This window comes from Lutra lutra, chromosome 9 (assembly GCF_902655055.1).
Source record: "Lutra lutra chromosome 9, mLutLut1.2, whole genome shotgun sequence".
Lineage (NCBI taxonomy): Eukaryota > Metazoa > Chordata > Mammalia > Carnivora > Mustelidae > Lutra > Lutra lutra.
Genome location: NC_062286.1, coordinates 93,276,607 through 93,337,554, shown reverse-complemented (window position 1 = coordinate 93,337,554; position 60,948 = coordinate 93,276,607). Strand labels below are relative to the sequence as shown.

Below are 60,948 nucleotides of genomic sequence, written 5' to 3'. Positions count from 1 at the left end.
TCTCATGGTTCACCTCCCCTTCCAATTTCCCTCAACTCCCTTCTCCTCTCCATCTCCCCTTGTCCTCCATGCTATTTGTTATGCTCCACAAATAAGTGAAACCATATGATAATTGACTCTCTCTGCTTGACTTATTTCACTCAGCATAATCTCTTCCAGTCCCATCCATCTTGCTACAAAAGTTGGGTATTCATCCTTTCTGATGGAGGCATAATACTCCATAGTGTATATTTTTTGACTTAACATTTCTTGGCCACTTTTCCACATCAGTAAGTGAATACTTACATAATACTTAAATGGCTTTCTTATGTACTGCTAGACTCCTATAACAAATGATCTGCCACCCATTCCTCAGGTTGTGGGTTTCTGGCTTTCCCATGCTGCTAGCAGATTGAGGCCTGGGAGTGAGAAGAGGCTGCCTGGTGACCAGAGGCCTTTGGCTTTTTGTGTAAGGAATACAGTGGGCTGTGTTTGTAGCTGCTGGCGGGTTGGGGGACATTGTGATGGATTTCCAGAGGTAAAGAGAAGCCTTTGGGGAAGGCCATTTCAGCCTTTGCTGAGGTACTTTGGGGAAAGAGCACCTTTGTAACCTGTCCAGGAGGAAGGTCATTCCATGTGCAAGCTGACTTTGGTGTCCTAAATAAACCAACGTCTGGGTCGGTCCACTTTTAGATTTAGCAACTCTTTAGTTCTGTGACTTGTACCAGATTTTATGATTTTAAAAAAATCATGTTTTGGGGGCACCTGGGTGGCTCAGTTGGTTAAGCATCTGACTTCAGCTCAGATCATGATCTCAGAGCCCTGGGATTCAGCCTTGTGTCAGGCTCCCTGTTCAGCAGGGAGTCTTCTTCCCCTCTCCCTCTCCTTCTTCCCCTCCCCCACTCCTATTCTCTGTCTCTCTGTCTCTCTGTCTCTGTCTCTCTCATATTTTCTCTCTCTCAAATGAATCAATAAAATCTTTAAAAAAAATCATTTTCGAGTTATACTTCCCCGTACCTCCTCAACCACTTCCCGTTAATACTGATATGGCAGAGCAGTGTGGGAGCCTGACTGCTTGGGTTCGAGTCTAACCTAACCTGACATTCCACTCACCATAAGTATGGTACCTGCTTCTTATGGCTACTAGAGGTTTAATTAAGTTAATATAATCAAAGCTCTTTTGTAAGCCATTACTATAATTATTAATAATTATTTGATGTAAGTAAGATGGCTCTCTCTGCCCTCATCATCACTTTTCTACTTCCTTAGTTGTTGGAGATGCGTGTGGGTAGAGGTTACCAGATAGCTCCTGCTTTATCTGTTGTTTTATTTCTATCCGTGACTCAATGATGAGTGGTTTTGACTGTAATATAGGCTAGCCCCATTTCAGATCAAGAGAAGTAGAGGCAATTTTGTATTGACTTGAAAGTGTGATGAAACTTGATCCTACTGAAGGTATAGATATATTAAAATGTATATGAAGCACATTTGACTTAAACATTGAATATCATTGGTGTATATTTATGTTGTGTGTTATATTGGTACTCCCTGTTAGTTAAAAAGAACATGTTAGGATCCTACATTTGAGAAATGTATGTCAAAATATTTAAATAAAGCAGCTCTACTTTTTAAAACTTTATCACTAGGTAATTGGGTTCCATCTTTATATAGAATTACTTTTACATGTGGATTGCCAGTCCTGGGTAACAAAGGATTAAGATGTTCCTGACTTGTAAGAATTTTATTTTCTACATCTAGTTTACCTTCTAAATATAAAGATATGAAAATAATCCATTTTCATAGGATGGCTATCTTTTACAACTTCTTTGGTCATAACTGATAATTGTTTTCTGTTCAACTGTCAGGTTTTATTTCGATGTTTACAAGGATGTTTTTGGATGCAGGTAACAGAAAACCAAAATGCAAATGATAAGGATTTTTTTTTTCCTCCTATAAAAGCAGCCCCAAGTTAGGATGAGCCCTGAGACAGTTAATTCATTCAGCAGTTCTGTGATGTTAACAGCTCAGACCTTCTCTGCCTCCCTGCCTAGCCATCCTTAGTGTCCTCAGTGTGGCAGGCTTGTCTTCAAGGTGGCAAAATGCCTGCAGCCCTTACAGGCATTGCACCCAGATAGAACAACATCCAGAGACAGAAACAGAAGAAATTATCCTTCTTTGTGTCTCCATCAGAATTCTTCCCATTTCTTACTGAAGTGTTAGGTCACAGGCTTGAGCCTAAACCTATCACTGGCAAGCGGTGTGTTGGCACTGTAATTGGCTCAGCAGCATCAGGTCTTCCCTCCTAGGGCCAGGGACAGGCCAGCCTCCTGAAAGGACATGACTTTATGGGGGGAGGATGAGCCCTGTGCAGATAGGGGCTCTGTTAGGAAGAGGAAAGGTCTGACTGTGGGAATGGGTGGGGTGGGGGGCTGGAGGGAAACCAACAGTGTCTCTCTAGGCCACTGTTACTTTTTAGTTTAAATGGTGTGGAGAATATCTATGGAAGTAAATTATCGATCATGGTAACATTTTGGATATGTGTATATTTTTAGGGAAGAAATTAAAATTTTGCACTCTAATTGGTATATACAACAGGCTATAATGGATGCAATAAACAAAGCTATCATCAAAGCTAAAAGAGGAGTTTGGTTCACTTTTTGCAAGGAGGAATATATATATAGTTTAGGCCCCAGTATGCTTCAGAATCATTATGCCAGGGTTCTAGGGGCCTTTTCCTTCTCTTGGGCCAGCCTGGTTGTGCTTGGGCATACAGGCACATGTGTATCTGCTGTTGGCCCTGGAGAGGACTGTAAGTTGGATGAACAGTGTGGATGGGGGTCGCTGGAATGGTGGGACAAGAGCCTGATTGGCTTGGATGCTTGGTTGGGTGGGTGGATTTAAAGTGTTGTGTTTTTTTTTTATTATATATCGCAAGTTACATATTTATGAAGCTTATTCTTTCACATATGCATTCAATATTTAAAACAATTTTTAATTATCTTTTTATGTCTAGCACATGGCCTGTGTGCACATAAATACATTGAATTGATTCAAGACCAAAATTGAGACTGGGGTTCTCTTGAGTGAATATAGAAAGAGGAAAGGAAGGGCATTGGGGGTCAATGTGCAAGGGCTGATTAAAAAGGTGGGCTGTGGAAACCAAATAGGAGGAAAAAAAAAAAAAAGGGAAGACTTGAGCCTATATAGATAGTGACCAGATGGTGGGGTCTTTGGGTTCAAGAACCTGGTAGGGTTGAAGAGTTGCTGGAATTAGCTTTCTAGAAGGGTGAGCAGGGATAAGGGGAAATGGCAGGTGACAGAACCCCCAGACGTGGGGAGGTGAAAAGCAGTGCCTGGGTCTAGGCTATGGTTTGGGCATGCCTGCATGGTGGGACAGGGGGTGGAGGACAGCCTCCTTGCAGTGGAAGTCAGGCATGACCTTTGGAAATGCTGAACTCAGGGCTTGTTACAAGAGAAAGAGTGAGCCAGCCCTGAAATCTTCTGAGAGTATGCTGGGATGAGCGAAAGACTGTGTGCTGCTCGGGTGGGTGGGCTAGTTGGCATGCAGACTGGTTGTTTTCCCACAGCTGGTGTCTGGCTGCCCAGGGAGCCCTAGAAGAAGGATCCCAAGCGGGGCCAGCAGAAAAAGCCCACCCCGACCCTCACCCAGCTCCTAAATGGGCCTTACCTGTCATCCTCCCTGAGCTGCTCCACAGCCCAGAACCAGGCCATGAATGGATGCTGGGGCTCTAGGTAGTAGTTCTCTGCTTCCGCCTGGAGCAGCGTGATGTCCGTGAGGACTCAGTATTCCTGGGCTGGGAGAGAGGCACAGGATGCACACCGAGCCTGGGTGGGGAAGCTACAGGGCCAGGTGACGGCTGAGCAGCGGGACAGGGGACGGGTCCTGGGTCTTGGCACACATGGCCACCCTCCTGCATGCAACTTCATGTGGTCCCAAATTGTTCTCAGAGGCAAGTAGAATAAACCCCTCCTCCGGGAAGTTCTGGTGCATTTCTGGATCCCTACTGACTGACTAGATGGGTCTTGCACTTCTTTCTTAGCAACCTGTCCCAGGAAATGGGAGATGGAGGGGAGTGGTTGGAGCCAAGGAATGTTCTTCCCAGGGGCGTCTCTGATAGGGGCTGCCTCCCCTTCCCTAGCAAGGGCTATGTATACTCACCTTACTCTTTTTGCAATAGTTGAACTCATTGCCTTGGAAAGCAGACAACCATTGTCCTTCAGAAAGAGCCCCCTGGTCAGTCCTAGCACCTTACACCCACCCCTTCTGAGGCTGCCTGTAGGCCAGGACACAGGAGGGGGCTCCTGAGACACAGACAGTGAGACTGGGGTTAGGGCAAGCCCTGGGGTGCAGAGAAAGGAAGACGTGGGGCTGGTGAAAAGGCTCCAGGTCAGCACCCTGCAGCACAACCTTCTGTGGTGATAGAAGGGATCGGCAGGTGCCTCAGGCAGGCAGGGCTCCTGTAGTGTGGCTGATGTGCAGAGTCCTGACTTCACTCTCCCCAACAGCAAGCTCTGAGGGAGAGGCTGGGGCCCATTCACCCAGAGCACAAGCAGCTTCACCTTCAGGATGCGCTGGTGCTTCAAGACTCTTGGGCACCCGTGTAGGTGCAGACTTCCTTCCCTCAGCACTGAGATGGGCAAGAGACCCCAGTTCCCAGGGGCGGCTGTGAGGCTTTGGGGAGCAGGGATTCTGAAGGATGCAGAGCACAGGGCTCAGTCCAGGGACTCTCTGCTCCCTGTCCTCAGGACTCTGGTCCCTCCTCCACAATCCTCAGGCTCACCCACCTCCAGGTAGTCCTCCATTGCAGTATCCAACATCACCAGGTCAGTGAGGAAAGTGCCAAGGTATGGGAAGACACCCTGTGTCATGAGGGAAGGTTTGGGATGAGTCTGTACTCTCTGGTGCCCACAAGGGCCCTCCCCTGAAAAGACTTCAGTGTCCTGGCCCACCCCACTTTCCCACATGGAAGGGCCTAGGACCCTTAGTTGCATCCCCTCGATTCCCTTTCCCCTCACCCTCCCAGAACATGAGACTCCTCCTAATCCCCTCCAGGGCCTACTTTTCGAAATTTGAAAATCGCAGGGTATGGAGCCCCGGGCCCCTCCCCAGCCACAAATCCATTCTCTATGCAGCCTGCTAGACTACTTCCTCCTGGTCACCTGGAAAGAAGACATTGAGGAATTGTGGTGACAGGAGGTGGAGCTGGAGACCCACATCCCACCTGTCCTGATTTGGAGGCTTCCAGCTCTCAGGGAGGAGCCCCTCTCCCCTGACCTTGGAGGCCCTGTCACACAGGCACACTCACTTTCTCTGGCAGTCCATTCCGTGCTCTCCGCAGCTTCCTCACCAGGGTGGCAAGTTTATTCGAGGGCTACTCCTAGAGGGCCAAGGACAAGATCCTTGAGAGCAGAATACCTCAGTCCCCTTACACCCACCGTCTTTGACTTCAGACCCTAGACATCCGACCTACATCTGCTGATACCGACGCTCCATTCTCCTGAAGCATGCCACAAGTCCTTCTAGAACAATCTCAGCTCCCCCATTCAGTCCATGTGGGTTCTGGAGCTTGGAGCCTGGCCTCCCTGAGCCTGTTTTCTCATGGGCAGAAGGGAGAACTCCACCTACCTCCTATGGTCTCCTGAGGACTCAGGATCCTATTATGATCATCATTTTTGTGGCCCACAACCCATCCCCACTCCATCTGTGAGCAGAGGCCTGTCCTCTGGGCTGTCTGCGTTCATATGGGCCCCCATGTGGACCATCTCGATGGACATAGAGTGACCTGAAATGTAGCCTAGGGAGGCTGGATGGGCAGCAGCAGCTTGTCGCAGCCCCAGGGGGAATCTTCAGCCCAGGCTGTCTCCACATTTGTGCCAAAGGCTTCCGCTCCCTGAGGAATGCTTCACGCCATTCCCTCCTTCATCCACACATGATCATGCCTCCTCACACCCCTCCTGTCCTTCTAGCCCTGCACCTTCCATGCTACCTTGATGAGTAGTTTCCTGCCCTGGGGGTTGTCTTGTTGGCAGAGGTTTGAGAATGTTTAAAAGCTCTTCCTGAAGAGAGGGAAAGAAGTTAGGCTCAGGGGAGGCATAACATGGCAGGGTAGAGTGTGAGTCCCTTTTCTTGGAGAACCCCCACATGTCCAACGGGCTGGCTGAGGGTTTGCTCTGGGCTGCTCTGAGCACTGAGGTCTTCATAGGATATGGGAGGGAGTTCTCCTGGGTGTCCTCCTGGGCGTTCCTTCCCAGCTTAATTGCACAGCTCGGTTTGGGAGGGGGAGTTTGGTTGAACCATGGCCAGAGTTCAGTGGCTGCCAAGTCACCACGTGGGAATATGGAATTCAGCTCAGCCCAGGGTGGCGCATGGAGGAAATTGGATTTCTCAAGCAGGAGGCATGGTGGCCTGTTTCCCAGGAAGGCTGAGAGAAGCAGCCCCAGGCCCAGGTCCTTTGGTCAGGGTTTGCTGCCTCCCAGGAGGTCCAAGCTGACTGAAGGGAAAAGGACAGGCCTTTGGGGAGATCCCACCTCCATCCTGGTCCCTTCCTGGAGAGAAGCCTACTCACCTGGAAACGCCCCATGTCCTCTTCAGGCGGTGAATGGAGACACTTTGCAGAGCCGCGAGGGTGGCATGAGGGAGGAGTAGTTCCCCCCCAGGATCTGACAGGCCTGGGGGAGGGAAGAGAAGGAGCTGTCAGTGGGAGAGCAGGAGCCCTAGATGCTCGAGAGCTTCAGTGCCCCCATCAGTTTATGGCTCCCCCCCACAACCGGATGAAGCTGATGTCCAGGTAGCTGCAAAAGGGCACAGGTCAGCCCTAAAGAGCAACACTGCTGGTGAGAGGGAGGATGTTCCCTCACTGCAAAGAAGAAGTCACATAGGAACTGAGCATCCCAAAGTTGAGCCATGCGAATGAAGGTCAGCATGCCCCCGGGCAGAAGAGCCTAGGGACCACAGATCTTCTGAGCCTGTGGTTGTGACTGACACTGGACTAGCAGAGGATTTTTCCCCAAGTTAACACCCATCATTCGGGGAACCATTCGACTCAGAATCTGAGTTTCTGGGCGCATGTTGGCCTTGCCACTGCCTCCATTCCTGGCACTGTGAGCCTCGATGGATGGCAGCCCCAACCATCTGGGCTTGATTTTTGCTTCAGAGTGAGAGAAGCAAAAGGGAACAAGGGAGAAGTGGAACATGAGAAAAGTAACTAGGAAGTGCGAAACTATTTGCGTGACGTTGAGAGAAACACGAGGCATGCTATTTCATCACGTTGAGTACATCTCGTGGCTCAGAAGCCACTCGCCTACCACCCAGAGCTTGTAGAGTGATGTCTACACCACAGGTCATGATCCCTGGGAGCCTCTGCGAAGGCTGCTCCCCTCATAGACCAGAATGAGGGAAAGAAGTCTCATTCTAAATCTATGTGGGAAACAACTGAACCGTTTCACTACCGAGGATGACAAAGTCTGCATCTTCGTGCATTTCCACCCCATCATGGGGCCCCATTATAATGATGCCAAGAGGGAAAGGGACAGTTCCAAAACAACACAAAGCCGGGACCCAGGCCTCTTCAGAGCGTTCCTCCAGGCCAAGTCCCACCCCTTCCTGCAATTCATCCAGCCTTCTATGTGTGCCTCTGATTCCCATGATACCATCGCACACGTACCACAAATACGATCTATATACACCCCAAGATGTCCCAAGGAAGTAGATTCTCCCTGATCCCCACTCTGCAGGTTGGGAATGTGGGCACTAGGTGAGACAAAGAATGACTAAGGACACAGAAGTGGGAAAGGAAAGAGAACAAAGGTTTGACTTCAGCTCTGTCTTCTGAAAGGGAGGACCCAAGTGCCATTTCCAGGGAATGGTGCCTCTGGCATTTTTCGCTCATTATGTATAGTCCCAGGGAAGAGAGATCAAGAGTCAACTGAAGGGACTGCGGAGAGGTGTGACTGAATGAAGGGCCCCAGGTATTAGAATCCTGAAAGGGTGACCTCACATCCTTCATGAGAGGCCCCAACTGAACTTAGAATTCTGGTAGCCAGGCACCCACTTTCAAAGGGCAACCTGCTCTCCAGCGCACTTGAGTGGAGACCTTCGACAGAACACGATGTTCAGTTGTTGTCTTCCTACTTCCAGGGGCGCTGGGCCAAGGGGAACCCAGAGCCGGAGACATTACTGCAGTTGCAGACAGCGCTTCAGCCCTCTTTTCCGAAGCTTCTGGTCATGGGTCGGGAGACACCAACAGGTAACACAAGGCAGCTCTTGGCAGCCCACTGGAGAGACAGCAACAACTGTGGTTCCACCTCAGCGGGCCCACACCACTTGCCCCTTAGTGTGTGGGCACACGTGTGTGTGTGTGTGTGTGTGTGTGTGTGTGTGTGTGTGTGTGTGTGTGTTTGTAGAAGTGGGGACAGGGGATGAGGGACATGCCCTTCCTGGGCAGAAGCAGGCTGCCTGGTGTTGGAGGTTGGACCATCTGTCATGTTCATACCCCAGGTCATAGCAGGCAGGATGAGAAGGTGAGGGCTGACACAATGATAAGGCTCATGGTAGTCATGAGCCTTAGAGTGTCCTCTGGCTACCTCCTTGCTTGATGTCTTTTCAGCCATCCCTCAGCCTGAACTGGAGAACACGATGTCTAGTGGGGACATGTCCCAGGAGGCTGCTAATGGCTCTTGGCCCTGTGTCTTTGGGGCACTGCATTTTCAGAGCTGCACCCCAGAGATTGTGAATGAGCTGGCTGGGGACTTCAACGACTCCAACTCGCTGGACAAGGGTCAGGTGTCCCAGGCCACCCAGGATCAGTGCTGCTCTGAGGTGAGAATGGGAAGAGGCTTCTCCATACCCAGGGCCCTCACAACTATGGGGACAAACCTGGGGCCTTCCCATAGTGTTTCCATTTGAGTATCCCACAGGCCCCACCCCAAAGTAACTGAAAACTCTGCACATCTGCCCCCAGCTATGGGTAAGGAAGGAAGACACTCTTCACCTACGTGGGACTGGTAGAAAATAGAGTGAATGTTTTCCATGGTTTGGAGGGTGGTTGTTTGCTTTCCTTTGGCCTTGTGTTGCTCTTCATGAAGCCATGAGTATCTTTGCCTTTTCGCACTGGTTTTATGATTTTCCCTACTCCTGTCAGCTAACCTGTGGAGTACCCAGCTCTGCTGGGTTCTGGAGAACTGGCCCATGCCCTTCTAAATCATCATACCAGATGGGGTGATTGAACCTACGAAAGGGACAGTGGGATCAAGCCATTCTATAGGTCTTTCTGGAACGTATCATCTCTCAGAACACATTGAATCCTATGAGGTCCACCAGCTCACAGGCTATTTCCCTCTAGGTTTTCACAGTCCCCCATAAAGGAGGTGGTCTGCTACAGTGACTCAGTCTTGCAAGGCTGCTGGATCTTGACATGACTCAATTTGGTTGCCCTTCCAGCAATGCTGCAAGGAACAGTCACCTTAAGCATCCTCACAGGTGATTTGGGTCACTCCATCTGCCAGAACTTAGACCCAAAGATTGGGTGGAAGGCCTCTGATGCCTCCTGGCCCAGGTAGCTGGCTCTGTCTTTTCAGAGCTCCACCCAGGACATCTGGCATGAGCTGCTGCAAGACTTCAGCTCCTCCATCTCCCTTGACAAGCAGCAGGGACCACAGGCCGCCAACAACATCCCATGCTGGTCTGGGGTGAGAACGGGCCCAGGTTCACGGCCAGTCTCAGGACCCAGAGATGATCAGGGCCAGGCCAGAACCCAGACTAGCACAACTGGCTGCCCTGGGGCCTGCCAAGGAAGGTGGTTTTTCCCCTGAACCTTTCTGCCCCTGACAGCAACAGGCCGAGCCTCAGCAGCATAGGCGAAATGCCATGCAGCCCATGCTTTGGACAGATCTCGGGCCCAATGCTGATGATCTTGAGCAGCCTTGGAGATTCTCAGATACTCTTTTCTCCTCTCAACAGTAGGGCTCCTTTCTCATGACTCCAAGGCATACATACAGCTCTTCATACAGGCTATGAAGAGACAGACAAGCATTTGTTGTCCAGCTAACAGCACGTGTTGAAGGCACCAGTACATTTAAGCCTAGATGGTCCTTTGGAAGCCTACAAGTGGTTGGTTTTAGGTTTTCAGCCTAGAATGTTTTTTGTGGGTGGGCACTCAAGTCCCTCGTCTTGCACAAGTTCCCAAAGGGATGGGAGGATGCAGTCTGAGCTCCAGACCCTGCTCTTCCTGCTGGTTGACGGCATTGAAGCTAACTATGTTCCCCCGCCACTCCACCCCCTTGTCTGCCTGTTGGAAAAGGAATCATCCCTGACTCTGGATGAGGCCTGCACGATACTGGCACCTAGAGAAGGGGCAGTGAAGAATTGTGGACATTCCCTGCTCCTATCCTTCCCGGAAAGAAGCCTCTCCAACATCACAACAATGGTGCTCCATCTATCAGATGTTCACATCAGCCCAGCAGGTCCTGGATCAGCAGTTCACTAAGTTTGTGCCCACCCTATAGCCAGCAGAAGGGGGAGTCTTCTGTCTACTAGTTGTAAGTCTTGGGAATATCACTGCACCTCTCTGACCTTCCCTTTCCTCTCCTGAAAAGTAGGGGTGCTAAGAGGATGAACCTCATAGGGCGACTGGAGGAAGTCATAGGAGGAAACATGGCACACACTTCTCTGTGGCCCAGCTCAGTAGAAAGGGCTGCTGAACATGCTGGCCATCTTCCTGGTTAACATTTCTCTCTCCAGGGAAGATGCGTTAAGCCTCAACCCTCACAGGCCTGTGGTCCTTCTGGGTCTACAGAAAGGAAATGGAAAGCTGGCAGGTTTTCTATTTGCAAAGGACTTCTGGCATTCCATCTAGTTGGTCCTGGTTGTGGTCCTTTATGTGCCCAGATCAAGGGGACACTGGGAGCAGCCCAAGGGCCACTCAGGATTTGCAAAGTCTTGTTTGGGATGATTTCATTCAGTCATGGATCTTAGGCACATAGGAATGCAGGCACTCTCTAGTCACCAAAAGCAGTGAATGGGTAAAGTACAGACAATGTCTGGGTCTCAACGCTCGTCCAAGGGTCAGATAGGCACTCTCCATTCTTAAGCACGCATGTCTAGCATTCATCAGATGGGGCATCTCTGTGATCTACTCTAGGGATGAATGGATCCACCTCTATTGGGACCATGAGGATGCACTCTATGATCAAGGAACAACAGGATAGGTCTTTGGGTGCCATAGGAGGGTCTGCTGCATCCACGGAGCTGGGTGGGAGGCAACAGGGTTTGTTACTGGCGAAGGACGTTCAGAACCATGGATCTCCCAGAAGTCTTCCATGGAAGAGCTTAATGGGGCGGCTACCTCTGAAGAAGCCAATGAGTCCAAGAGAGGTGTGGATGGGATGCCAAGCTCTCTGGGAAGCAGAGCCCATTGTGGGCTGAGTTGGTGCCTTCAACAGCCATCCCTTGGATTGTCCTTTCTTGCTCTGTGTGCCGCTATCCATATCCACCTCTAATGACCACCACAAGTGGGGCCAAGGACAGAAGGTGTAGGGACCAGACCACTCACCCATCAGCCTACAACCAAAGCCCAGATACTGGTCTGCATGGAGGATGCATGACTGAGGGACCAAAGGACAGACCTATGAGAGGTCCCTCATCCCACCTGGTCAGCAGTCAGCAAGGACAGCTCCAGAGCGGTTGCAAGTGGGCTGGGGCCATTCCGTGGGGCCCACACCAAAAGAATGGTGCTGTGGGAGTAGCGTGGGGAAGGAAAGGCCAGGTCTCTGTCTCTGCTCCACATATGACTTTCCCCAGCACTCTGTGTCCCATCTTGGGAACCTGGCCTGAGCAGACACAGCAGGATATCAGGCAAGGGATGTCAAGGGGGTCAAGGGGGCCTATGTGCACCTCACGTGGCATGACCGGGACCTGAACACCCATGCCCCAGTTCTGCTGAGGCAGCGCGAACTTCTGCAGCTCACAGAGGCTGAGGCAGAGGGTAAGGGGCATTGCAAGCTGGGAAGGCCATCTGGGATGGGGCTCGTGGACTGGGTATTCCTTGGAAGGCCATGGGATCTGTCCTGTTTAGGGAAAGGCACATGGAGTGTCAGTGATGTGGCTGAATTTTCCCCTTACTCTCACCCCTGTGTTGGCTATGCAATGCGTTCCAGCAGCTGAGCTGGCCAAAGAGCCTCCCATGGAGCGAGAGGCAACCCTGGCTCTGCATCAGCCATCACCTTCAGGGTCCGAGCCAGCCTCCCCTCCACCGGCCGCTCCAGAACTGGAACAGGGGCTCCTATGTTATCAAGGCTCGCCGGGTCCTGAGGCACAGACAGCTGGGCCATCGGCTTGCCTGGGAGTTTTCACTCCAGCTGTCCCAGTTGCCACTGAGCCCACTCCAGCCCCAGAGGTGTCCTGCCAACCCAAGAACCAGCTCAAAGAGAAGGAGCCTGACCTCCTGGAGTTCCCTCCCAAGCTGGTGGCAGAGCAGCTCACCTACATGGATGTGGTGAGCAGCTGGGCCCCCAGGGTAGGAGGGAAGGGCCAGCTTTTCTTCTGCTCAGCTGCCCTATACCTGCTTTTCCCTGATGTGGACTCCTAGGATATGGGGCCAGATCTCAGCTGCAGCCCTAGCCAACTGTGGAAACCCATCAGGGTTTTTAGACCTGAGCTTTCACTGTCCAACTGCAAATTGTGGAGACAGACACTGAGAAGGATTGAGGCAGAGGTACCACATAGATGCAGTAAGTCAGAACCGAGAGACCATAAATGGGAAGGCTCTGGTCCCTCGGTGGGGGGGGGGGGGGAGGGCAACTCCCTGTGTGCAGTCATGTCCATGGGTCACCCACCCATCTGCCAGGGAGCCCAAGAAGCCTCAAACTATATTAGGCAACTGATGTGTCCTGAAGGACAGGCCAGACAGGGAAAGCCGTGCCTTCAGCCACTATGTGAGAATGGGCACCTGAAAGGAGACAGGGACCACAGGGATGAGCATTTGGAGGAGAAGATGCCCCCTTGGGAGCTCCTCCTGGAGCAGCCCCCTGGACATGGAATGATCTGGGTGCACATGCCTTCCTCCCTTCCCTTGCCTCTCTTGGCTCCTGGGGCATCCTGCACTGACTTCCCTCAGAGAAAAAGAGTGGCATGAAACCCAGGCTCTCTAAGCAGGCTCAGGCCACATTCGCAGCCTCCTGAGCTCCAGCTCTGACCTGGGACCCCTCCCGAGGACATGAGTCTTGCATGTGAGAACATGTGTGTGGCTCAACAAAGCTCCCCCTGTCCCCTAGGAGCTGTTCAAGAAGGTGGTGCCCCATCAGTGCCTGGGCTCTGTCTGGTCCCCGAGGAACAGGCCTGGCAAAGAGCACCTGGAACCCACAGTCCGGGCCACCATCACCCAGTTCAATGCTGTGGCCAGCTGCATCATCACCACATGCCTAGGCAACCCAAGCATGACAGCCCGGGACAGGGCCATGGTGGTGGACCACTGGATCCAGGTGGCCAAGGTATGCTCTCCTGAGCCTCGGGAACTGCTCTTCTGTCTTTCTCCCTTCTCAAGGCTGACAACCCTGCTCTAAGACCTGTGCTCCCTAGGCTCTTCCTCCTGGGGGCATGGCCCAACGTTGGGATGCTCAGTTCCTACGTGACTCCTCCTTTGCAGTGAGGGAACATCCTCCCTCTCACCAGCAGTGTTCCTCTTTAGGGCTGACCTGTGCCCTTCTGCAGCTACCTGGACATCAGTTTCATCCGGGGGGGAGCTGTAAACTGAGGGGGGCACTCTAGGGCTCCTGCTCTCCCACTGACAGCTCCTTCTCTCCCCCCCTCCAGGCCTGTCAGATCCTGGGGGGAACTACTCCTCCCTGCATGCCATCCTTGCGGCTTTGCAGAATGTCTCCATTCACCGCCTGAAGAGGACATGGGACAACGTTTCCAGGTGAGTAGGCTTCTCTCCAGGGAGGGACCAGGATGGAGGTGGGATCTCCCCAAAGGCCTGTCCTTTTCCCTTCAGTCAGCTTGGACCTCCTGGGAGGCAGCAAACCCTGACCAAAGGACCTGGGCCTGGGGCTGCTTCTCTCAGCCTTCCTGGGAAACAGGCCACCATGCCTCCTGCTTGAGAAATCCAATTTCCTCCATGCGCCACCCTGGGCTGAGCTGAATTCCATATTCCCACGTGGTGACTTGGCAGCCACTGAACTCTCTGGCCATGGTTCAACCAAACTCCCCCTCCCAAACTGAGCTGTTCAATTAAGCTGGGAAGGGATGCCCAGGAGGATACCCAGGAGAACTCCCTCCCATATCCTATGAAGACCTCAGTGCTCAGAGCAGCCCAGAGCAAACCCTCAGCCAGCCCGTTGGACATGTGGGGGTTCTCCAAGAAAGGGGACTCGCACTCCACCCTGCCATGTTATGCCTCCCCTGAGCCTAACTTCTTTCCCTCTCTTCAGGAAGAGCTTCCAAACATTTGCAAAGCTCTGCCAACAAGACAACCCCCAGGGCAGGAAACTACTCATCAAGGTAGCATGGAAGGTGCAGGGCTAGAAGGACAGGAGGGGTGTGAGGAGGCATGATCATGTGTGGATGAAGGAGGGAATGGCCTGAAGCATTCTTCGGGGAGCGGAAGCCTTTGGCATGAATGTGCTGACAGCCTGGGCTGAAGATTCCCCCTGGGGCTGCGACAAGCTGCTGCTGCCCATCCAGCCTCCCTAGGCTACATTTCAGGTCACTCTATGTCCATCGAGATGGTCCACATGGGGGCCCATATGAACGCAGACAGCCCAGAGGACAGGCCTCTGCTCACAGATGGAGTGGGGATGGGTTGTGGGCCACAAAAATGATGATCGTAATAGGATCCTGAGTCCTCAGGAGACCATAGGAGGTAGGTGGAGTTCTCCCTTCTGCCCATGAGAAAACAGGCTCAGGGAGGCCAGGCTCCAAGCTCCAGAACCCACATGGACTGGGGGAGCTGAGATTGTTCTAGAAGGACTCATGGCATGCTTCAGAAGAATGGAGCGTCGGTATCAGCAGATGTAGGTCGGATGTCTAGGGTCTGAAGTCAAAGACAGTGGGCGCAAGGGGACTGAGGCTATTCTGCTCTCAGGTTCTTGTCCTTGGCCCTCTAGGAGGGGCCCTTGAATAAATTTGCCACCCTGGTGAGGAAGTTGTGAAGAGCATGGAAGGGGCTGCCGATAAAGGTGAGTGTGCCTGAGGGACAGGGCCTCCAAGGTCAGGGGAGAGGGGCTCCTCCCTGAGGGCTGGAAGCCTCCAAATCAGGACAGGTGGGATGTGGGTCTCCAGCTCCACCTCCTGTCACCACAGTTCCTCAATGTCTTCTTTGCAGGTGACCAGGAGGAAGTAGTCTAGCAGGCTGGGTAGAGAATGGATTTGTGGCTGGGGAGGGGCCCGGGGCTCCATACCCTGCGATTTTCAAATTTCGAAAAGCAGGCCCTGGAGGGGAATAAGAGGAGTCTGATATTCTGGGAGGGTGAGGGGAAAGGGAATCGAGGGGATGCGACTAAGAGTCCTAGGCTCTTCCATGTGGGAACGTGGTGTGGGCCAGGACGCTGAAGCTTTTTCGGGGGGGGGGGGGCCCTGTGGGCACCAGAGAGCAGAGACTCATCCCAAACCTCCCCCTCATGACACAGGGTGTCGTCCTGTACCTTGGCACTTTCCTCACTGACCTCTTGATGTTGGAAACTGCAGTGGAGAACTACCTGGAGGTGGGTGAGCCTGAGGATTGTGGAGCAGTAACCAGAGTCCAGGGAACTGGGAGCAGAGTGTCCTTGTACTGAGCACTGAGCTCTGCGTACTTAGGAGCCCTCTCCTCCAGATAGCCTCACAGCCACCCATGTGAACAGGGTTCTCTTGCCCAACTCAGTGCTGAGGGAAGGCTAGATGGCTGCCCAACTGGTGAAGCACCAGAGCTTCCTGAAGGCAAAGCTGCATGCATTATGTGTGATTGTGCCCCAGCCTCTTCCTCAGAACTTGCCTGTGATGGAGAGTGAAGTTAGGACCCTGCACATCAACAACAGTTCAGGAACCCATAAATCCCTGCCTGCCTGAGGCTTCTGCAGCTCCCTTATGTCATCCCAGAATGTTGTGCTGCTGGGTGCAGACCTGGAGCCCTATTAAGGATCACAAATCTTCCTTTTTCTGGACCCAAGGGCTTGCCCTAGACCCCAGTCTCATTGTTTGTGTCTCAGCAGCCCCCTCCTGTGTCCTGGCCTATGTGTAGCCTAAGAAGGGGGATGTGTAAGGTGCTAGTCCTGACCAGGGGCTATTTCTAAGGAAAAATTTCCTTAGAAAATTTCCTCCTTTACAGGGAAAACAGATCAACTACTCCAAAAAGAATAAGGTGAGCATACGTGGCACTTCCTGTAGGGTGCGGGAGACAGCCCCTATCAGAGATGCCCTTGGGAAGAATATTTCATTGCTTCATCCCCTCCCATCCATCTCACATTTCCTGGGATAAGATGCTAAGAAAGAAGTGGAAGACCCATCTAGTGAGTCAGTAGGGGTCTAGAAAAGGCGTCAAGTAGAACATCCTGGAGGAGGGGCTAATTCTAGTTGCTTCTGAGTACAGTTTGGGACCAGATGAAGTTGCATGCAGCAGGGTGGCCATGTGTGCCAAGACCCAGGACCCATCCCCTGTCCCACTGCTCAGCCCTCACCTAGCCCTGTAGCTTCCCCATCCAGGCTCAGTGTGCATCCTGTGCCTCTCTCCCGGCCCAGGAATACCGAGTCCTCACGGACATCATGCTGCTCCAGGCGGCGGAAGAGAATTACTGCCTAGAGCCCCAGCTTCCATTCACGGCCTGGTTCTGGGCTGTGGAGCGGCTCAGCGAGGATGACAGGTGAGGCCCATTCAGGAGCTGGGTGAGGGGCGGGGTGGACTCTTTCTGCTGGCCCCACCTGGGATCCTTCTTCTAGAGCTCCCTGGGCAGCCAGACACCAGCTGTGCGAAAACCCTGGGAGGGACTCCTGAATGCCAGCTGCTGCTCAACTCACAGGTGTCTCTCTGTCCCTAGGTGCATCCTGTCCTGCCAGCAGAACACAAGCACCAGGACAACTGGCCACAGCCAACATCAGGAATGAACCCATTGCCAGTGCCCGAGCAAGGATTCCCCCTCGGCAGCTGGGGTACTTATGCTGCATGGGCCACATCTGCACACGCCCCTTCCTCTCAACCAATGACTGATTGTGGGGGCGGCAATATTTAATATATTTAAATGGTTTATATTTTTCTCCTCTTCTAGCCCACAAGTGTGCTTTGGTTGTTATACTTCCTACAGTACTGTGCAACATGTAGAGACTCTCTTATTGCTTTCTGAATCCAAAAATCTTAGTCATCAGCTTTTCAAAGTGGCAGGTAGAAGAAGGGCCAGCCCTCCTCTCTAGCTACAGGTGGCACCTTCAAATCCCCTTTCCTCAGAGGACAGGTTCATTTCAGTGTCAGGCATCTGAGCCAACAGCAGAGACAGCCCTCAGGACTCCTAGATGGAGAGGTTGCAGGTCCTTCCCCAGGAAGGCAACAAACACTGAACTGGAGAGTCCATGAGCGTGGCTTACACTCTCCAGAACTATGTGGTGCCAAGGAGAGGGGCTGCTTCTCTCCACTCTAAAGCAAGGAGGACGATGTCTTCTTTCCTTTGGGATATGGTGTTTGTGCTTTTGTTTGTGTTGGTTTGGACCCAGTATTTGGAACTGACAGTTGTCGAGTTCAGTCTCTGGAATTGCATCAGCACTAAGTGGAGAAAAACATGTAAAGAGATCCAGTCCCGATTGTGGAAGATTCACAAAACCTGAGGATATTTTGTCAATGGAAGAAGGGCAGGCAGTACATTCTGGACACATTTTCCCTTTAAGCTCTCCAGTTTCATGCTTTAGGAAGAATGGAATCCTCCTGGGATCATTGTCTATGATCTCTGGATTCTGTTTCCCTGCTCTTTATGGATCTGCTGGGGAAAATAAGAAACCGGGAGGTGTACATTTGGGGCCATGGCTGGGCCTGGCTCTATTCACATCTGTGCTGACATAGGAGCTAGGATGTCCAGCCTTCCTGCATTTTCTTACAAAGTTCTTGATAAGGCAGCAGAGCCCTCCAGGCCCCAGCCTCTTGGTCAGGTCCATGGTAGACACTGCTCCCTGGCTGGGGCCTGATGGAGCAGAGATTGGTTCAGTTTTACCAGGATAAACGTTCATATGTTGACCAGAGATTCCCACACTCTCCTTGCTGGCCAAGGGTACTGTTAGGTCCAGGTGGTTCTGAAGTCACTGGTCTCCAACATCGACCACATGACACACCCATGTTCCACTCACTTGTCTGAAATAGGGATCTCCCCTGACCTAGTAGACCAAAACACAGATGTAAACTGAGCAGAGGGGAAGCATCTGTCATGCAAATGGATGCCAAAGGAAGCAAGGGTAGGAATACCTCTATCCAGAGAAAATAGACTCTTAAGAAAAAAGGTGGGGTAGGATAACACAAAGAAGGAAACGGAGGCCCCGCAATGGCACCAATGGAACAATCATACAGAGGAGGTTCTCCTGACAGCCGCTTCAGGATCCCAACTCACTGAGCAAGAGTGAAGAACCCCGGTCCCTCCAGACACAATGGACACATCACTGGAATGGGTCATTTCTCAGGAAAAGGGAAATGCATTCCAACATGGAAAGATACAAAATAACATCACTGAAAGAAAGCCCACTGTGATCCCCTGCCGGGGTCTTAAGTTCCACCTATGCATGAAGCCATTTGATAATAACAGGGGAAGGGAGGGAAAACTGAATGGGAAGCCACCAGAGAGGGAGAAAAAGGAGGAGAGGCTCTTACCTAAGAAACAAGCAGAGGGTTGCTGGAGCGGAGGTGGGTGCGGGTATGGGACAATTCAGGCAGGAGCATAAAGGAGGGCATGCGAGGGGATGAGCACTGGGGGTGATACGCAACTGATGAATAATTGGGCACTACCTCAGAAGCTAATGAGGTACTGTATGGTGGCTCACTGATTTAACAAGAAAATACAATCCAAGGCTCTGTGTTTTCTTGATTTTCAATGTGGAAAATACTGGATGATTTCCTGTCTTCCCTCAAGCAAGGAAATGAGATAGCCTATTCATGAGGAGGCAATTCTCAGGACACTCTGCCTTTTTCAGCCCTAAAGAGATTTTCAAACATGCTTTCACCAGTTGCAGTCCCCATGCCTTCTAGTCAATTCGGAGCACTCTTTACAGGGGGGCAAACACTTTTTTTCTTCAAGGTGGCTCACCCCAAGCAGGTAACATCCGTACTTGCCACAGAAGTTACTACAGGTGTGCCCCCTCCATCCTTTACAAGGGCCAAACTACAAATTTTCCAGAAAGGTGCATGAATACTGGTGGCTGGAGGTTTGAACCTGGATGACGTCCAACCTTTTGTTCACTTGTGGGTTGACTAGGGGCAGGGTTTCCATCTCACTCATGGAGGTTTGAGAGCTCTCCAGCTCACCTTCAGACACAGCCCTCCCCTCTCTCCCATAGAAGAACCCGCAGAACTATGTTACTATGAATTGGGAACACACAACAAGGGTACAATTGTCTTACCTGAATTCAATTCAGCATGGCAATTACAGACTGGTCCCTCTTGGAGGTGGATCATAGTGTCCTTGATTCACCCAAACCTTCTTGGTGACTGACTCCAGACAGTGGCTCACCATGATAGAGGGATGAGAAGTTCCTCGGAGACAGGTATCACCACACCACTATCATCACCCTTTGTGGTGGAAGAAATCTATGTCCCTCGTCAGATTAAGAAACCCTTCAAACAGGACTGGAGCTGAGTGCAATAAAAGTCTCCCTTTGAAGAAGGGCTGAGCTTGGGGACATGTCCAGTCATATGCTCACTGCTCCCATCACCACACAGGTGGTGCCCAAAATGGGCAGGGTACCATTTCCAGTACGTGGCTCCTGCTCACCCAGAGCCTTCCCATTTATGATCTCTCGGTTCTGACTCATTGCATCTACGTGGTACCTCTGCCTCAGTCCTTCTCAGTGCCTGTCTCCACAGTCTGCAGCTGGACAGTGAGAGCTCAGGTTTAAAAACCCTGTTGTGGGGCGCCTAGGTGGCTCAGTGGGTTAAAGCCTCTGCCTTTGGCTCAGGTCATGATCCCAGGGTCCTGGGATCGAGCCCTTCATCGGGCTCTCCGCTGGGCAGGGAGCCTGCTTGCCCCTCTCTCTCTGCCTGTCTCTCTGCCTACTTGTAATCTCTGTCAAATAAATCAATAAAATCTTTTAAAAAATTAAAAATAAAATAAAAATAAAAACCCTGTTGGGTTTCCATGGTTGGTAAGGGATGCAGCTGAGATCTGGCCCCATATCCTAGGAGTCCACATCAGGGAAAGGGAGGTACAGGGCAGCTGAGAGCAGTAGAAAAGCTGGCCTTGCCCTTCTACCCTGAGGGCCCAGATACTCACTGCGTCCATGTAGGTGAGTTGCTCTGCCACCAGCCTGGCAGGGGAGTCTAGGAGGTCAGGCTTCTCTTTCAGCTCGTTCTTGTGTTGGCTGGAAGCCTCTGGTGTTGCAGTGGGCTCAGTGGCAACAGGGACAGCTGGAGTGAAAACTTCCATGCAAGCTGATAGCCTCACTTTTGGGGCTTAGGACCCATCACTCATACAGGACATGGGAGCCCCTGTCCCAATTCTGGAACAGCTGAGGAATGGGAGGCTGGCAATGAACTTAAGGTGAGGGAAGATGCAGAGCCAGGATTTCCCCTTGCTCCATGGGATGCCCTTTTTCTGGCTCAGCTGCTTGAATGAGTCGCTGAGCTGACACTGGGGCAGGAGAAAGGGAAAGGTTCAGCGACATCACTGACTTTCCATGTGCCTTTCCCTAAACAGGACAGATCCCATGACCTTTCAAGGAATACCCAGCCCATGAGCCCCATCCCAGATGGCCTTCCCAGCTTGCAATGCCCCTTACCCTCCACCTCAGCGTCCTTGAGCTGCAGAGTTCCTGCTGCCTCAACAGAATGGGGGCATGGGTGTTCAGGTCCCAGTCATGCCACGTGAGGTGCAAATAGGCCCCTTGACCTGGATATGGGCACTGCGCTAGGACTGCCCAATATCCTGCAGTGTCTTCTCAGGCCAGGTTCCCACAATGGGACACAGAGTACCAGGGGGAGTCATATGTGGAGCAAAGTCAGAGACCTGGCTTTTTCTTCCTCACGCTACACCCACAGAACCATTCTTTCTGTGTGGGCCCCACAGAATGACCCCAGCCCACTTGCAACCCCTCTGGAGCTGTCCTTGCTGACAGCTGACCAGGATGGATGAATGACTTCCCATAGGCAGGTCTTTTTCCCCAACAGTCATGCATCCTCCATGCAGACCAGTACAGGGATATATTGGAGGCCAATTGGTAAGTGGTCTGGTCACCACACCATTTCTCCTTGGCCCCACTTGTGGTGGTCATCGGAGGTGGACATTCAAAGGGGCAGGCAGAGCAAGAATGAACCACCCAAGGGATGGGTGTTTAAGGCACCAATTCAGCACACAGTGGGCTCTGCTTCCCAGGGAGTTTGGCAGCCCATCCACAGCAATCTTGGACTCTGGCTTCTTCAGAGGAAGCCACCCCATTAAGCTCTCCCATGGAAATCAAGAGTTCTGGGAGATCCATTGTTCTGAACATCCCCCCCACCCCCAACAACAACCCTTGTCATATCCCACCACCCTCTGTGGTGGCAGCAGGCCCTCCTTTGGCACCCAAAGACCTATCCTGTTCTTCCTTGATCGTAGAGTGCATCCTCATGGTTCCAACAGAGGTGGATCAATTTATCCCTCAAGTAGGCCACAGAGATGGCCCACCTGATGAACTCTAGACCTGCGTTCTTTGGATGTGGAGAGTGCCTATCTGCCCCTCGGACATAATTTAGACCCAGACATTGTCTCTACTTTACCCATTCACTGCTCTTGGTGACTAGAGACTGCCTGCATTCCTAGGTGTTTAAGACCCATGATTGAATGCAATCATCCCAAAGAAGACTTTGCAAATCCTGAGTGGCCCTTGGGCCACTCTGCCTGTTCCCAGTCTCCCCTGATCTGGGCACTTAAAGGACCACAACCAGGACCAACTAGATGGAATGCCAGAAGTCCTTTGCAAATAGAAAACCTGTCAGCTTTCTATTTCCTTTTCATACACCCAGAAGGGCCACAGACTTGTGAGGGTTGAGCCTGAACGCATCTTCCCTGGAGAGAGAAGTGTTAACCATGAAGATGCCCAGCATGTCCAGCAGCCCTTTCTACAGAGCCAGGCCCCAGAGAAGCACATGACATGTTTTCTCCCATGACTTCCTACAGTTTCCCTATGACGTTCATCTTCTTAGCACCCCCACTTTTCAGAAGAGGAAAGAGAAGTTCAGAGAGGTGCTTTAACATTCCTAAGACATACAACTAATAGACGGAAGGCTCCCCCTTGTGCTGTGTATGGAGTGAGCACTCACCTATTGAACTGCTGATCCAGGACCTGCCTGGCCTATGTGACAATCTGGTAGATGGATCACATTGTTGTGATGTTTGAGAAGCTTCTATCCCAGAAAGATAGGAGCAGGGAACGTACACAATTTTGCACTGTGCCTTCTCTGAGCGCCAGCATTGTGCAAGCCTCATCCAGGGACAGAAATTATTCCTTTTCCACCAGGCAGACAAGGGGGTGAGTTTCAGGGGCTATGTAGTCAACTTCAACACCATGAACTACCAGGAAGAGCAGGGTCTGGAGCTCAGACTACATCCTCCCATCTCTTTGGGAACTTGTGCAAGACAAGGGACTTGAGAGTCCACACAGAAAAAGGTTGTATGCTGAAAACCTAAGACCAAAAGGTCTTAGGCATCCAAAGGACCATCTGGCTTAAATGTACTGGTGACTTCAACACGTTCTGTTATCTGGACAATGATAGCATATCTGTCTCTTCATAGCCTGTGTGAAGAGCCGTGTGCCTTGGTCATGAGGAAAGAGCCCTACTGTAGAGAGGAGAAAAGAGAGGCAGAGAATCTCCAACACTGCTCAAGATCATCAGCCCTGGACCTGAGAACTGTCCAAAGCATGGGCGATATGGCCCTTCACCTATGCTGAGGCTTGGCCTGTTGATTTCAGGGGGAGAAAGATTCAGGAGAAAACCACCTTCCTTGGCAGGCCCGAGCACAGCCAGTTCTGTCTGGCCTGAGTTCTGGCCTTCCCCTTATCATGTCTCTGTCCACATTCCTGGGTCTGGGCCCCATCTTCCCACCCCTGTGGCTTCTACTCCCTTCTACAGACTGGAGGGCAGAGGGAAGAGCTCCACAGGAACTCTGCCCAACTGTGGGTCTGGCCTGGTGACTGATGAGACTCTGACTCCCGCCCTACAACTAAGCCCTTGGGTGAGCCCTTATCAGTGCTGGAAGATCCAACATGCCTTGTCCCGAAGACATCATCCTAACCCTAAGCCTAACACTCACCCTAATACTGAGCCTAGCCCAGCTTGGATGTTCAGGCTTCCGTCCTCCAATGCCTGGTCAACCCAGATGGGGGACCCCTGAGCTGTACCCTATAATGTCTCGTGATCCCAGGAGGAAAACTTGCCCTTAGGAAATGTGCTGAACCCGCAGAGCGGGCAAAACCTGCATGCCTCCCTGAGGACACCCCCACTTCAGGCACCCCCAAGGACCAGGAACTTGGAGTCTCACGGTCCTGCAAGCATGCGCCCTCAACTCAGGCCTTGGGATGGGTCACCACAGCGCTGGAAGATCGGGACTGCCATGCCCCTATGACCTAACCCTAACCCTAGGTTGGGTGTTCAGGCTTCCATCCCCAGAGGCCTAGCTCCCTAGCCCTCCAGACTGGGGACCCCATATTCACAACACAGGACTCTGGGTGCCACCGATGTGGAAACTCTGCCATTTGGCCCTGGACAGAACCCTCCTGGCAAGAGAAACCTCCATGCCCCCTAAAGACACCCACACCTTCCGAGGACCCCCAAGCACAATCTGGGAGCCTGGCAGGCCACCAGAGCAATGCCCTCAACTCAGCCCTCTAGAGAGCCTGACTCCGCAGTGGCACATCAGGCCTGCCCTTCTCGCAGGACCAAACCCTAACCCTAGGTTGGGTGTTGAGGTTCTGGATCCCAGAGGCCCGACACCCAGTTCCTCCCATGGATGGGAGCATCAGACTGGCGGCAGGACAGGCTCTCAGCCAGGGGGAAACCATTTCATTCGGTGCTATTTAATACCCTCAGTGCGGAAGAAACCACCATGCTCCCCTGAGGCCATTCCCTCCATCTATGCCCCTCCAGGCCAAAAACCCAGGGCCTGAGGAGCCTCCTGAATCCCGCCCTCAACTCAGCCCTTGGGTGAGCCCATATCTATGTTGCCAGATCCCACATGCCTTGTCCCTAAGACATAACCCTAACCCTAACCCGCAGCCCACGTTGGGTGCTCAGGCTTCTGTCCTTAGAGGCCTGGTTCCCAAACTCTCCAGGTGGGGGAGCCCTGAGCTGCACCCCACCATTGCACTTGGTCCCAGGAAGAAACCATGCCCTTTAGAAAGGAGGCGATCCTGCAGAGCGGTAGAAACCTGCATGCATCCCTTGGGCCACATCCACGTTTGGCGCCCACCAGGACCACGAACCAGCAGTCTGAAGATCCTGCAGACACAAGCCCTCAACTCAGCCATAGAGAGAGGCCACCACAGCGTGGGCAGATCAGGCCTGCCATGGCCCGTCGGCCTAACCCTAACCCTAGGGTGGTTATTCAGACTTCCGTCCCCAGTGGCCTGGCCCGGTAGCCCTTCAGTTTGGGGACTCCTTATTCATAACACAGGACCCTGGGTGTCACCCAGGAGGCACTTGTGCCATTTGGCCCTGTGCAGGACCCTCAGGACAGGAGAAACTTGCAAGCCCCATCAAACCACCCACACCTTCCAAGGACCCCCTGACCACAATCGCGCAGCCTGATGGGCCTCCTGAAAAATGCTCTAACTCAGCCTTCCGGGGAGCCTGCCTCCACACTGGCGCTTTGGGCCTGCCATTCTCCCAGGACCAGACACTAACCCTGGGATGGGTGTTCAGGCTCTGGACTCCAGAGTCCTGACACCCAATTCCTCCCATGGATGGGAGCATCAGACTGATGGCAAGACTCAGTCTCTCAGCCAAATGGAAACTCTTTCATTCGGTGCTATTTATTACTCTCAGAGGGAAAGGAACCAGCATGCTCCCCTTAGGCCATCCCGCCATCTTTGCCCCTCCAGGCCAAAAACTCAGGGCCTGAGGAGCATCTTGAGTCCCGTCCTCAACTCAGCCCTTGGGTGAGCCCACATCTCTGTTGCCATATCAGACATGCCTTGTTTCTAAGACATAACCTTAACCCTAACCATAACCATAACCCTAAGCCCAGGTTGGATGTTCAGGCTTCATTCCTCAGAGGCCTGGTTTCCAAACTCTCCAGATGGGGGATCCTGGAGCTGCACCCTACCATTACACCTGATCCCAGGAGGAACCCATGCCCTTTATAAATGTGCTGAACCCACAGAGTGGGAGAAACCTGTGTGCATCCCTTGGGCCACATCCACATTAGGTGCCCACTAGGATCACGAATCAGGAGTCCGACGATCCTGCAGACACACGCCCTCAACTCAGCCATAGAGAGAGGCCACCTCAGCGTGGGCAGATCGGGCATGCCATGCCCTGTCGGCCTAACACTAACACTACATTGGGTATTCAGACTTCAGTCCCCAATGGCCTAGCCCAGTAGCCCTCCAGTTTGGAGACGCCTTATTCTCAATGCCGGACTCTGGGTGCCACCCACGAGGAAACTGTGCCATTTCACCCTTCACAGAACCCTCATGGAGGGAGAAACCTGCATGCCCCGTAAGCCACCCACACCTTCAGAGGATCCCCTGATCACAATTCAGAGCCTGACGGGCCTCCAGAACAATCCTTTATCTCATCCCTCCAGGGAGCCTGCCTTCGCACTGGTCCTTCAGGCCTGCCATTCTCACAGGACAGAACCCTAACCCTAGCGTGGGTGTTCAGGCTCTGGACCCCAGAGGTCTGACACCCAATTCTTCCCATGGATGGGAGCATCAGACTGACAGCAGGACTCAGCCTCTCAACCAGGCAGAAACTGTTTCATTGGGTGCTATCTAACAGCCTCAGAGCTGTAGAAAGCTGCATGTTCCCCTGGGGATATTCCCACCATCTTTGCCCCTCTAGGCCAAAAACCCAGGGCCTGATGAGCCTCCTGACTATCCCCATCAACTCAGCCCTTGGGTGAGCACTTATCTGCAGATCTGACATGTCTTACCCCTAAGACATAACTCTAACCCTAACCCTAACCCTAACCCAATGCCTAGTGGGTGTTCAGTCTCTGTCATCAGAGGCATGGTCCAGAAACCCTCCAGATGGGGGACCCCTGTGGTGCACCACATAATTTCGCCTGATGCCAGTAGGAAAGCATACCATTTAAAAATATGCTCAACCCGTAGCATGGGACAAACCTGCATGCCTCCCTCGGGCCAGCTCACATTAGGGGCCCTGCAGGACCTCGAACCAGGAATCTGATGATCCTGTAGACACAGGCCCTCAACTCAGCCACCAGAGTGCCGGCAGACTGGGGCTGCCATACCCCTACGACCTAACCCTAACCCTCGGGTGGATATTGAGGCTTCCATCCCCATAGGCCTGGCCCACTAGCCCTCCAGATTGGGAACCCCTTATTCACAACCCAGGACTCAGTCTTCCACCAATGAGGAAACTGTGCCATTTGGCCCTGTGCAGTACCCTCATGGTGGGAGAAACCTGCATGCCCCCTGTCGTGACCCCCAACTTTGGCGGACCCCTTGACCACAATCCCAGAGCCAGATGCACTGGCCCTTCCTCAAACTGTCACATGCAGTACGGGTCATGAATCTGTTTTCAGGACAAATGACCGCTTTGGGGAACTGGCCCTCACGGCATTTCACACTTTGGCTTCCTAGGGCATTACCTCAATTTTCCCTATCGTTCCCACACTCTTTGCAGTCCATTTCTGTCCTCTGGCCAGACCATGATTGTGGATGGATGGTTGCTCTACAGTGCTGTTTGAGTTAAAAGGTGTTTCTCAGAGACGTGTTTTTCGCTCACAGTGAAGTGCATAACACCTTCCTCAAGCTCTCACACACCGTATGGGATATGACCCTGTCTTCCAGACGAATGCCCTCTTTAGGGAAATTGCGTTCATGACACTGTTACCTCTTGGCCTTAAGCACAAGGCACGCTCTCTAGCTTCCATGCTTTGTTTGGAAACGAGGTCTGTCTTCCTGATGGAAGACGTGCCTGGAGAGACCTATTGTACACGAAGCCGTTCCACAGAGTTCAGCATATATTACTTATTGTGTATTGCACCCCAGAGGTTGCTCACACTCCCATCTGCTTGAGATGTGTCAGTGGAAGGATGACTCTTCTCAGGATTCCTCCTCATAGGCATGGAGAGGGAACTTGTCAGTGCTGTCACTCAGACATTGCAAAGTGCTTCCATCTTCAGGAATGATACTCCCTCCCTGAAACTGCTTCCTGAAAGTAAGTACTCTGAGACTTAATACAGGGCACTTTCCTTTGCCTTCCTCAAATACATTTGAAATCACTTCTGTCTTCATGAAAGAAGGCTCCAGTGGAAAGTCTCATGCTGCCCACACTTATATCTCCCACTTAAGGTCATGGTACTCCCTGTAGCTCTTCACTCCAACAATTGATCAGGCCTCCACCTGCCAGAGAGATAGTGTTCGCTGAGAGGCCGTTCTCTTCCATGTTGTTTCTTAGACTTACATTCCTAGCCATTTGCTGACCCTCTTCCTGAAACTAGGGCTTCATTGCACTTACCATCAGCAAACACTTCGGGTTCCCAGAGGAGGTTATTTCAGTTTTCCCTATTGAAAGCACACATTTTGGAGTCCTCTTCTGTCCTCTGGCCAGACTATGTTTGTGGATGTACGGTTGCTCTACATTGCTGTTTGAGTTGAAACGTGCTTTCTCAACAGACTTGTTTCTCGCTCACAGTGAAGTGCAAAACACCTTCCTCAAGCTCTCACACACAGTATGGGACATGATTCAGATGAATTCCGCTTTGGGGAAATGGCCCTCACCACACCATTGCCTCTTGGCCTTAAGCACAAGGCACACTCTCTAGCTTCCCTGCTTAGTTTGGTAACGAGGTCTTGCTTCTTGATGGAAGATGTGCCTGTAGAGACCCATTGTCCATGAAGCAATTCCACAGAGTTCAGCATATATTACTTACTGTGTATTGCATCCCAGAGGTTGGCTGTCACTCCCGGCTGCCTGGGATGTGTCAGTGGAAGGATGCCTCTTCTCAGGATTCCTCCTAATAGGTATGGAAAATGTGCATGGCACATGGCAAAGTGCATCTGTCTTTGGGAACAACACTCCCACCCTGAAACTGCTTCCTGAAAGTAAGTACTCTGAGACTTAATACAGGGCACTTTCCTTTGCCTTCCTCAAGTACATTGAAATCACTTCTGTCTTCATGAAGGAAGGCTTAAGTGGAAAGTCTCATGCTGCCCACACTTGTATCTCTCACCTAAGGACCTAAGGTCATGCTACTCCCTGTGTCTTTGCCACTCTTTTAACATTTTATTTGCTCCTTTATATATTCTTATCTGGACAAAATAACAAGGTGGAAAATCTCACCACAAAAAAAGAACAAAAGGCAGTACCGAAGGCTAGGGACTTAATCAATATGGACATTGGTAATATGACAGATCTAGAGTTCAGAATGACGATTCTCAGGGTTCTAGCCCAGCTCAACAAAGGCATGGAAGGTATTAGAGAAACTATTTCCGGAGAGATAAAAGCCCTTTCTGGAGAAAAAAAAGAACTATATCTAAGTAGAAATCAAGAAAGCTATTAATGAGGTGCAATAAAAAATGGAAGCTCTTACTGCTAGGATAAATGAGGGAGAAGAAAGAATTAGTAACATAGAAGACCAAATGACAGAGAAGAAAGAAGCTCAGCAAAAGAGAGACAAACAAATACTGGACCACAAGAATAGAATTCAAGACATAAGTGACACCAGAAGATGACACAACATTAGAATAATTGGGATTCCAGAAGAAGAAGAAAGAAAGAGGGGAGCAGAAGGTATATAGGAAAGAATTATTGTAGAGAATTTCCCAAATATGGCAAAGGGAACAAACATAAAAATCTAGAAGATGCAAAGAACGCCCCTCAAAATCGATAAAAATAGGTCCACACCCCGTCATCTGATAGTAAAATTTACAAGGCTTAGCGAGAAAGAGAAAATCCTGAAAGCAGCCCGGGGAAGAAATCTGCAACATACAAGGGTAAAAACATTAGATTAGCAGCAGACTTATCCACAGAGACCTGGCAGGCCAGAAAGAACTGGCATGATATATTCAGAGCACTAAATGAGAAAAACATGCAGCCTAGAATACTATATCCAGCTAGGCTATCATTGAAAATGGACAGAGAGATAAAAAGCTTCCAGGACAAACAAAAACTGAAATTTGCAAACACCAAACCAGCTCTACAGGAAATATTGAAAGGGGTCCTCTAAGCAAAGAGAGACCTTAAAAGTAGTAGATCAGAAAGGAACAGAGACAATATACAGTAACAGTCACCTTACAGGCAATACAATGGCATTAAATTCATATTTCTCAATAGTTTCCCTGAATGTAAATGGGCTAAATGCCCCAGTCAAAAGACACAGGGTATCAGAATAGATAAAAAAACAAAACCCATCAATATGCTGCCTATAAGAAATTCATCTTAGACCTGAAGACACCTCCAGATTTAAAGTGAGGGGATGGAAAACAATTTACCATGCTAATGGACATCAAAGAAAGCTGGGGTGGCAATCCTGATATCAGATCAATTAGATTTTAAGCCAAAGACTATAATAAGAGATGAGGAAGGACACTACATCATACTCAAAGGGTCTGTCCAGCTATATGTAGAAGAATGAAACTGGCCATTCTCTTATACTGTACAAAAAGATAAATTCAAAATGGATAAAAGACATCAACATGAGACAGGAATCCATCAGAATCCTAGAGAAGAACATAGGCAGTAACCTCTTTGATATCAGCCACAGCAACTTCTTTCAAAATATGTCTCCAATTCAAATTAAAACCACATTGAGATACCACCTTACACCAGTTAGAATGGCCAAAATTAGCAAGACAGGAAACAACATGTGTTGGAGAGGATGTGGAGAAAGGGGAACCCTCTTCCACTGTTGGTGGGAATGCAAGTTGGTGCAGCCACTTTGGAGAACAGTGTGGAGATTCCTCAAGAAATTAAAAATAGAGCTTCCCTATGACCCTGCCATTGCACTACTGGGTATTTACCCCAAAGCTGCAGATGTAGTGAAAAGAAGGGCCATCTGTACCCCAATGTTTATAGCAGCAATGGCCACGGTTGCCACACTGTGGAAAGAACCAAGATGCCCTTCAACGGACGAATGGATAAGGAAGATGGGGTCCATATACACTATGGAGTATTATGCCTCCATCAGAAAGGATGAATATCCAACTTTTGTAGCAACATGGACGGGACTGGAAGAGATTATACTGAGTGAAATAAGTCAAGCAGAGAGAGTCAATTATCCTATGGTTTCACTTATTTGTGGAGCATAACAAATAGCATGGAGGACATGCTATAGATGAAGAGGAGAAGTGAGCTGGGGGAAATTGGAAGGGGAGGTGAACCATGAGATACTATGGACTCTGAGAAACAATCTGAGGGGTTTGAAGCAGTGGGCGGTGGGAGGTTGGTGGGACCAGGTGGTGGGTATTAGAGAGGGCACAGATTGCATGGAGCACTGGGTGTGGTACAAAAACAATGAATACTGTTACGCTGAAAAGAAATAAATTTTTTTTTAAAAAAGAGTCTGTCCAACAAGAAAAGCTAACAATTTTAAATATCTATGCCCCTAACATGGGAGCAGCCAACTATATAAACCAATTAATAACAAAATCAAAGAAATATAACATACAATTATAGTAGGGGACTTTAACACTCCCCTCACTGAAATGGACAGATCATCCAAGCAAAAGGTCAACAAGGAAATAAAGGCCTTAAATGACACACTGGACCAGATGGACATCACAGATATATTCAGAACATTCCATCCCAAAACAACAGAATAAACATTCTTCTCTAGTGCACTTGGAACATTCTCCAGATAGACCACATCCTAGGTCATAAATCAGGTCTCAACCGGTATCAAAAGGTTGGGTTCATTCCCTGTATATATATATATTTTAAAGATTTTATTTATTTATTTGACAGAGAGAGATCACAAGTAGATGGAGAGGAAGGCAGAGAGAGAGAGAGAGAGAAGCAGGCTTCTTGCTGAGCAGAGAGCCTGATGTGGGACTCGATCCCAGGACCCTGAGATCATGACCCGAGCCGAAGGCAGCGGCTTAACCCACTGAGCCACCCAGGCGCCCCATTCCCTGTATATTTTCATACCACAGTGCTCTGAAGCTAGAATTCAATCACAAGAGGAAATTTGGAAAGAACCCAAACCCATGGAGACTAAGCAGCATCCTTCTAAAGAATGAATGGGTCAACCAGGAAATTAAAGAAGAATTGAAAAAATTCATGGAAACAAATGATAATGAAAACACAATAGTTCAAAATCTGTGGGACACAGCAATGGCAGTTCTGAGAAGAAAATATATAGCAGTACAAGCCTTTCTCAAGAAACAAGAAAGCTCTCAAATACACAACCTAACCCTGTACCTAAAGGAGCTGGAGAAAGAACAACAAAGAAAGCCTAAATCCAGCAGGAGAAGAGAAATCATAAAGATCAGAGCAGAAATCAATGAAATAGAAACTAAAAAAACAATAGAACAAATCAACGAAACTAGGAGCTGGTTCTTGAAAGAATTAATTAGATTGATAAATCCCTGGCCAGACTTATCAAAAAGAAAAGAGAAAAGACCCAAATAAATAAAATCATGAGTGAAAGAGGAGACATCACAACCAACACCAAAGAAATACAAACAATTATAAGAACATACTATGAGCTGGGGCACCTGGGTGGCACAATGGGTTAAAGCCTCTGCCTTCAGCTCAGGTCATGATCCCTGGGTCCTGGGATCAAGCCCCGCATCGCATCGCATCGGGCTCTCTGCTCAGCAGGGAGCCTGCTTCCTCCTCTCTCTCTCTGCCTGCCTCTCTGCCTACTTGTGATCTCTGTCAAATAAATAAATAAAATCTTAAAAAAAAAAGAAAGAACATACTATGAGCAACTCTACACCAACAAATTCGACAATCTGGAAGAAATACAGATCTAGGATACATTCCTAGAAACATATAAACTACCACAACTGAACCAGGAAGAAATAGAAAGCCTCAACAGACCCATAACCAGTAAGGAGATTGAAACAGTCATCAAAAATCTCCACACAAACAAAAGCACAGGGCCAGATGGATTCCCAGGGGAATTCTACCAAACATTTAAGGAAGAATTAATTCCTATTCTCCTGAAACTGTTCCAAAAAATAGAAATGGAAGGAAAACTTCCAAACTCATTTTATGAGGCCAGCATCACCTTGATCCCAAAACCAGACAAGGATCCCATCAAAAAAGAGAATTACAGACCAATATCCTTGATGAGCACCGATGTAAAAATTCTCACCAAAATACTAGCCAAAAGGATCCAACAGTACATTAAAAAGATTATTCACCACGACCAAGAGGGATTTGTTCCAGGGCTGCAAGGTTGGTTCAACATCTGCAAATCAATCAACGTGATACAATACATTAATAAAAGAAAGAAAAAGAACCATATGATACTCTCAATAATGCTGAAAAAACATTTGACAAAGTGCAGCATCCCTTCCTGATTAAAATTCTTCAAAGTGCAGGGTTAGAGGGCACATACCTCAATATTATCAAAGCCATCTATGAAAAACCCACCGCAAATATAATTCTCAATGGAGAAAAACTGAAAGCTTTTCCTCAAAGGTCAGGAACACAGCAGGGATGTCCATTATCACCACTGCTATTTAACATAGTACTAGAAGTCCTAGCCTCAGCAATCAGACTACGAAAAGAGTATTAAAGACATCCAAACTGGCAAAGAAGAACTCAAACTATCACTCTTTGCAGATGATATGATACTATATGTGGAATACCCCAAAGCCTCCACCCCCAAACTGCTAGAACTTGTATAGGAATTCAGTAAAGTGACAGGATATAACATCAATGCACAGAAATCAGTTGCATTTCTTTACACCAACAAGACAGAAGAAAAAGAAATTAAAGAGTCAATTGCATTTACAATTGCACCCAAAACCAAAAGATACCTAGGAATAAACCTAACCAAGAAGGCAAAGTATCTATACTCAGAACACTGTAAAGTACTCATGAAAGAAATTGAGGAAGACACAAAGAAATGGAAAAATGTTCCATGTTCATGGATTGGAAGAACTAATATTCTGAAAATGTCCATGCTACCTAAAGCAATCTACACATTTAATGCAATCCCTATCAACATCCCATCCACTTTTTTTTTCAAAGAAATAGAACAAGTAATCCTAAAATTTACATGGAATCAGAAAACACCTCGAATAGCCAAAGGAATATTGAAAAAGAAAGCCAAAGTTGGCGGCATCACAATTCCAGACTTCAAGCTCTATTACAAAGCTGTCATCATCAAGACAGCATGGTACTGGCACAAAAACAGACACATAGATCAATGGAACAGAATACAGAGCCCAGAAATAGACCCTCAACTCTATGGCCAATTAATCTTCGACAAAGCAGGGAGGAATGTCCAATGGAAAAATGACAGCCTCTTCAACAAATGGTGCTGGGAATATTGGACAACCACATGCAGAAAAATGAAATTGGACCACTTCCTTACACCACACAGAAAAATAGACTCAAAATGGATGAAGAACCTCAATGTGAGAAAGGAATCCATCAAAATCCTTGAGGAGAACACAGGCAGCAACCTCTTCGACCTCAGCCGCAGCAACATCCTCCTAGGAACATCGCCAAAGGCAACAGAAGCAAGGGCAAAAATAAACTATTGGAAGGGGAGGTGAACCATGAGAGATTATGGACTCTGAAAAACAATCTGAGGGTTCTGAAGGGGCGGGGGGTGGGAGGTAAGGGGAACCAGGTGGTGGGTATTAGAGAGGGCATGGATTGCGTGGAGCACTGGGTGCGGTGCAAAAACAATGAATACTGTTATGCTGAAAAGGAATAAAAAAATTAAAAAATTTTAAAAAATGAACTATTGGGATTTCATCAAGATCAAAAGCTTTTGCACAGCAAAGGAAACAGTTAACAAAACCAAAAGACAACCTACAGAATGGGAGAAGATATTTGCAAAAGACATATCAGATAAAGGGCTAGTATCCAAAATCGATAAAGAGCTTAGCAAACTCAACACCCAAAGAACAAATAACCCAATCAAGAAATGGGCAGAGGACATGAAGAGACATTTCTGCAAAGAAGACATCCAGATGGCCAACAGACACATGAAAAACTTCTCCACATCACTCGGCATCAGAGAAATACAAATCAAAACCACAATGAGATACCACCTCACACCAGTCAGAATGGCTAAAATTAACAAGTCAGGAAATGACAGATGCTGGTGAGGATGTGGAGAAAGGGGAACCCTCCTACACTGTTGGTGGGAATGTAAGCTCGTGCAACCACTCTGGAAAACAATGTGGGAGTTCCTCAAAAAGCTGAAAATAGAGCTACCCTATGACCCAGAAATTGCACTACTGGGTATATACACTAAAGAGACAAACGTGGAGGGCGCTTGGGTGGCTCAGTGGGTTAAGCTTCTGCCTTCAGCTCAGGTCATGATCTCTGGGTCCTGGGATCCAGCCCCGCATTGGGCTCTTTGCTCAGCGGGGCGCCTGCTTCCCCCTGCCTCTCTGCCTACTTGTGATCTCTCTCTCTCTGTCAAATAAATAAATAACATCTTTTAAAAAAAGAAGAAGATGTGGTATGTATATACAATGGAATACTATGCAGCCATCAAAAGAAATGAAATCTTGCCATTTGCGATGACGTGGATGGAACTAGAGGGTATTATGCTTAGCAAAATAAGTCAATCGGAGAAAGACAACTATCATATGATCTCCCTGATATGAGGAAGTGGAGATGCAACATGGGGGGTTGGGGAGGGTAGGAAAAGAAAAAGTGAAAGAAGATGGGATCAGGAGGGAGCCAAACCATAAAAGACTCAATCTCAAAAAACAGACTGAGGGTTGCTGGTGGGAGGGTGTCAGAGAAGGTGGTGGGGATATGGACATTGGGGTATGTGCTATGGTGAGTGCTGTGAAATGTGTAAACCTGGCGATTCACAGACCTGTACCCCTGGGGATAAAGATACATTATATGTTTATAAAAATGAAAAAAATAAAAAAATTTAAAAAATTTAAAAAAAAATCATAATCAAGGGGGAGACAAGATGGCGGGGAAGTAGGAGGAGGCGCCCTTTCAACCTGTACCCTAAAGTGAGCTGATTACCTTCCAAAGAATTCTGAGCACCCACGAAATCAGACTGAGATCAGAATTATACACGTCTGGATCTCTACAGGAGCAGAAGACACCAGTGGGCAGGTAAAGCGGAGTGGGAACGTCGGACTGATACCGGAAGATAAAAGGGGGAGGGAGCCACCAGAGGCGACCCATTGGAAAGTAATATCCCAATACGAGAGTGCCCTGCATCTGGGGACCAGCATTGACTTGGAGTCTGGTAGAAAGCACTCAAAAAGAGCAAAGGATCACAGGGGGGAAATTGTGGGAATCGGGGCAGTTAGGGACAGGGGCTTAAGTCCCCGGACCCAGGACAGCCACCCCTGGCGCAGAGCCAGAGAGAGTGCAGCAGAGAAACCAGGTCTTGATCCCTGAGCCACCAGCGCACCTGAGAGCGTGTGGGGTCCGGCTCCCATGAGGGGATGGGAGCCTCACTGGCCAGGAGAAGCACAGCCTTTTTGCAGTCCCCAAGCGAGTGCCGTGCCGTGCTATCAGAGTCTGAGTAGCACCCCGAGCCCTCCCCTGAGAGAGGTGTGCACAGGTGCCAGCCCGGTGCTCTAGGACCCGGAAAGACCAGGCACTCTGAGCCCAGGCCAGTGGGAAAATCTCAGTATGCAATCGCTGCTTGAAACCTCTCTGGTGGTCTGGAGCTGCCCAGACAGCCGCAGATGCTGTAGTTTTGGGTCGAAGCAAAAAATCCTGCGTCCCCAGGGACCGCGACTCAGAACCTGCTCTGTCAGCAGCCAAGGGGGAATTTATTTGGGCCCTGCAGCCAGACTGAGGCTTCTCTCTGAGAGGGAGGTCAGGGTGCAGTTTGCTTTCCTCTAAACCTACAAAACCATCAAAAGCGGTCAAGACAAGAGAGGAAAAAAAAAAAAGTGAACAAACATAAAAACCTCCAGAGAACAAAAGCCTGAAAAAAACAGTTTCCTCAGAGCCCACCCCCTTGAGGGGGGCGGGAGGACTTAACTCAGAGAACATCCTTGACTGAAAACCCACGTGACAGGCCCCTCCCCCAGGAAACCAACCAGGAAAGAAAAAAAAAAAAGGACGACAAGAGAACCACCACTACTTCATAGGACAACTTTTATTTTTAATTCGTTCCCACTATTCTGGCTCATTTTTTTAATATAGATAATTTTTTAACCTATTTACCATCACAGTGAGATGTCCAGTACATCAAATTCCATAATAACCTTCTAACCTGAACTTCTTGATACATAAACCTGTGTTTTTCCTTTGCATTTCTATTTTTTAAATTTCTTTTTTTTTAATTTTAGTTTAGTCTAGTTTATTCCTTTTTTATTTTTATTTGCTAATATTCATATAGAGTTAAACTTCAAGATAATCCCCTTTCCCCAATCAATGCTACCCCTATAGGTAAACCAATTTTTAATCCCCCTTTATCTTAGGAAAGTTGAGTCCTTTTTTTTTTTTTAAGATTTTTATTTATTTATCTGACAGAGAGAGATCACAAGTAGGCAGAGAGGCAGGCAGAGAGAGAGGGAAGCAGGCTCCTCGCAGAGCAGAGAGCCCGATGCGGGGCTCAATCCCAGGACCCTGAGACCACGACCCGAGCCGAAGGCAGAGGCTTTAACCACTGAGCCACCCAGGCGCCCCCGAAAGTTGAGTCCTTTAACAAAGATATCAAGATACATCCAGGAAGAATCAAAACAACCTTTCTCTCCCACACTGAGAATTTATAACCACTCTCCCATTTTTTTCCTCCACCAGTGTTTTTGTGTTTTTGTGTTTTTCCTGATAGTATATAAATCTTACACTTGGGGTTCTTTTTGACGAGGTTCTTCCTTTATTTGCATATAATATATATATTTCTCTTATCATATACTTTTATCAGTCTTTTGTTTGTCTATTTTTGTTGGTATACTTCATAAATCTTACCTTGGGGCCCATTTGGGCTGAACCTTCTCTTTTATCTTCCCTTTCATTCCTGTCTCTCTCTCTCTTTCTTTTTTTTCTTTTTCTTTTCTTTTTTCTCTCGTTTGGGTGGGGAATCCTGATTGCTCAGAAGTGTTCCAGGGTGCATTGTGACTGCATCACGGTCGATACATCCAGCTACATCCGTTCAGCCATCTATCACCAAAATAAGTAGGAGGAGGAATGCCCAACAGAAGAAAAATATAGAGGATGGGCCTTCTGCAACAGAGCTAACGGCTACCAACATAGACAATATGTCAGAAAGAGAATTCAGGCTAACAATTATCCAGGCAATAGCTAGGTTGGAGGAAGCCATGGATGAACAAATGGAATTGATTAGGGCTGAACTGAAAGCGACCAGAGATGATGTTCACAATGTTAGGGCAGAGCTGAAAGCTACCAGGGATGAAGTTCACAATGCTCTCAATGAGTTCCAATCTAATCTAAATTCTCTCAAACCTAGGGTAACTGAGACAGAAGATAGAATTAGTGATCTGGAGGACAAACAGATAGAAAGGATCAGGAGGAAGCCGGGAACAAACAGCTTAGAACTGACATTCAAAATGGATGCCTTGAAAGAAGAAGTTCTTTATAGATCCTGGATATCAACCTTTTGTCTGCACTGTCATTTGCAAGTATCTTCTCCCATTCTGTGGGTTGCCTCTCTGTTTTGTTGACTGTTTCCTTTGCTGTGCAGAAGCTTTTGATTTTGATGAAGTCCCAAAAGTTCATTTTCTTTTGTTTCTTTTGCCTTTAGAGACATATCTTGAAAGAAGTTGCTGTGGCTGATATCAAAGAGATTACTGCCTATGTTCTCCTCTAGGATTCTGATGGATTCCTGTCTCACGTTGAGGTCTTTTATCCATTTTGAGTTTATCTTTGTGTACGGTGGAAGAGAATGGCTGAGTTTCATTCCTCTACATATAGCTGTCCAGTTTTCCCAGCACCATTTATTGAAGAGACTGTCTTTTTTCCACTGGATATGCTTTCCTGCTTTGTCGAGGATTATTTGACCATAGAGTTGAGGGTCCATATCCGGGCTCTCTACTCTGTTCCACTGGCCCATGTGTCTGTTTTTATGCCAGGATCATGCTGTCTTGGTGATCACAGCTTTGTAGTAAGGCTTGAAATCAGGTGACGTGATGCCGCCAGTTTTATTTTTGTTTTTCAACATTTCCTTAGCGATTTGGGGTCTCTTGTGATTCCATACAAATTTTAGGATTAGTTGCTCCAGCTCTTTGAAAAATACCGGTGGAATTTTGATCGGGATGGCATTAAAAGTATAGATTGCTGTAGGCAGTATAAACATTTTAATGTTTATTCTTCGGATCCAAGAGCATGGAATGGTCTTCCATCTTTTCGATCTTCTTCAATTTCTTTCATGAGTGTTCTGTAGTTCCTCGAGTACAGTTCCTTTACCTCTTTGGTTAGGTTTATTCCCAGGTATCTTATGGTCCTTACTGCTATAGTAACCGGAATTGATTCTCTAATTTCCCTTTCTGTACTTTCATTGTTAGTGTATAAGAAAGCCACTGATTTCTGTACATTGACTTTGTATCCTGCCACATTACTGAATTGCTGTATGAGTTCTAGTAGTTTAGGGGTGGAGTCTTTTGGGTTTTCCATATAAAGAATCATGTCATCTGCGAAGATAGAGAGTTTGGCTTCTTCATTGCCAATTTGGATACACTTTCTTTCTCTCTGTTGTCTAATTGCTGTTGCTAGGACTTCTTTTTTTTAATTTTTTTTATTTTTTTTATAATTTTTTTTTATTTTTTCAGCATAACAGTATTCATTATTTTGCACCACACCCAGTGCTCCATGCAATCCGTGCCCTCCACAATACCCACCACCTGGTGCCCCCAACCTCCCACCCCCCACCCCTTCAAAATTCTCAGATCGTTTTTCAGAGTCCATAGTCTCTCATGGTTCACCTCCCCTTCCAATTTCCCTCAACTCCCTTCTCCTCTCCATCTCCCCTTGTCCTCCATGCTATTTGTTATGCTCCACAAATAAGTGAAACCATATGATAATTGACTCTCTCTGCTTGACTTATTTCACTCAGCATAATCTCTTCCAGTCCCGTCCATGTTGCTACAAAACTTGGGTATTCATCCTTTCTTTTTTCTTTCTTTCTTTTTTTTTTTACAGCTTTATAAACATATATTTTTACCCCAGGGGTACAGATCTGCGAATCGCCAGGTTTACACACTTCACAACACTCACCATAGCACCTACCCTCCCCAATATCCATAACCCCACCCCCTCTCCCAACCCCCTCCCCCCATCAACACTCAGTTTGTTTTGTGAGATTAAGAGTCACTTATGGTTTGTCTCCCTCCCAATCCCATCTTGTTTCATTTACTCTTCTCCTACCTCCTCAACCCCCCATGTTGCATCTCCTCTCCCTCATATCAGGGAGATCATATGATAGTTGTCTTTCTCCGATTGACTTATTTCGCTAAGCATGATACCCTCTAGTTCCATCCACGTCGTCGCAAATGGCAAGATTTCATTTCTTTTGATGGCTGCATAGTATTCCATTGTGTATATATACCACATCTTCTTTATCCATTCGTCTGTAGATGGACATCTAGGTTCTTTCCATAGTTTGGCTATTGTAGACATTGCTGCTATAAACATTCGGGTGCATGTGCCCCTTAGGATCACTACGTTTGTATCTTTAGGGTAAACACCCAGCAGTGCAATTGCTGGGTCATAGGGTAGTTCTATTTTCAACATTTTGAGGAACCTCCATGCTGTTTTCCAGAGTGGTTGCACCAGCTTGCATTCCCACCAACAGTGTAGGAGGGTTCCCCTTTCTCCGCATCCTCGCCAGCATCTGTCATTTCCTGACTTGTTCATTTTAGCCATTCTGACTGGTGTGAGGTGATATCTCATGGTGGTTTTGATTTGTATTTCCCTGATGCCAAGTGATATGGAGCACTTTTTCATGTGTCTGTTGGCCATCTGGATGTCTTCTTTGCAGAAATGTCTGTTCATGTCCTCTGCCCATTCTTGATTGGATTATTTGTTCTTTGGGTGTTGAGTTTGCTACGTTCTTTATAGATTTTGGACACTAGCCCTTTATCTGATATGTCATTTGCAAATATCTTCTCCCATTCTGTCAGTTGTCTTTTGGTTTTGTTGCCTGTTTCCTTTGCTGTGCAAAAGCTTTTGATCTTGATAAAATCCCAAAAGTTCATTTTTGCCCTTGCTTCCCTTGCCTTTGGTGATGTTCCTAGGAAGATGTTGTTGCGGCTGAGGTCGAAGAGGTTGCTGCCTGTGTTCTCCTCGAGGATTTTGATGGATTCCTTTCTCACATTGAGATCCTTCATCCATTTTGAGTCTATTTTCGTGTGTGGTGTAAGGAAATGATCCAATTTCATTTTTCTGCATGTGGCTGTCCAATTTTCCCAACACCATTTATTGAAGAGGCTGTCTTTTTTCCATTGGACATTCTTTCCTGCTTTGTCGAAGATGAGTTGACCATAGAGTCAAGGGTCCATTTCTGGGCTCTCTATTCTGTTACATTGATCTATGTGTCTGTTTTTGTGCCAGTACCATGCTGTCTTGATGATGACAGCTTTGTAATAGAGCTTGAAGTCCGGAATTGTGATGCCACCAACTTTGGCTTTCTTTTTCAATATTCCTTTGGCTATTCGAGATCTTTTCTGGTTCCATATAAATTTCAGGATTATTTGTTCCATTTCTTTGAAAAAAAATGGATGGTACTTTGATAGGAATTGCATTAAATGTGTAGATTGCTTTAGGTAGCATAGACATTTTCACAGTATTTATTCTTCCAATCCAGGAGCATGGAACATTTTTCCATTTCTTTGTGTCTTCCTCAATTTCTTTCATGAGTACTTTATAGTTTTCTGAGTATAGATTCTTAATCTCTTTGGTTAGGTTTATTCTAGGTATCTTATAGTTTTGGGTGCAATTGTAAATGGGATGGACTCCTTAATTTCTCTTTCTTCTGTCTTGTTGTTGGTGTAGAGAAATGCAACTGATTTCTGTGCATTGATTTTATATCCTGACACTTTACTGAATTCCTGTACAAGTTCTAGCAGTTTTGGAGTGGAGTCATTGGGTTTTCCACATATAGTATCATATCATCTGCAAAGAGTGATAGTTTGACTTCTTCTTTGCCGATTTGGATGCCTTTAATTTCCTTTTGTTGTCTGATTGCTGAGGCTAGGACTTCTAGTACTATGTTAAATAGCAGTGGTGATAACGGACATCCCTGCCGTGTTCCTGACCTTAGTGGAAAAGCTTTCAGTTTTTCTCCATTGAGAATGATATTTGCAGTGGGTTTTTCATAGATGGCTTTGATAATATTGAGGTATGTGCCATCTATCCCTACACTTTGAAGAGTTTTGATCAGGAAGGGATGCTGTACTTTGTCAAATGCTTTTTCAGCATCTATGGAGAGTATCATATGGTTCTTGTTCTTTCTTTTATTAATATATTGTATCACATTGATTGATTTGCGGATGTTGAACCAACCTTGCAGCCCTGGAATAAATCCCACTTGGTCGTGGTGAATAATCCTTTTAATGTACTGTTGAATCCTATTGGCTAGTATTTTGGCAAGAATTTTTGCATCTGTGTTCATCAAGGATATTGGTCTGTAGTTCTCTTTTTTGTTGGGATCCTTGTCTGGTTTTCGGATCAAGGTGATGCTGGCCTCATAAAATGAGTTTGGAAGTTTTCCTTCTGTTTCTATTTTTTGGAACAGTTTCAGGAGAATAGGAATTAGTTCTTCTTTAAATGTTTGGTAGAATTCCCCCGGGAAGCCGTCTGGCCCTGGGCTTTTGTTTGTTTGGAGATTTTTGATGACTGTTTCAATCTCCTTACTGGTTATGGGTCTGTTGAGGCTTTCTATTTCTTCCTGGTTCAGTTGTGGTAGTTTATATGTCTCTAGGAATGCATCCATTTCTTCCAGATTGTCAAATTTGTTGGCGTAGAGTTGCTCATAGTATGTTCTTATATTTGTCTGTATTTCTTTGGTGTTCGTTGTGATCTCTCCTCTTTCATTCATGATTTTATTTATTTGGGTCCTTTCTCTTTTCTTTTTGATAAGTCTGGCCAGGGGTTTATCAATCTTATTAATTCTTTCAAAGAACCAGCTCCTAGTTTCGTTGATTTGTTCTATTGTTTTTTTTAGTTTCTATTTCATTGATTTCTGCTCTAATCTTTATGATTTCTCTTCTCCTGCTGGGTTTAGGGTTTCTTTCTTGTTCTTTCTCCAGCTCCTTTAGGTGTAGGGTTAGGTTGTGTACCTGAGACCTTTCTTGTTTCTTGAGAAAGGCTTGTACTGCTACAAATTTTCCTCTCAGGACTGCCTTTGTTGTGTCCCACAGATTCTGAACTGTTGTGTTTTCATTATCATTTGTTTTCACAAATTTTTTCAATTCTTCTTTAATTTCCTGGTTGACCCATTCATTCTTTAGAAGGATGCTGTTTAGTCTCCATGTATTTGGGTTCTTTCCAAATTTCCTCTTATGATTGAGTTCTAGCTTTAGAGCATTGTGGTCTGAAAATATGCGGGGATGATCCCAATCTTTTGATACCGGTTGAGACTTGATTTAGGACCAAGAATGTGATCTATTCTGGAGAATGTTCCATGTGCACTAGAGAAGAATGTGTATTCTGTTGCTTTGGGATGAAATGTTCTGAATATATCTGTGATGTCCATCTGGTCCAGTGTTTCATTTAAGGCCTTGATTTCCTTGTTGATCTTTTGCTTGGATGATCTGTCCATTTCAGTGAGGGGAGTGTTAAAATCCCCTACTATTATTGTATTCTTGTCGATGTGTTTCTTTGATTTTGTTATCAATTGGTTTATATAGTTGGCTGCTCCCACGTTAGGGGCATAGATATTTAAAATTGTTAGATCTTCTTGTTGGACAGTTCCTTTGAGTATGATATAGTGTCCTTCCTCATCTCTTATTATAGTCTTTGGCTTAAAATCTAATTGATCTGATATAAGGAATGCCACTCCTGCTTTCTTCTGATGTCCATTAGCATGGTAAATTCTTTTCCACCCCCTCACTTTAAACCTGGAGGTGTCTTCGGGTTTAAGATGAGTTTCTTGTAGGCAACATATAGATGGGTTTTGTTTTTTGATCCATTCTGATACCCTGTGTCTTTTGATTGGGGCATTTAGCCCATTAACATTCAGGGTAAGTATTGAGAGATATGAATTTAGTGCCATTGTATTGCCTGTAAGGTGACTGTTATTGTATATTGTCTCTGTTTCTTTCTGATCTACTACTTTGAGGGTCTCTCTTTGCTTAGAGGACCCCTTTCAATATTTCCTGTAGAGCTGGTTTGGTATTTGCAAATTCTTTCAGTTTTTGTTTGTCCTGGAAGCTTTTAATCTCTCCTTCTATTTTCAATGATAGCCTAGCTGGATAGTATTCTTGGCTGCATGTTTTTCTCATTTAGTACTCTGAATATATCATGCCAGCTCTTTCTGGCCTGCCAGGTCTCTGTGGATAAGTCTGCTGCCAATCTAATATTTTTACCATTGTACGTGACAGACTTCTTTTCCCGGGCTGCTTTCAGGATCTTTTCTTTGTCACTAAGACTTGTCAATTTTACTATTAGGTGACGGGGTGTGGACCTATTCTTATTGACTTTGAGGGGGGTTCTCTGAATCTCCTGAATTTTGATGCTTTGTTCCCTTTGCCATATTGGGGAAATTCTCTCCAATAATTCTCTCCAATATACCTTCTGCTCCCCTCTCTGTTTCCTCTTCTTCTGGAATCCCAATTATTCTAATTTTGTTTCGTCTTATGGTGTCACTTATCTCTCGAATTCTCCCCTCGTGGTCCAGTAGCTGTTTGTCCCTCTTTTGCTCAGCTTCTTTATTCTCTGTCATTTGGTCTTCTATATCGCTAATTCTTTCTTCTGCCTCATTTATCCTAGCAGTGAGAGCCTCCATTTTTGATTGCACCTCATTAATAGCTTTTTTGATTTCAACTTGGTTAGATTTTAGTTCTTTTATTTCTCCAGAAAGGGCTTTTATATCTCCCGAGAGGGTTGTTTTAATATCTTCCATGCCTTTTTCAAGCCCAGCTAGAACCTTGAGAATCATCATTCTGAACTCTATATCTGACATATTACCAATGTCTGTGTTGATTAGGTCCCTAGCCTTTGGTACTGCCTCTTGTTCTTTTTTTTGTTGTGAATTTTTCCGCCTTGTCATTTTGTCTAGATAAGAGTTTATGAAGGAGCAAGTAAAATACTAAAAGGGTGGCAACAACCCCAGGAAAATATGCTTTAGCCAAATCAGAAGAGATCCCGAATTGTGAGGGGGGAGAAAGGGGATAAAAAGGGGTTCAGAAAAAAAAAAAAAAGAAACTATTAAAAAAAAGAAAGCCGGTAAAGAAAAAATATAAAAGAGGAAAAAAATATATATATTAGATAAACTATTTAAAAAACGTTAAAAAAAGAAAACGATAAAGTTAAAAAAAATTTAGCAGAAGAAGAGAAAAAGAAAAAAAATTGAAAAAGAAAAAAAAAATTAAATTAACTGCAAGGTTAAAAAATCATGGGGAGAAAGCCATGAGTTCCGTGCTTTGCTTTCTTCTCCTCTGGAATTCCGCCGCTCTCCTTGGTAGGTGAACTTGGTCCTGGATGGGTTTCCCATTGATCTTCTGGGGGAGGGGCCTGTTGTAGTGATTCTCAAGCGTCTTTGTCCCAGGCGGAGTTGCACCGCCCTTACCCGGGCCGCGCTGAGTAGATGAGTAATCCGCTCGGGTTTGCTTTCGGGAGCTTTTGTTCCCTGAGCGCTTTCCGTAGAGTTCTGGAGGGCGGGAATGAAGATGGCGGCCTCCTGGTCTCCGGCCCGGAGGACCCGAGAGCCCGGGGCCCCACTCCTCAGTGCGCCCTCAGAGAACAGCGCCCAATGACTCCCGTCACCCTGGCCTCCGGCCGCGCTCCGAGCTGACCGAGCCTGCGACCGGTTCAAGGCAACCCCGAGCTGAGAGTCACTCCTCGGCTTTGTCTCTGTAGCCGGCTTCCCCGTTCTAACACCGGTAAGCTCTGCGACACTCAGACACCCCCGATCCTTCTGCGACCCTGCGGGACCTGAGGCCGCGCTGACCCCGCCTGGGCTTCACCCAGTTAAGCCTCTGGAGCGATGTCCCTCAGCGGAACAGACTTTTAAAAGTCCTGATTTGCTCCGTTGCTCCGCCGCTCGCCGGGAGCCGGCCCCTCCCCCCGCGGTCTATCTTCCCGTCGCTTTGGATTCACTTCTCCGCCAATCCTACCTTGCAGAAAGTGGTTGATTTTCTGTTTCTGGAATTGCTGTTCTTCTTCTCTTCAATCTCCTGTTGGATTTGTAGGTGTTTGCAATCTTTAGATAAGCTATTTAGCTGATCTCCCGCTACCCGAAGTAGTCTCAGCCTGCTACTTCTCCGCCATCTTGACTCCTCCCTGTTGCTAGGACTTCTAATTCTATGTTGAACAAGAGTGGTGAGAGTGGGCATCCTTGTCGTGTTCCTGATCTCAATGGGAAGGCTGTGAGCTTCTTGCCATTGAGGATGATATATGCTGTGGGTCTTTCATAGATAGATTTGATGAAGTTCAGGAATGTTCTCTCTATCCCTATACTTTGAAGCGTTTTAATCAGGAACGGATGCTGTATCTTGTCAAATGTTTTTCTCCATCAATTGAGAGGACATGTTTTTCTTCTGTCTTCTCGGATTGATTTGTTCTATCACATTGATTGATTTACGAATGTTGAACCATCCTTGTAACCCAGGAACGAATCCCACCTGGTCATGGTGGATAATCTTTTTAATGTATTTTTGGTTCCCATTAGCTAGGATCTTGTTGAGAATCTTAGCATCCAGATTCATCAGGGATATTGGTCTGAAATTCTCCTTTTTGATGGGGTCTTTGTCTGGTTTGGGGATCAGGGTAATGTTGGCTTCATAAAAAGAGTGTGGAAGTTCTCCTTCTGCTTCAACTTTTTGGAACATCTTCAGGAGAATAGGTATTATTTCTTCTTTGAATGTTTCATAGAGTTCCCCAGGGAATCCGTCAGGCCCTGGGCTCTTGTTCTTTTGGGAGGTTTTTGATCACTGCTTCAATCTCGTTACTAGATATTGGTCTATTCAGGTTGTCAATTTTCCTGATTCAGTTTTGGAAGTTTAGAGGTTCCCAGGAATGTATCCATTTCGTCTAGGTTGCTAACCTATTGGTATATAAGTTAATAGTTTCTGAGGACTGTTTCTATATCCTTGGTGTTGGTCATGATCTATCCCTTTTCATTCATAATTTATTAATTTGGGCTCTCTCTTTTCTTTTGGATTCATTTGGCCAGTGGTTTATTGACCTTATTCTTTAAAAAAGCCAGCTTCTATATTCATTGATGCATTCTATTGTATCTCTAGTTTCTATCTCATTGATCTCTGCTCTAATGTTGAGTATTTCTCTTCTTGTGTGTGGGGTTGGCTTAATTTGTTGTTGATTCTCCAGTTCTTGGAGGTGTAGAGACAGCTGTTGTATTCTGGATGTTTCAGTTTTCTTTTTTAAGATTTTTTTTTTTTTTTTTTTTTTTTTTGGACAGAGAGAGATCACAAGTAGATGGACAGGCAGGCAGAGAGAGAGAGAGAGGGAAGCAGGCTCCCTGCTGAGCAGGGAGCCTGACCGGGACTCGATCCCAGGACCCTGAGATCATGACCTGAGCCGAAGGCAGTGGCTTAACCCACTGAGCCACCCAGGCGCCCCATGTTTCAGTTTTCTTGAGGGTGGATTGGATGGCTATGTATTTTCCCCTTAGGACCACCTTTGCTGTGTCCCATAGGTTTTGGACCAATGTGTCTTCATTCTCATTGGTTTCCATGAATTGTTAAAGTTCTTCTTTGATTTCTTGGTTGATCCAAACATTCTTAAGCAAGGTGGTCTTCTCTTCCTTCCAAAATTTTCCTTGTGGTTGAGCTCCAGTTTCAAAGCATCATGATCTGAGAATATGCAGGGAATAATCTCAATCTTTTGGTATTGGTTGATCCCTGATTTGTGATCCAGTATGCGTTCTATTCTGGAGAAAGTTCCATGTGCACTTGAGAAGAATGAGTCTTCAGTTCATTGAAGTGGTGGAATGTTCTTTATATATCTATGAGGTCCATGTGGTCCAATGTGTCATTCAGAGGTCTTATTTCTTTATTGATTTTCTGCTTGGATGATCTGTCTATTGCTGAGAGTGGCGTGTTAAGATCCCCTACTATTAATGTAGTCATATCAGTATGACTCACCTTCATTAACAGTTGTCTTATGTAGTTGGTTGCTCCCATACTGGAGGCATAAATATTTACAATTGTTACATCTTCTTGGTGGATAGACCCTTTAAGAATGATGTAGTTTCCTTCTTTATCTGTGACTACATTCTTTAGTTTAAAATCTAATTTATCTGATAGGAGAATCGCTACCTCAGCTTTCTGCACATTGTTGAGGCCCGTTGGCATGAAAGATGCTTCTCCATCCCTTCACTTTCAGTCTGGATGTATCCTTAGGTTCCAAATGGGTCTATTGTAGACAGTATATGGAGAGGCCTGTCGTTTTATCCAATCTGCAACCCTGTGCCATTTTATAGGAGCGTTTAGGCCATTCACATTGAGAGTGATTATTGAGAGATATGTTTTTATTGACAACGTGATGCCTGTGAATTCGTTGTTTCTATAGATTATCTCTGTAAATTTCTGTTCTATGTCACTCTTGTGTTCATATTTTATAGAACCCCCCTTCATATTTATTGTAGTACTGGCTTGGTGGTTACATACTTTTTTAAACCTTGCTGGTCTTGGAAGCTCTTTATCTCTCCATCCATTTTGAATGTCAGCCTTGCTAGAAAAAGTATTCCAGGCTTCATGTTCTTCTCATTTAGTGCCCTGAATACTTCTTGACAGCCCTTTCTGGCTTGCCAGGTTTCTGTGGACAGGTCTGAAGTTATTCTGATGGGCCTTCCTTTGTATGTAAGGAATCTCTTCCTCCCAGCTGCTCTCAAGAACTCCCGTCTAATATGATGATTCATCAGTTTGACAATCAGGTGTCTTGAGATCTTTCTGGATTCTTTGATCTTAGGGGGGAGACTTTTCTGCCTCTAGGACTTGAGCGCTGGTTCCATTCACCAGACTGGGAAAATTTTCATGGAGAATTTGTTCAACTATATCCTCAGTTTTTCTTTCTCTTCCCCCTCAGGGAGTCTAATAATTCTGAAGTTGGAACATTTCATGGTGTCATTTATTTCCCTAATTCTGTTTTCATTGCTTCTAAGCTGTTTGTTCTAGGCCTCCTCCTGATCCTTTTTCTCTATCAATTTGTCCTCTAGATCACTAATTCTATCTTCTGCCTCAGTTACCCTAGCTGTTAGAGAATTTAGATTAGATTGGAACTCATTGATAGCATTTTTAACTTCTTCCCTGACAGGTCTCACTTCTGCCCTAATTGATTCCATGTCATTAATGGCTTTCTCCAACCTAGCCATTGCATGGATAATTGTTACCCTGAATTCCCTTTCTGAGATACTGTTTATGTTCATATCCAATAGGTCTGATAGAGAGGGCACAGTCTCTGAATCTTACCTCTGTTGGGCATTCTTCCTCCTAGTCATTTTGGTGAGAGATGGCGGAGGGGATGTTTAGCTGAATGTATCAGTCATGATCCAGGTAAGGTGCATCCTGAAATGCTCCTGAGCAATCAGAAGTCCCCACCAAAAATAAAGAAAAAAGAGAGAGAGAGAGACAGGAAAAAAAAAAAGAGAAGACCCAGCAGAATTGGCCCCAAAGGTAAGATTTATAAGGTATAAAAACAAAAACAAACAAAAAGGCCAACAAAAGTAAATGACAAGAAAAAAAGAACTTAGCCAAAATGAACCAGAAGTATTTGATTTATATAATACCAGAACAACAACAAAAACACAAACACTGACAGAAAGAAAAGATGGGAGGGTGGTTATAAATCCTCACTGTGGGTGAGGAAGTTTATTTGAGTCTTCCTGGGTGTATCTTGATATCTTTGTTAAAGGACTCAACTTTCCAAAGATAAAAGGGAGATTAAAACTGGTTTATATATAGGGGTAGTATGGATTGGGGAAAAAGGATTACCTTGAAGCTTAAATTAAATCTTGAAGATTACCTTGAAGGTTATTAGAAAATAGAAAAACAAAATAAAAACAGGAATATGTATCAAAAAAGTTCCAGTTAAAATGTTATTATGGAATTTGTTGTATTGAACCTCTCGTTGTCATTTTAAATAGGTTAACAAATTTTTTAAAATTAAAAAGAATGAGAATAGTGGGAATGAATTAAAGACAAAAGTATCTATGAAATATGCAGGTTTTAGTGCAATACCAGGAGTTTAGTATCTTCTTTTCCCCTGATATTGGGGTTTTACATTTTTATGGGGACACTGTGACGGTTGTCCTCTCATTTTTTTGGCTGGCTTTCTGGAGGAGGAGCCTGCTGCATTGTTTTTCAGGCAGTCTTTTTTAGGTTGAGCCCTCCTGCCCCCTATCAAGAGGCTGGGGTCTCAGGAAACCTGTTTTTCAGGCTTTTGTTCTCTGGTGTTTTTTTGTTTTTTCTCCCCCTTGGTGGCTTTTGGCAGTTCTTTGGAGGTTTAGAGGAAAGCAAACTGTACCCAGATCTCTGAGAGAGAAGCCTCAGTCTGTTCCCCTCTGGGTGGTCCAGAGCACACAGACTCCCCCCTGGCACCTCCCACGATCCCACCAGCAAAGCATGGCCCCAGCCACAGTCTCAGCGGTCACAGGAGCTCCTGCTTGTCTCTCCACCCTGGTGCTACTAAAACCATGAGTGATATTGATCCAGGGAGCCCGCTTCCAGTGGCTGTCTTTGCCTCCGATGTCTGGGCAGGTCCAGACTGCCTGAAAAATCCTAACAGAGATAGAGTGCTGAGATGTTCACACCGCCTGCCTGGGCTGGGAGTGTTCAGACTCTCCCCGGTCCTAGAGAGCACCAGCTAGTGACCGAAGAGACCTCTTTGAGGGGAGAGTGTGGAGTGTAGCTCAGGCCCAGGTGGTGCAGCTCGAGTGCAGAGTGCAAAAGGCTGTGGTCCTAGAGAGCTCCAGTTGGCATTCACCCAGACTCCCCCACGCACACCGGCAGCTCAGGGACCACCACCTGGAGGCTTTGCCGCACTCTCTCTGGCACAGGTGGTCACCGGTGGTGGCCTTTCTGGGTCCATGGGCTTAAGCCCATGACCACCTGATTCCACCAGTTGCCCCTTAAAGTCTTTTGCTCTTTTTGAGTGCTTTTAACCAGACTCCAAGTTAATGCTGGTCCCCAACCACAGGGTACTCTTGTATTGGGGTATTACTTTCCATTGGGTCTCTTCTGGTGGCTCCCTCCCCCTTCTGTTCGTCTTCCAATATCAGTCCCATCGTTCCCACTCCACCTTACCTCTCCAGTGGTGTCTTCTGCTCCCATAGAGATCCAGAAGTGTATAATCCTACATCTTAGGCTGATTTCATGGGTATTTAGAGTGTTCTGGTAGATAATCAGTTCACTTTAGGGGACTGGTTGAAACACCATCTCCTACTTCTCCACCATCTTGCCGCCTCCCCTCCCACCTATTATCTTTATAATCATTGTTTTGAATTCTAGTTCCAACATTCTACTTATATCCATTTTGAGTAATTCCATGGCAGAGTGTGCTACCTCTATTAGTTCTTTTTTCTTGTGGTGAATTTCTCTTTCTAGATCTCATGTCCAGAAAAGAAAGGAGGAAAAAGTAAGAAATAAAGAAAGAAAGAGAAAGAAAAAAGAATAAGGGTGTCTGGGTGGCTCAGTTGTTAAGTGTCTGCCTTTGACTTGGGTCATGATGCTAGGGTCCTGGGATTGAGCCCTGCATTGGGCTCCCTGCTCAGCAGGAAGCCTGTTTCTCCCTCTCCCACTCTCCCTGCTTCTGTTCCCTCTCTTGCTGTGTCTCTGTCAAATAAATAAAATCTTTAAAAAAAAATTTTTAAAAGAAAAAATAAGAAAAAACAGCAATAATAATAGCAATACAACAAATTCAGAAAGTGTTTCTGGCTGCTCTTTCCTTTTTCTGCAGAGTTTCTGCTTGCCTGTAGTGGGTGAATGTTTGGATCTTTAAGTAGGTGTGCTCTGATTTACTTGTAAAATTAGGCCTGTAAAGGAAAATAGAAAAGTAGAAAAAACAAAACAAAACAAAACCAAAAAATAGTGTGATCCAAAATAAGAAAAAGAAATGGAAGAAATATGAATACAAACTTACAAACAATAAATTAAGCCTGATTCAAAAAAAAAAATAGAAACTGGGAGAGAAGAATAGAGAAAGAAGAGAGAAAAGAAAAAAAATTAAAAAAAAAAAAGCATCATGGTCCAAAAGCTAAGAGAATGAAACAAACAAACCAACAAATGAACAAAATATGTTTGATCCAAAAAAAAAAAAGTTAAAAAATAAAAAAGCCTGGTTCAAAATTTGAGAGGATACACATGAACCAACAAATAAAAGATTACATGCCTGATACAAAAAGAGAAAAAAAAAAGTATCTATAAAGTAAAGGATAAAGAATAGAAAATAGAAAAATTAAAAATGTAAAAAAATTAAAAATTAAGAAAAGAGATGAAAAAAATAAAGGAAGCAAGCCTGGTCCTATTTCCACCAGAAGCTGATGTTTTGAAGCTTTCTTCAATCAGGAGACTTAGGAGATACGGGGCCTGTGTTGGTCATCTGAGGGACAGCCCTGCTGTGTAGGCTCACAAGCTGTGTTGCCCTTGTAAAGATGCTCCTGCCAGGCCAGGTGGTCAGGGTGTAGTATAGGGGACTTCAGCCTCTATGGAGGCAGTGTTTCTCTCTGGATTCTGACTGTGGGTGGGAGGAAGGATCGATGGGAGGAGGGAAGGATGGTGGGGAGGTAGAATACAGTGTCATCTCACCCTCTTGTCCCTGGGGAGTGGAACTCCCAGCCACTGCTCTTCAGGAAGCCCTCTTAGAAAAACAAACAATCTGCTGTGTCCCAGCTTTCATCAGTTCCTAGCCCTGACCTGTCTATGCCTTGGTGGTTGGCTCTGCCAGAGCATTTTATCTTTGCCAGTGGCTGGGATTCAAAACTCCCAAGTTTTATAGGGCCTGGTAATGTATTGGCCCACTTCCGACCCCTGGTGGAGAGGCTCAGGGCGTGCCCAGCACTAGCTGTTTGGAAAAGCCAATGCACAGTGTATGTGTGGCTAGTTTATTGTAATGCTCAGCAAAAAGCTGGATCCAGGTTATCAGCCATCTGCACTGTCAACTCTGTGGCTTGGATCTATTGCGGCAGACAGCAAAACTGGCCGCGAGGTTATCTGCAATCTGCTCCCCCCTCTGCACTCTGCTCAGTTCAGCCCTGAAAAGCAGCCTATCATCAGGCACACAGAGATTTAAGCCTATTGCCGCTCACAGGGAAGAGTTTAGAGGCTTTCTGACCTCTGCTCCCAACCTCTGACACTGCCGCTAAGCACCACTCAATGGCTTTCCAACTGGCCTTTTGTCTTTGGAGAGGGGAAATACATTCTCCAAATGCTCCCCAGGAAGGAAGTGATCTTTCTTTGATCCCAATTCACTATTTCCCACTTTCTTCCTCTTCCTGACTTTTCTCCTTGAAATGGGTTTCCCTCCCTCCTTGCCATGGGCTTTCTTCTCCCCCAATTCAGGGCTCCAAACCTCAAGCCTCACATCTGCCGAGTTCTCTCACCCCCAACTCTGCAGATTGTGTCCCTAATCCTCTGTTCTTTTCCTACATGTTCAAAATAGCTAAATGTTGATCTAGTTGTATTTGAAGGACAAGGCAAGTTTAAGATCCCCCTGCTACTCCATCATCTTAACCGATCACATGGTTTTTATCCTTTCTCTTATTGATGTGATTATAGTCTCTCATCCAACGTGCAAGTTAGGATTGAAGCCACTATTTTGGAGAGGAAGCAATAGTGTGTTAATGAGTTGAAATAATTTTTATTTCATGTAACATCTAGGATCGGGGGGGACCAGGTTGTAGAACAAATTAGAGTTTTGTTTTTGTTTTTATAATCAACTTTATTGAGGTGTGATTTAGATGCAGTAAAATTTACTCATTTAACTTACAGTTCAGTGTGTTTTGATAAATGTAAGCACTTAAGTCTCTATCAGAATCAACATGAAAAATTCTCATCATCCCCAATTGTTTTTTTCACTCAAAATTTTCAATGAAAATAAATGGAGGAGCTAAATATTTCAATTTTGCCTCATATTCTAATTTACTGCTAACTAAATTAAGCCACTTTTTCCCTGGTTTTCAGTGTCCTCCTCTTGTAGCCTGGAAATGAGACTTCTGTAGTGTCCCTGCTTTATTTATTTGGGGAGGGATATCTACTTGTTTAAATTTCATAAGAGAAAAATTTAAATATTAACAAGCAAATAGAATTTATAATCCATCTCTCCATACCTGTCACCTTGTTAACTGTTTGCTGTCCTTATTTCATCCAACTCTCACCCCATCCCAAGCTTTTTATTTTCCTACTAGAGTATCTTGAAGATAACCTAGAACATCATTTTATCTGTAAATATGCTAGTGTATTATAGTATAACTACTCTTCTCTGAGGACTGTTTTTATGTTTTTGCTTTTTAACAACTATCATACCATTATCGTACTCAACAAAATTAACAGCAATTTCTTAATTTTACCAATTACCCAATCCACGTGGAACATTTCACAAAATGTCTCAAATACATTTTGGATTCCATAGCTAGGACCATTAATATTAGAGGCTTGAGAAGAAAAGTATCGAAAATTCAGCATATGTCTTTCACTTCTCTCACCTGTTCCCTTGCTCACCTTTCAGCTACTTGATTAGGCATTGAGTCCTATTGATTCTGTCTTTGCCACATGTTTTCCCTCTCCTCTCCTCTTCTTCCTTCCAGGTTTTTCTCACTCATATGCCCATAAGTAAAATACTGATCATCCCATTCACCTGGTTACCTGGCCCTAGTTCTGCTCAAACTATAAAACAAAACAAAACAAAACAAAAAATGAATTTCTAGAATGGCAGTGGGAGGAGCTACATGGACTCTCTACCCCAGGAAAACAACCATAACTATGGGAATTATTAAACAAGAACTATCACTTAAAATCTCTGGAAATTTTCTTAAGACCATTCAACAATTGGAGAAATACTTATCCAAAACAATCTAATATTTGGGGAGGTTAAGATGGTGGAGAAGTAGGGGGACCCTGGGCTTTTCTCAACCCCCAAACACAGCTGTATTGAGGTCAGATCACTTGGAACACCCAGGGAATCTGAGGATTGGAAGAAGGATCTTCTCGGTTGGAGAGAGACTGCAAGTTACATGGAGATGAATTGCAGGAGAGAAAAACTGCTGTGCTGCTGAGGGGAGAGAGCCCTTTCTGCAGGCAGAGAAAAGGGAGAGAAGGACAGGGATTGAAAGACTGTGGCATTGGGTCCTCACAAGAAGAAAATCTGTCTGGACCGTTGTTTGGGGAACAAGGGGAACTAAGTATGGAAGATTTTTGTAAACCATGTGTGGAACTGAAACTCTGAGGTTTTGGAAGTGCACAGCATTCCCCAAAGGGGAGCTGTGGGTTGTACTACTGGGAAGAAAGAGGGTACTGGCCAGAAAGTGCAAAAAGTAGCATGGGGGTCTCCTGTGTTGCCCTGAGAGATAACTTCCCCTTTTGGAATACATTTGGAAGAGGGTATATTGCCTCTCCAAGGAGAAAAGGCTCTGCAGATACCAGCAAACAGTCTTTCATTGGCAGGGGACAGAGTTGCACATTGAGGGTAAATAACCTGATCGCTGCTTTTCCAGGTGCTACACTATAGATTCTGCACACCTGACAGGTGAGGGACTGTTTTTCTGGGACAAAGGACACTAGACACGGTGTGGAGGGAGGCTTGACTCCAGAGAGTGCAGAAAAGGTGCAACAGAGGGTTCTTTAAGATTTGGAGTTCAGAATCCTAACTGTGCACCAAAGATAAAACACAGGAAAGATAACTGGTGTGCTGAAGGCCCTCACTTTTCTGTGAGGGCTTCCTGAGCAGCAGAGGGTATAAGATCCCCCTGTCCAAGGGAGGAAGAAGTGGGGTGGTGCCATATTTCCTTCCACCAACACAGACTTCAGAGAATGACCCCCAGTGGAGGTGAGAGCTGCTTGCACCAAACACGGTCCCCCTGTGCCTGGAAAGTGCACATTCATTGGGGCAGCACTGACACCAAGCTAGAGCAGCAGGCCTCTCCCTGAGAAGACCAACACAGGCAGAACCCCACATGCGCCAAGCCTACTGATCATACAGTGCTTCAAAGCCATTCTGGTGGAAATAGGACCAGGCTCTATTTTTTTCTTTTTATTCCCCCTTGGAGTCAGGCTTATAGTTTTTGTTTTGTTTATGTTCAGTTAGCCAACACATAGTACAGCATTAGTTTTTGAGTTGCATATACCACCTAGTGCTCACAAGAAACCATGCCCTCCTTAATGCCCATCACCACCATCACCAGGTTACCTCATTCCCCCAACTGCTCTCCCTTCTGTAACCCTCAGTTTGTTTTCTGGAATACAGAGTCTCTCATGGTTTGTCTCCCTTTCTGATTTTTTTTTTCCCATTCAGTTTTCTCTCCCTTCCCCGGTGGTCATCTGTGTTATTCCTTATGTTCAACATATGAGTGAAACCATATAATTGTCTTTCTCTGCTTGACTTATTTCACTTAGCATAATCCCCTCCAGTCCATCCATGTCATTGCAAATGGTAGGTATTCAGCCTTTCTGATGGCTGAGTAATATTCCATAGTATATATGAACCATATCTTCTTTATCCATTCATCTATTAAAGGACATCTTAGCTCCCTCCACAGTTTGGCTATTATGGCCATCACTGCTATGAACATTGGGTGCATGTACCCCTTCCTTTTACTATATCTTTGGGGTAAATACTTAGTAGTGCAATTGCTGGGTCATAGGGTAGCTCTGTTTTTAACATCTTGTGGAACCCCCATACTGTTTTCCAGAGTGGCTGTACCAGCTTGCATTCCCACCAACAGTGTAAAAGGGCTCGCCTTTCTCCACATCCTCGCCAATGTTTGTGATTTCCTGTCTTGTTAATTTTAGCCATTCTGACTGGTGTTAAGTTGGTACCTTATGGTGGTTTTCATTTGTATTTCCCTGATGGCTAGTGAGATTGAGCACTTTTTCATGTGTCTGTTAACCATTTTTATGTCTTCTTTGGAGAAGTGTCTGTTCATGCCTTCTGCCCAGAAAAATGGGTTAAATATTTCAATAGACATTTTTCCAATGAATAAATACAAGTGGCCAACAGATATATGAAAAAGAGCTCAGCATCATTAATCATCAGAGACATCCAAATCAAAGGACAATATCATGTCACCTGTTAGGATGACTATATATACATATATGTATGACTATATATATATATGTGTAAAAAAATGAAAATTTGAACTTTCATTTCATTAGTGAGAATGTAAAGTGGTACAGCCATTATAGAAAACAGTACTGAGTTTCCTCAGATGATTAAAAATAGAACTACCATATGATCCAATAATCACATATCTATGTATACATCCAAAGGAAATGAAATCAATAGATGACCCTGGTATTTATGATAGCCACCAACTCCTGTATTTCCCACCAATTTTCTGTAAAGAAATAATTTTGTCTTTCATCACTATTATGTTAACTATAAACTGTAAGTGTCCTTCATCAAGGTGACAAAGTCTTTCTTAATTCTTACTTTGCTGAGAGTTTTAAAAATCTTGAATATGGGGCGCCTGGGTGGCTCAGTGGGTTAAGCCGCTGCCTTTGGCTCAGGTCATGATCTCAGGGTCCTGGGATCGAGCCCCGCATCGGGCTCTCTGCTCAGCAAGGAGCCTGCTTCCTCCTCTCTCTCTGCCTGCCTCTCTGCTTGCTTGTGATCTCTGTCTGTCAAATAAATAAATAAAATCTTAAAAAAAAAAATCTTGAATATATGTTAATTGTCCTAAATGCTTTTATCTGTCTATCTATCAATGAATGATCAAGATTTTTCTTCTTCAGTCTGCTGACTTGGGAATTAGTGTATCATTTTCCCATTGCTGTAACAATTTACCACCAATGTATTGCCTTCAAACCTCATAAATGTGGTGTCTTACACTTCTGCATGTTAGAGTCTCATGTGGGCCTTTTTGGAGTAAAATAAACATGTCTGCAGGGTGTTCTAATTTTAGCAATGCTGGGAGAAAATCTAGTTCCTGGCTTTTTCCAGCTTCTAGAGGCTGTCTGCACTCCTTGCTGAGTTGCCCCTTCCACCTCCAAAGCCAGCAATGGCTTATTGACTTACCTCCATCCTAGCGGACTCTTCTGCTGCACTTCTACTTTTAATGACCTTGAGATGACCTTGGGACCACTTAGATAATCCAGGATCATCTCCTGATTTTAGTGTCAGCTGATTAGCAACCTAATTCCATCAGCAATTTTCCCCCCTTCGTCACGTAAGGCAAAATATGGGCAGATTCCAAGGATTAGAACATGGACATCTTTGGGGGACATCGTTCTGCCAGAGGTGTGACCCATGGGTGAGTGTCAAGGAGCAGGGACATATGTGAATGTAGGAGCGCCTCCCCCCCTGGGTGCCTAGGGAAAGAATAATAGGGAATTAGGGTTGCCCCTTTCTGGAGTCTCAGGGGGCAGAGTTCTTGATCATCTATACATGCCCTTTCATTGTGCTCCTCACTTTATGCACAGATGAGAGCTGAACTTCTCTGGGTGGAAGATTTGTGGGGGAACCCCTCACTCAGTTCTGGTCCATTCCCTCATTCACACAACTCACTGTTCTACTTGTCCCTCCCCATGCCAGGGACTGTGGTCCAGGTGGGGTTGACTCAGCCACCCTCAGTGTCCAAGGGCCCAGGATAGATGGCCACTATCACTTGCACTAACAAAGGTAACAATGTTGGCGGGCAAAGAGCAGCTCAGCTGCAACAACACCTGGGCTGTGCTGCCAAACTCCTGACCCACAGATTTGCAAATGACCCTCAGGGATCTCAGAGAGATTCCTGGGCTCCAGGTCAGGCAGTCAGGCTTCTTGATCTCTGGCCTCCGGCCTGGAGAAGAGGCTGATCATTATTGCTTATTGTGAGACAGAAGCTTGATGCCTGCATTGTCCTCAAGGCCCACAGGGAAGAGATAAAAACCTGTTGGCTGCCTGTACTTACTTATTGTCTAGAGTTATTGCTGTTATTTTGTAGGCAAAGTGGCTGCTGCTGAATTCTGGAGAAAAGTCATGGGGTTCACATATAGTCATCCTTTCTCTTCTGGTTCTCTGGCACTGGGTGGTTGCTGCACCCCCATTTATAAGGTCCTGGGTATGGTCTGCTGACCCAGCTGTCCACAATTCCTAGGGCTTTTGGTCAGATCACTCTGTCCTGCACTGGAAGTACTGGAGTGGATTATTATGTTAATGACTGGCACTAGCTTCGCTCAGGGAAAAAAATGCAGAGACCCTCCTCTTTCCTTGAAACTTCTGCTTACCTCCAGTTTCCTGATACTATATGTGTATACCCTAACAACAGACCCAATCCACCGTTGGGTCCAATATCAGGCAGAAGGTAACCAGCATGTGCCAAGGAGGGCTGGGTGGGCCTTCCTATTCCTCAAGAGTGAAGCACCCACAAGATGTGCTTAGTTCTCTCTCCCTGTCCTTGAGGGCGTCCCTATGTTGTCCCCCAATCGGGGATGATGGAGAGAGAGCAACCACAGGATGAGGTGAAGGGGACCCCCTGACTGCTACAGGGGAAAGTGGGTTGGTCTTGGCCAGTCTGTCATGGTCCTTGGTCCTTCTGGTGTTCTGAATCTGGAACAAGCTCTCTCTGAGGTTGGGTTCCCTCTGGATCCCCCATCTACAGTGACCTACATGGAGGTCACTTCACTGAGTGCTGGGCTGCGGAAGAGGATGCAGTCTTAAGAGGAGGCTCCCGGGCAGTGAAAAGAACCCTCTCTGTGGGAAGGAGGCCATGGAGAGGTGGGTGGGCATGCAGCTCTTTCTCCAAGGTCCCCTTCTAGAAGTATGTGCCTCTGGTCTAACACAGCAGGGGGAGCTGTGTGCCTGCCCTGCCATGGACCCCTGGGGCACATCAGCTGCTTATTCTCAGTCCCGTGGGGAGACTAAGAGCTCAGGTGTGGGAGGCCATCACGGGGGAGAGAAGGAATATACATGACTTCCCTGTCCTCCCTTTGAGGGGGGCCAGTAGGTAAAATTGACTTTAGGCCCCTCAGGATGCAGAGCTCCGATGGTCTTTCCATCATGGCCTAGTCTTCTTTTCTCCCCACTCATCTGACTCTCTGCTTAAGTGATCTGCTGACAATGGATCAGGGGAGGCCCTGCCACTTCCTTCTTATCGTATAGGTATCACATGACCTCAGACTCACCATCCCTGTGTCTCTTTCCATTTCAGGGCCCTGGGCGTTCTCTACACTGTCTCAGGAATTTCAGTGTTAGGGTCTCCTGGACAGAGAGGTGCTGTGTCTTGCACTGGGCTTGCAGTGCCTCACTGGACTGTGTGGCACAGGCTGGTATCAACAGCTCCCTAATGCTGCCCTCAAAACTGTGATCCTCTGAAGTTCCTGGCATTTAGCTCCTTCTGGTATTACGGTGATGCATGCTACTTAAATTAGTTGTGAAGAGTCACATTCAGTGGAAAACTGAGTATATTTAGGATGATATGTTCATTGAATAGATGTAAGAATTGACCTCTAAAGACTCAGGTGTGAGTTCTTGTCCCTAGGAAATTGTCTTGATGACTCATCCCATATCTTCTATGACTATAGGATTAACCAGGCTTTTTTGCCTGGATTTGGACAAGTCACTTAACTACTTTGCAGGTAGGCTACATGCAGAGGTGACTAAACTCACTTTACAAGTTTGGACTTAATTAACAAATGTGTTAAGTGCTTGGGACATTTGGAGGACCCCTGAGGGTGGGGTCTTTGGAAAAACCTTGAGAGACTGTACAGTTAGCCTGGCCAGGAGGGCAATGATTCCCCAGTGCTGTTATATAGCCCGCAACCCCTAGATTCCAATAGATACATCCAACTGTAGTCACCCACGTTTTAAGAAATGTGGCAGGGGGAAAAAAAAGAAAAAGATTTCAGGCACATAACATAGACCTGAGAAAATAATGCCCATAACATAGGTTGACTGAGGTTGACTGTGACAGTGGAGAGAGAGAGCTGTGACAAGACAAGGATCTCAGAGCTTCAGAGAGGCTCATGCCTGCTGAGTGATCTTGATTTGCTCAGAGGACATGACCCAGTAATGTGGGACTAGGCCATCTGCCCGCCACCAACCAACATTTAGTCAATGGTAACATGATAGATACATCCCAAGATCTTACATGAATACTGCTTCTCTCTCTCCTCACAAATGCCCCCTTGAGGAATTACTGTTACTTCTGTTTTAGACATGAGGGAACATACTCCTAGAAATTTTT

General features: G+C 46.6%; 2 protein-coding genes and 2 pseudogenes across 2 annotated transcripts; 2 read left to right on the top strand and 2 right to left on the bottom strand.

The window, feature by feature from the left end:
* Positions 1–3,532: 3,532 nt before the first annotated feature.
* LOC125109850 (ral guanine nucleotide dissociation stimulator-like) lies at positions 3,533–6,906 on the bottom strand (annotated as a pseudogene).
* A 5,065-nt stretch (positions 6,907–11,971) lies between these two features.
* On the top strand, positions 11,972–14,930 carry LOC125108436 (ral guanine nucleotide dissociation stimulator-like). Its single transcript, XM_047744237.1, is given in 6 exon segments — positions 11,972–11,981; positions 12,157–12,491; positions 13,270–13,485; positions 13,808–13,822; positions 13,825–13,913; positions 14,425–14,930. Coding segments are annotated over 5 exon segments (726 nt in total). The 5' UTR covers positions 11,972–11,981; positions 12,157–12,179; the 3' UTR covers positions 14,519–14,930.
* A 218-nt stretch (positions 14,931–15,148) lies between these two features.
* Positions 15,149–17,071, top strand: LOC125109849 (ral guanine nucleotide dissociation stimulator-like). Its single transcript, XM_047746957.1, has 5 exons — positions 15,149–15,171; positions 15,622–15,696; positions 16,299–16,331; positions 16,709–16,830; positions 17,005–17,071. The coding sequence occupies exons 2-5, from the start codon at positions 15,664–15,666 to the stop codon at positions 17,069–17,071; spliced, it is 255 nt and encodes an 84-aa protein (XP_047602913.1). The 5' UTR covers positions 15,149–15,171; positions 15,622–15,663.
* A 1,220-nt stretch (positions 17,072–18,291) lies between these two features.
* Positions 18,292–22,600, bottom strand: LOC125109848 (ral-GDS-related protein-like; annotated as a pseudogene).
* Between the last annotated feature and the right edge of the window lie 38,348 nt (positions 22,601–60,948).

Coding starts and splice junctions, on each gene's coding strand:
- LOC125109849 (XM_047746957.1), top strand. CDS start 15,664: ATGTTGGAAACTGCAGTGGAGAACTACCTGGAG. Junction 16,332..16,708: donor ACTACTCCAAAAAGAATAAG/GTGAGCATACGT, acceptor CTCCCGGCCCAG/GAATACCGAGTCCTCACGGA. Junction 16,831..17,004: donor CGGCTCAGCGAGGATGACAG/GTGAGGCCCATT, acceptor CTCTGTCCCTAG/GTGCATCCTGTCCTGCCAGC.